The sequence below is a fragment of the Amborella trichopoda genome, chromosome 13 (genome assembly GCF_054954075.1).
Source record: "Amborella trichopoda isolate Santa Cruz 75 chromosome 13, AtrichopodaSantaCruz75HAP2 v2.0, whole genome shotgun sequence".
Classification (NCBI taxonomy): domain Eukaryota; kingdom Viridiplantae; phylum Streptophyta; class Magnoliopsida; order Amborellales; family Amborellaceae; genus Amborella; species Amborella trichopoda.
The window spans coordinates 45,971,212-46,043,300 of NC_142348.1; the positions used below are offsets into that span (position 1 = coordinate 45,971,212).

The 72,089-nt window shown below is 36.3% G+C and overlaps 3 protein-coding genes across 7 annotated transcripts in view; 2 read left to right on the top strand and 1 right to left on the bottom strand.

The window, feature by feature from the left end:
- Nucleotides 1-848: 848 nt before the first annotated feature.
- Nucleotides 849-11,734, top strand: LOC18442652 (protein NETWORKED 2A). The gene is made up of 4 exons (XM_020672519.2): nt 849-1,439; nt 1,910-2,127; nt 2,219-5,286; nt 11,085-11,734. The coding sequence occupies exons 1-4, from the start codon at nt 1,346-1,348 to the stop codon at nt 11,086-11,088; spliced, it is 3,384 nt and encodes a 1,127-aa protein (XP_020528178.2). The 5' UTR covers nt 849-1,345; the 3' UTR covers nt 11,089-11,734.
- Nucleotides 11,735-18,515: 6,781 nt separating this feature from the next.
- On the bottom strand, nt 18,516-38,437 carry EX1 (UvrB/UvrC domain protein (DUF3506)). 3 transcript variants are annotated; one of them, XR_016046784.1, is made up of 13 exons: nt 37,857-38,437; nt 35,637-35,753; nt 35,489-35,554; nt 32,761-32,871; nt 29,970-30,047; nt 26,748-27,476; nt 26,033-26,159; nt 25,281-25,450; nt 24,538-24,612; nt 24,354-24,446; nt 23,383-23,521; nt 19,235-19,300; nt 18,516-19,147 (listed from the first exon to the last, which is right to left on the bottom strand). XR_016046784.1 is itself a non-coding variant. In XM_088854805.1 (12 exons), exons 1-11 carry the CDS (start codon nt 38,376-38,378, stop codon nt 23,429-23,431), a joined length of 2,181 nt encoding a protein of 726 aa, XP_088710931.1. In that variant the 5' UTR covers nt 38,379-38,437; the 3' UTR covers nt 18,516-19,300; nt 23,383-23,428. The 3 variants fall into 3 exon arrangements, 2 of the variants coding, with proteins under 2 accessions (XP_088710931.1, XP_088710930.1); XM_088854805.1 differs by having other exon boundaries at nt 18,516-19,300; XM_088854804.1 differs by lacking the exons at nt 18,516-19,147; nt 19,235-19,300 and adding an exon at nt 19,591-19,870.
- Nucleotides 38,438-66,677: 28,240 nt separating this feature from the next.
- LOC18442655 (argininosuccinate lyase, chloroplastic) overlaps nt 66,678-72,089 on the top strand; it is a 14,982-nt gene continuing 9,570 nt past the window's right edge. For all 3 annotated transcript variants that reach the window (XR_016046785.1, XM_006852870.4, XM_088854806.1), the window contains exons 1-4: nt 66,678-67,220; nt 67,737-68,000; nt 71,087-71,203; nt 71,765-71,913. Coding sequence is in view for 2 of the 3 variants with exons in the window: in XM_006852870.4 (XP_006852932.2) it covers nt 66,876-67,220; nt 67,737-68,000; nt 71,087-71,203; nt 71,765-71,913 (875 nt within the window). In the remaining variant the exon portion in view is untranslated. The remainder of the gene's footprint in view (nt 67,221-67,736; nt 68,001-71,086; nt 71,204-71,764; nt 71,914-72,089) is intronic.

Here is a 72,089-nt window from a genome sequence, read left to right on the forward strand (position 1 = left end):
AAATGATGATATCTTTTTTTGTTATGTTGTGCCATGTAGAGTGGAAACTGCAAATTATGTAGGAATGAAGGCTGAGTTACAAAGATTTCTAATTATTAAAAACAAATTCCAACTCATACCATGTATTGTGGAGGGAAATTTGCTAAATATTATTGTGTAATAAATTGTCTTGTTCACTTTGGAGGCTTCAAAGTAAGTAGATCGAAAAAATAGATTTAAGGATATAGTTGCAAGTTTCATTTCATCGCATTTATAGAGAGGCAAATGAAGTTGGTGATGTTCTAACAAAGAGGGAAATTCAGTTGGATACTTTATTTATTTAAAAGATTTTTAATATGTAATTATGTAATCATTTTTGTCTTTATAAATAAAATTTGTACAATTTTGTTAAAAAAAAAAAAATTCCTCAAACACGCTTGGCCTTTTAACACGTGCGGAAAAGCAAAAAGTGCGAATTATTAGCTTAGATATTACTTTCCCAAAGGCCAACGGCCAACCCACGAAACTCCACGTGTTTGCACGACATCGATGACAACCCATCTCCTCCTCAACTATCATCCATCCTACTCACTTTCTCTCTCTACCCCCTTCTCTCTCTACCTTTCTCTTTCTCTACCCTTCTTTCTCTCTCCACCTTTTTTCTCTTTACCCTTCTTTCTTTCTCTACCCCTTCTTTACCTCTCTCTTTCTCTCTCTACCCTTCTTTCCCTCTCTCTCTATCTTCTTTCTCTCTCCACCCATCTCTCTCTATCCTTCTTTCTCTCTCTACCCCTTCTGCCCCTTTCTCTCACTGTCCCTTCTTCTCTCTATATTTATTTCTCTCTCTTCCCTCTGCACTTTCTCTCTCTACCACTGTCTTTCTCACTCCTCTCGCCTTCATTGGCGCCTTTCCACAAATCTTTTTAAACATTGGGGACCCATGCCCTCCCTCTCACCGGTCAAACCAACCAATTTAAGAAAAACCCAGTTTCACAATGGCGCATTTGTTGCTGTAAGCTCTTGGACCAACTTCTCTGTTTTCCCCTCCTCTCTCTAATCCTAATGCTTTTGGAGATAACTCCATTGAAAACATTGCCCCCTCCTCTCTTTAATCCTAATGCTTTTGGAGATTAACGCCATTGAAAACATAGCCCCCTCCTCTCTCTAATCCTAATGCTTTTTGGAGATAACTCCATTGAAAGCATAGCCGTTACAGAGAGAGCACTGTATATGGAAATGGAAGGATTTGGAAATAATGGGTGAAAGAAATACAGAGAGAGAGGGGAAAGGGGTGATGGAGAAATGATTTAGGAAGCTGTTTGGTTGAGAAATGTTTTAGGTAGAGAAGTTAGAGAAAGAGAGAGAAATGTTGCAGAGGGCTGGAAGTAGTTCCTATTCATGGTGGTGGGCGAGCCACATCAGAACAAGGCAGTCAAAATGGCTGGAGCAGAACCTCCAAGGTAACGCCATTGTTGTTTTCTCAATTTACAGTCGATCATGCTTCTTGATTCTTGAGTATTGCCAAATGCCAAGCATGCCTTACTATGAATGTTAATGTATCTATATATCCTTGTTAAACCAATAAGTAAATCCTTTAAATTGTATTTCACAAAATTTCATCCTTAATCACAAGTTCTTTCAAAATTCTGATTGGAAATTTCCCCTGAATCTTGAATTGCAGCCATTTTATGTTATTTACAGACGACCATTTCTTCAAATTTCAAAGGAATGATTCCAGAATTTTATTGGGAGACATTGAAGAATGATTGATAATTTCGGATCCACAGAGAGAGAGAGAGAGGATATATCTTTTTATCGATTGATTGATAAAGAGAAAATGCTCTTTTATTTATCAATAGGGGTAGAGAGAGAATTAATTTTCTTGATCAATGGGGAGAGAAACTGAAAAATCTTGTTTGTTTTTTTGAAGACATGGAGATGAAGGTGAAGTCGATGCTGAAACTGATAGAAGAAGATGCGGATTCATTTGCAAAGAGGGCAGAGATGTTTTACAAGAAGAGGCCTGAGCTTGTGAACTTGGTGGAGGAGTTTTACAGGGCCTACAGAGCATTGGCTGAGAGATGCGATCACATATCCGACGAGCTTCACAGCGCCAATAGCACAATAGCCACCGTCTTCCCCGAACAGGTATCTCTCTCTCTCTCTCTCTTTCTCTCTCTTTCTCTCTCTCTCTCTCTCTAAGTGCCTGCTAACTTCAATTTTTCCAAATGGGGTCCAGTTTGCCATGGCCGAACCAGACTCACTCTCGAACCCTTCTCCATCAAACAAAACCCCACAATCGAAACCTCCTCCAGGTCGGCTTGATCCGAAGATTGAACATGAAAGCCCACAAATACTCGAAGATTTTGCAGCTCGAAAAGCCACCCTTCTCTCTTTAGACCCGATCGAAGCTCAGAAAGAGGTCGATAGACTACGAAGACAAGCTCTAACCTTACAAACTGAGAAAGAGTTCCTCAAAAGCAGCTATGAAAATTGCCTTGCAAAATATTGGGATGTCGAGAAAAAATTTCAAGAGATTCAGGCTGACATCTGTTGCTTAACTGAAGAATTCGAGCTGTCTCCAAGCTTCGGTGAAGAAGAGGCCCAAGCTTTAATGGCTGCTGCCGCCTTGAAGGCATGTGAAGACACTCTAGTGCAGTTGAAAGAGCAGCAAGCCAAGGCCTTGCAAGAGGCCCATGTTGAAGATTCAAGAATTAAGGAGCTAGAAGAGAAGATAAACTTTCTTTTGGGAAATGGGGTAATTTTAAAGCCAGAGAATGAGAATTCATTTGATAGGGGTAGTGAGAAAAAATCAGAAGAAGATGGAAATGGAGTAAAGCCAGAAGATCCAGAGTTCAAAATAGCTAGCCCAAAGTCTACAGAAAATTTTCCAGAGAGCTCAGATAGTTCTCTAATGGCTCCTGAATTGGGCCAAAAGATTGATGGATTGGTTCATAGAGTAATCATTTTGGAGACCCAGGTTTCATCTCAGAGTGCTCAGATCAAACTCATGAAATCAGAGAATGATGAGCTCCAGAGGAACTTGCAGAGCTTTCAGGAAAATAAAATGGAGGATGAGAAAGAAAGGGAGGAAATGGTGAAGGGGATTGCAGCGAAGTTGAATGAGATCAGAAACCTCAATAGTCGTGTTGAAGAACAGGGGAACCACCTAAAAAAACAGCTCGCTATGTCATGCCGTGATTTGAATGGACTTGCAATTAAGTTGGAGAGTTTGAGAAGCCCTGATGAAACCGAAAACTTGGGTTCTTTTGGGTTCGGAGGAGTTGGGATAGAGGTTGAACATCAGGAACAGATCAGAGAAGATGCTGAGGTTGAGAAAGAGACGGTTTTGTTGGAAGAGAGAGGCATATTGGATGTTGAGGTAGAGAGACAGAAGATTTTAACAAATCAAAGAAGTTTATCAAATGGGGAAGAGGAAAGAGAGAAGACTTTGCACAAGCAGAAGAATTTGATGGGTGAAGAAGATTTTGATCAATGGATGCAAAATCAAGAGAAATTGATGGATGAAGACAGAGAGAAGAGACTACAAAATCAGAAAGTTTCAGTGGAAGAAGTCGAAGAGAGAGAGAAGACTTTGCAGGATCAGAAAGATTCAAAGCAAGGAGAGGAAGAGAGAGAAAGGGCTTTGCAGAACCAGAACAATTCAACGGACTTGGAGGATGAGAGAGAAATGACTATGAAGATACAGCTTAGTTCAATGGATGGAGATGAAGAGAGAAAAAGGGCTTTGCAGAACCAGAGCAATTCAACGGACTTGGAGGATGAGAGAGAAATGACTATGAAGATACAGCTTAGTTCAATGGATGGAGATGAAGAGAGAAAAAGGACTTTGCAGAACCAGAACAATTCAAAGGACTTGGAGGAAGAGAGAGAAATGACTATAAAGATACAGCTTAGTTCTATGGATGGAGATGAAGAGAAAGAAAGGGCTTTGCAGAACCAGCAAAACTCAATGGAAGGTGAGAAAGAGTGTGTTTTGCAGAAGAAGCAATGCTCATTAGATCTTGGGGAAGAGAACGAAAACACAAGTGGATACCAAGAGAGAGGTAAAGCTCAAGAACCTGATATAGATTCAGATGATTGCCCGAATTGGCAGCACCTATTCCTCGAAGGACTGGAAGGTAGGGAGAAGATTTTGTTGACTGAGTACACATCGATTCTTCGAAATTACAAGGAAACAAAGAAAAAACTCTCTTTATCAGAAAAACAGTACCATGATGCTCTGTTCGAAACTGCCACTCAGAGAGGCCTGCTAGCCAATTTAGAGAGCGAAAATGCTTACAAAGATGAGCTGATCAACTCTCTGAGGCAGCAACTGAGAGAGAAGGAAATTGAAACCCAGAACTCTGAGACCCAATTAAAGAATGATGCAGAAAAACCAGCAAAGGACTTTGAATTCACAGGCTTTAAAGGGATGGAGATCCCAACTGTTGGAAGTTTCAGGAGCCTAGTAACTTACAGCTTTAGAGAGAAACCAATATCAGCAATTTCAACAGAGGATGACGTAAAGGTGGTGTTCATGGACGAGCCCAAACCCGCCCTGGACATGGAAGAGAAATTCAGGAGAGACATAGACATTCTCTTAGAAGAAAATCTTGAGTTTTGGTTAAGGTTTAGTACTTCTTTCCATCAAATACAAAAGTTTCAGACCACTTCACAAGATTTGCAGGCTGAGCTCTTGAAATTAAAGAGCCATAACAAGAAATATGAAGGCTCAACGACCTCTGACCAATCTATTAAAGCAGAGGCCATAAGGATCGAGACCCAATTCAAGGCATTACAAGCCGAGCTCTCGGAATGGTTAGAACATCATAACGAGCTCAAGAAAGAGTTGCAGTGCAGGTTCACTTCTCTCTGTAAAATTGAGGAAGAACTAACAAACACAGCCAAGTCGAGTAAGCAGGGTGAGAGCATTGAAGACAGAGAAAACAGGGGAACAGAGAGAGAAAGTGGGGTGGAAGAGAGAGAATTCACTGCTTATCAGGCTGAGAAGTTCAGAGGAGAAGTTTTAAATATGCAGCAAGAGAATAACAAAGTGGCTGACGAGCTACAGGCAGGGTTAGACCACGTCCAAGGGCTGAAATTCGAGGTCGAGAAGGCTCTTTCGTGGCTTCAAGTAGAGCATGGATTATCACAGAGGCATAGCGGGAGACATTCACATGGTCGGATGAGAACACCCCTGAGATCCTTCATTTTCGGGGTGAAACCGAAGAAGCCTTCCATCTTCTCTTGCATGAATCCAGCTCTTCAGAAGCAGTTCAGTGACCTTAGAGCTGGGGTACACATGTAAAGTTTTCTCACTCTAAACTGAGACTTCTGATCATGTCATGTTGATTGTTTACTTTTTCATGGCTCTGAGAATCTGTGGAACTTGGTTTCTTTTTTTGCTTGTATATGCAGCTTATGTTGTTTAGGGTACTGTATGCTTGGCTGATTTTTCTGGTAATGGGATTCAAAGGAATGAAACTAGAGTTGGTTTTATGAAAGAGTTGGTGCTTGTCTTTGCTTTATTTATAATCAGAGAGATAATTGGATTGTGGCTTATTCAACATAGATAATCTCTCCCTCACCATTCACAAAAGTTTAAAAAAAGAAGAAAAGAAAAAGAAAAGAAACATAAGAAAGAACGAAAAAAAAAAAAGAATAAACTATTTATGATTCTGAAATCACCTGCCTATCTGACTTGGGAATGATTAGATTGCATTCTAGTGATTCCTGGCTAGAAACTCTAGAATTGTTCGATCAAGCGGCTTTGGAGATACAGACATTCTATCTTTGTCTTTCGTTCAATGGGCTACTCCGTGGATGTAGATCAGATAGTTTTTCTTTCTCTTCTTTAGGCTTAAGGGCTAGTGTCGCAGATAATCTTTCCTTTACGTATTTCGGGCTTTAGGTTCAGTCTTTCCGTTCTGTTCTTGGTTGCCGAAGAGAACATCCAACCTTCCAATTCCAGTAAAAGCGCTTGGGTATCGCTGAGAGAAAGTGAAAGATAAGTCAAGTAAGGACAGTTCTGTAAGTGAAGGTTTAAGTCGGGAAAGGATCCAGAAACTAAATCCTTCTAGTTCCGTCTTTCTGGAAAGCACGGTTGACTTCTAGGCGCAAGAAGGAACTAAAAGCATAGGGTTCGGAAGTAGAAAGTCAAGCCAGTCGGTAGGCTTTTGGGCAGTTTAGCTAGCACTCGTGAGGGAAGCACTCGTTCCAAGCTTTCAGTCTTCAAGCGATTCTCATGAAGGCAGATGAGCAAGGCATACTCATAGAAGTTATTTAGCTAGAAAGCTTGCGGTGTTTAGCTTCCTTAAAAAAATAATAATCCGATATGGAAAAGATGTGATTTGTATCAAGATGGAGATTGTTGAGATTGTAATGAAAATCATTTTCCATCTAACTTATGATATTTCTCTCATCAGAAGGGTATTTATAGTCATTCTGAAAGTACTTTCTGGTGGAGCCTTTATAAACCATGTAGAGAGATAAATATGTAGGTGTATTTTTTGTGGGAGAAGCTCTTGAGGTAAAGAAAAGAAAGTTTTGCGGAAGATAGAAATTGGGGTTTTTGTAAATCCCTAGTTTTGTGTATGCCCTTGTATTAAGCCAGATTTCATCTGCATTTTTTTACAGTGATGGAGTTAGTTGAATGTAGTAAAAAAGGGAGTCGATTGATGATTTCTTTATGATAATGGAAACTTTCTTTCGAGTTTTTCTATACCATCATAAGGTAATCTTTACGTACCCACAAAGCTTGTAATTCTTCTGTTAATATTGAATTTATCATTGCCAACTACCCACATATATAGCCCGATTTTGGATAAACCATGTATATATGTGTTTCTAGTTATTTAATTATATTTTGCAGTGTGGTGTTGTGACTTTAGATTTTTTATTTTACACTTTTGGTTTCATCTTATTTTTTCCAAATTTGCTTACACCATATTTGATTATTGGGTATATGGATTTTTTGAAATCGATTTGTAAGAGATAGATGAGTTGGTTTCAACGTATTAAATTTGTTATTGGGGGAGGTTCACCATAACAAGGGGTGATTGTGCTAGTCTAGATTTCCAACAAAAAAGTGGCACGTCTTTTAATATAGTATATGTTCACACTTATAGAAACTAAATGTTGAGTTTCTTATTATGTATATTACAAGATATTACAAAATAGTAAGTCTCTTATATTGAGTTTTCTATTTTATGGGATTATTATTGTGGTGAGATTTTTTTAAAAAAAAACAAAAATTATAACTCTATAAATCTCTGATAAACCAAAGTAATACTTATGAATGAGAATCTGGTATACCTTCCATGGATGTAATCACCATTGCCGAACCACGTATATCTTGTTAATTTTTCTTCTTTTTTTTTTGCCTTTATTTTTTTTATTATAATTTATGTATGATATCAGAGCAAGACTATCGATTGCTAACTATCTATTGCTAGCCAGAACAAGCCCCTCATAGTGATCTTCTTCCGATCCATGGCACTAAAATTGGGCGGCATTATATTTTTCCTTTTCAAGATCATTGATGGTGCTGATTTTCCTTAACCCCTTGATGAGGGTTTAAGTGAAAAGTTATATGGCACCTTAAGCCATGTTATCTTGCATGCAACTGCATATATTTTAAAGGACGTACCAAGAAAAATATTGTTGCTGCCGATACACCGCATTTTAGCAACTCTCTATGCCATCGTATATCTTTTTTTATTGTTTAAAAAAAAGCAACCCTTCCTTCATCTTTGGAAAGGTGCTATTTTGCAAACCCAATACAATACGTTCCCTCATCTTTGAAAAGGTTTTCTTTTTGCTAATTGGCTTGGTTTGCAAAATATTGGCTCTTTGTGTGTTATTTGGATGATACCTTTTATTTTCACTAGTTCAATATTTATAAGTTTTAGCTTGAAGGAAAGCAATATGTTTTAGTGATTGTGAGTATTTTGTTTACAATTTGTTAGATACATATTGGCGATTTCTAAAGAAATGAACAATAGTACTCATTTGAGACTTCGCCTGGTTCTAATTGAGGCTATTTGTTAATTGTTTTCTATTGTTCAGACCAGTTTTCTGGCTCTCTTTATCTCTTCGTAATGGCAGATTCAGAACCTAACTCCAACATGAAACTTACGATTATTCTTTTGAATGGACTTAATTATCTTGCTTGGTCAAATGTTGTTTCTCATTAATCTTGATTTCAAAACCTCTGAAGAAAGTTTTGAAAAATCTTCTTTGGTTGCTAATAATGAGAAATATGAAACAAAAATGCCTCAATATAGTGGTAACAGGACCACCGATAGATCTACCGCTCAGACTGCAACCATTCGAACCTATCACTGCAACTATGACTATTATCAGCAATCAAGTAACAACAATAGTTCTTCCTCCATACATGATCCTTCTTCTTTATTCATGGACATAGGTAACCAGTATGTTTCTATGTCTTCCTATAACATTTTTCCTTGGATAATAGACTCAAGGGCTACATATCATATGACTGATAACTCGCAATGTCTATCCAACCTCAAAAATAATAACAATATGAACCATATGTCTATTGTTAATGGTTCCTTGATTCCTGTCTACAGTGTTGGTAAGACCAATTTCTTCTCCAAGTCTCATAACTTTGAAACTCTATTTATAATATCTTTCTCTTCTAACTTGATGTTTGTTAATAGAATTACCCAACGCATAAATTGCGATATTATTTTTTCTCACAACTCTATGACTTTCTAAGACTGGGCTACGGGGAGGAAGATTGGTGAAAGAAGACTGTCTCATGGGCTATATTTATTTAATCAGGAGAATAAGTCTTTAGTTGCTAGTCAAGATAATTTTGATATTAATAAATTGTGGCATTGAAGATTTGGATTCCCCTCAAATAATGTTTTAAAATTTTTAAGGCCTTCTCTATCTTTAAACTCCCACTCTTGTGAAGTCTGTAAATTCTCAAAACATATAAGATTTTATTTTTAGTTTTCTTTGCATGTTTCAAATGAACCTTTTTATTTGATACATTCTTATGTGTGGGGACCAGCCCTAGTTGGTTCTTATGCTGACTTTAAATATTTTGTTACTTTTATTGATGATTGATCTTATGCTACTTGGGTATATTTATTGAAATAAAAAATAGAATTTTTCTCTGTCTTCAAAGTATTTTCCAAATTGATTTTCACTCAATATAATGGCAAGATTAGATTTCTGCATACTGATAATAGCACAGAGTATGTGAACAAAGCTTTTTCTGAGTATTTATTGAATCTTGGTATTGTACACCAAACATCGTGTGTTGGAACAACTCAGCATAATGGAGTTGTTGAAAGGAAAAATAGACACATTTTAGAAGTTACAAGGTCTTTGATGTTTCAGATGCATGTTTCAAAAATTTATCGGTCAAAAACTGTTTTAACTGTTTGCTATCTGATTAACAGACTTTCAAGTAAAATTCCTAAGGATAAATATCCCCTTGAAATTTTGAAAAATTAATTTGTCTCATTTGTGAGTTTTTTTATGCGTGTCTTGTGTTCATGTGGTTGGGACACTCGGAATAAATTTGATAAACGTTTCAATAAATATATCATTCTTGGATACTTCTCTACTAAAAAAGGATACAAATGTTGTGATCCCACAACAACAAAAAATACATATTATCAGGATGTTCAATTTGTTTAAACAGAATCCTATTTCCAAGATGCATTGGAGAATGGTTTGAAAAATATGATACAGAGGGAGTGTTCAAGAGGTCATTTGCTATTGCCTAATATTAGTATCAGTGATGTGTATAATACACCTAGAACAAGTCATGATAATCAAGCCGAAGCTGGAGATACCTCTAAAACTCACCAAACTGGTTTAGAAGAATAAGACTTTGTCATGGTTGTGGCCCGCCTGATCCCCCTTGCAAAGGTTTTCTCGTATCTGTCAACATTCCTCTAGACTTCAAGATCTTTATACTTACCATGTAGTTTCTTATCCTATTCAAAATTATATTTCTTATAAAAATATATCTTCCGGCTATTTTTCTTTTTTTAGTTTTATTTTTAATAATTCTGAGCCAACCAATTTTCAAAATGCTATTTCTCAACATGTGTGGAGGAAGGCCATGAAAGAGGAACTGCAAGTACGTGATAAGAACCATACTTGGGACATTGTTAACCACCTAAAGTAGCTAGATGTAGATAGATTTATAAAATCAAATATAATAGTGATAGGTCCGTTGAGAGACATAAAGCCATGTTGGTGGCCAAATGATTTACCCAAACTTATGGAGTCGACTCTAAAGAGACTTTTGCATTAGTTGCTAAGATGAATATTGTTCGTGTTCTTTGTCTATCACAATTAATTGTGGGTGGTCTCTGCATCAGATGAATGTTAAAAATGCCTTCTTACATAGCGACTTGGAAGAAGAAGTCTATATGAGTCTTCCTCAAGGTCATTCTACAAAAAATGAGAAAGGTCTTGTATGTACCTCGCGCGTGGTATGTCAAACTCAGCATAGCCTGGATGAGTATCGAGTTTTTTATAAGTTCAGTTGAATCTTCGATATTCACAAAAAAGGGGAACTTCAGGTACAAGAATTGTATTATTTTATGTGGACGATATTATTATTACAGGTAATGATAAATAAAGCATTATGACACTCAAAAATTATCTTCAAAAGAAATGTGACATCAAGGATCATGGTCAACTAAAGTATTTTGTCGACAGTGAATTAGCACATTCATTAAAGGATCTCTTCATTTTTTAAGGAAAATATGTATTAAATCTATTGAAAGAAACTGAAAAACCAGGAGTCAAACCCGTTGACACCCCTGTTGATGTTAATTACAAATTTAATTCAACAAATTTAAATCCTAATGAAGATGTGGGTTGCTTTCAAAGAATTGTGGGCAGATTGATTTATGTGATTGTGACACGACCAAATATAATGTATGTGGTTCGTCTTGTGAGTCAATATATGTGTGTTTTTAGATCATGTCATATGGAGGCTATCGATAGGATTATCAAATATCTTAAATCGTCATTGGGCAAAGGTCTTTGGTTGAAACCAAATGGTCACACTAATATTATTGGTTATTCTGATGCTGACTGAGCAGGTAGCCCAATTGACAGAAGGTCAACTACTGCCTATTATACATTGGTCGGATGAAACTTAATTACTTGGAAAAGCAAGAAACAAAATGTAGTTGCTCGATCCAGTGCAGAGGCCGAATACAGAGCTATGGCTTCAACTACAAGTGAATTGATGTGGCTAAAATACTTGTTTCGAGATATGAGGCTCCCAATAGTCAATACAATAGAGATGTTCTGTGATAATCAAGCAGCTATGTATATAGTCTCCAATCTAGTTTTTCATGAAAGAACCAAGCACATAGAAGTTGATTGTCACTTTTTGAGAGAAAAAGTTCAATAAATAATTATTAGTACTCTTTATGTTTGAAGTGAAGATCAACTTGCAGACATGTTTACCAAAGTCATTGCAAAGACAAAGTTCCATCGGATACTGTCCAAGTTGGGCTTTATTGATATCTATGCACCAACTTGAGGGGGAGTGTTGACAGTTATAGAAACTAGATATTGAGTTTTTTTATCTTGTATATTACAAGATATTATACGATATTAAGTTTCCTATTTTGTACGATTACTATTGTAGTGAGATTTGTTTCCTAAAGAGCAAGAATTGTACTCTATAAATCTCTGGTAAACCAGAGTAATCCTTATGAATGAGAATCTGGTTTACCTTCCGTAGATATAGGCATCATTGTCGAACCACATACATCTTGTCGATCTTGTTGATTCTTCTTCTATCTCTCTTTCATAATCTATTTCTTTTATTATAATTTCTACACTATTGTTTACAACACAAATCAGTGGAGATCTCTAATGAAACCTCCCCAAATTTATGCTTTAAACTAAACAAGAAAACTTGCCAATTTCAAATTCGGTGTCAACAAGTACCAATTCTAAATAAATACACAGTATAGATTACTGTAACCTTATTTCTACACGTAACATTACAGCCTTGTATAAACCCTTTTTCTTTGAACATTTTACGAAGGTATTTGAAATTTGCTCATAAGAATGATGGGTTATTTGAAATCAAAACAGTATAGGTAAGATGCTAAATTGTTCCAATTTTAAGTCTAGCTTAATAAATTTCTCAAATAAAAATCATGGAGAAAAATTATTAAAGTTAAAAAGAATAACCTTCCCAGTTCCATGAACACAGGTATGTGATTTCATGATTTGTTTATTTATTTTTACATCCTACTCTCTCTCTAATGCAAAGGAAGTAACTAACATTCAAATAAAAACTTGGATAAGAATTATTCACCCATCCCTTTTCATGGAATTGCTTTCGACCTGCTCTTCTACTGAATGGAGTTGAAGAGCGATAAAAAATTCTAAGTATAAGCAGCAACTCCACAATTTGTTCTCTCTGTTCTTCCCTTGCGTAGAATTAGAGAGTAGAGAGAGACATTGGATTTTTTACATTTACAAAAAGTTTATAGATCAACTTCTTTCCAATTATGGCCAAGCTCAAACTTCAAGATAAATTTTTTTGAAGTTTGTGACAGGTCCATGCTTCATGAGCAAAATGCAATGCATTTGTGTAGGCACTTAAAGATTTATCATTAGTGTTAGTAAAATTGAACCAAAACGGCTAACTAGACATGGGCTCAGAAGCAGTTTAACCGGTCTAACCGGTTGATTCAACTATTCCAACTGGACAAGTCCCAGGCGATCAAAAAAAGTTTTAAAAAAATAAAAGGATACAAAAAAAATTTATTAAAATATGAAAAACATATAAATAATGATTAAAACAATGGTGCAGTTGGCATACGTACGCCTCCGTAGGTGTAGAGGTAAGGTGTCCTTCAAATTTTATCATGGTATATAATTTTGGTATAAAATGTTATTAGGATTATCTCAAAATCTATTTTAGAATGTAATTATAAAATTTTAAATTTCAAAAATGGTTAAAATCAAGTAGATCTATAAACATATGAAAATCTTGAAAGTGGACGGTATAGATAATATGTTGTAAAATGCACACTAAGACTTAAAATCTTTTTATTTTTCATAATCATACATCTCGATATCAAGATGATCAATCAAAGGGTTTTTCAACATTACAACCACCTTTTCCGATTGATTTTTGAGGGCATCCGTAGTTCTACATTATAAGGTAGCATCTTTATATAAACTCTTTCCTTAAAACAAAACACATACAAATGAAATTGAAAATTAATGAAAAAATAGATTTTAACAAATCAATTTTTAATTGAAGTGAGTATTAATAACAAAAACAAATTTTACTCTTTACCATAATGTAAAAAATATTAAAAGATGCATTAGAAACCAAATTCTTGATTTTTGAGAATTTATATACATTTTTTTTATCTTTTAAATACCAGTTGATCCTCAAAACTGAAACCGGCCACTGACTGATTCTGATCTAACCAGACGATTAGTAGTTAGATCGATTGGTTTTTCTAACAATGTTTCTCTTCCTTGTAAACCAGAAGGGGTGGCCAAACCGGTCCCACCGGCTCTTGGTTGACTTAATAAACTGACTAGCTCTGATGGGTTCGACCCATTTGACCACAATGCTAACAAATAAATTTGAAACATTTGTAGGTAATTTTAAGAATCTAAATGACTTGATATGTAAAAAAAAATGACCAATTTGTTACTGTATTGGGGCAAAATTATCCAAAAATGTCAAATAACCAATAATAACAAGAGAAAAACTTATAAAATATAAATCCTATCTAAAAAAAAATAGAATAACATAAAATCTTAAACCCATGCTAACAAAAAAAATTCACATATTATTTATAAAATTTCCAGATTTTCTCAAAATTATCTGTAGAACCCTAAACAAAGAAAAACTTACAATATATACGAATATGAATAAAATTTAACTACACGTAACTAAGAGAGACTAGAAATAAATATTACCATAATATTTATCAAAAAATTCAGATTTTCTCGAACATTTTCAGGGAAGCCCCAAGTCGCGATAAAAATACATACAAATCTTATTCAAAAACTATCTAAAAACCCATCAGACATGGCACAGAGCATAAAAAATCTAACTTTCTAATTTACAAAAAGTTCTAACTTTTTTTGCGTTTTTTTAGGAAATAAAATGAATCCAAATATTATCAAAAATTGTTTAAAACCTACTTAAGACAAGGTAGAACAAAAACAAAAAATTTAAAATATTTACAAAAAATTTGATTTCCTTGAAATTTTTTAGGTAAATAAAAATAAATAAATAAGATACAAATATTATCAAATTTTATTTAATCCCTACCTAAGACAGCCAAGAACAAATTATTCAAAAAAGGGAAAATTAATGAATAAATCGAAAAAAATATTTCACTTCATCTAATAAGACATTTCAATCAAAATCAAACTAAAAAAATAAAATGACAAAATATTTTTTAAAAAAAGGGCAGAAAAATAGTGACAAAAAAACAAAAATTGATCTTGTAAATTTTTTGTTTTTAGTCAAAAACTTTGCTACAGATTTTGTAGATCGATATGTTAGGAACATATGGAGACAAATTTAAATAAATATAGTGAAAAGAAATCGAATATTATATTAGGTAAAAAAATCCTCAATTTTCCACTCAAGATCTCTTAAAAAATGAGCTTCAATCCAAAAACAAATTAAAATGTGAATTTCCTAGAGGCATCAAAAAAGACTATTTTGAAACTAATATCAAATATTTTGGTGTATTATTCAATAAAAAAATAGATAGAAGAGCGGATTAGGTTTAGAAATAGCCACACACACACAAAAAAACCGGATTTTAATTTTCAAATTTCATAAATTTTAGATTTCTATTGGACAAATTTCTTTTGGGTTTTTGTAAATAAGTAATATACAAAAATACTAAAACAAGTGTGAGAACTTTTCATGCAGGATTGAAAGAGAAATCATTTTTTTGCCATTTCAATTTGTGAAAAACAATTAAGAGAGGAAAAAAGTTTATATAGAGCCAAGGCTCTAAACAATCAAATCAGAGCCTACCTCAAAAATGTCACTAGAAGAGGTTGTTTTGACGCCAAAATATCCTCAAATCGATCATCTCGACATCAAGATGCATGGACAAGAGAAAAAAATCGATTTCAAGCTTTGGAAATAGTGTATTTTGTAACACATTTTTTTTTCGTCAATTTTCAAGATTTTTCAAATTTTCATAGATCTCTCGATCTATACTATCTTTTAAACTTTAAACTTTATAGATAAAGATGAAAATGTATTTTAAGGCTATCAAAAAGATTTCCAGTATTGAAACTACATTTCTCGACACTATTTGAAGGTAGGCTCTAATTTGATTGTTTAGAGTCTAGGCTCTATACAAACCGCACCCATTAAGAAAAGGGTACATTAACCCACTTGTCTAAATCCGGGCGAGACCCAACCTGGGTATCCTCCGGGTCAAGTCGATTCAGCTGTTCCCGACACGGCTAGCCAACTTTTCAAATCTTGGTAAAAGCAAAAAACCCAAGGCTTATGTTGCCATTTAATATAATAATTTGATTCAAAACTAAGAATATTTTTCATAAAAAAAAAATATTATTTTTAATGGCCAAAAACCTCCACAGCTTCTCTCCTAGGGTTATTAACGATCCACAATAAGTACGTTCCGAGGTTTAAAAAATCGGTGACCCGATCTGGAATCGAACGAACAGGATCGGGAATCTCCCAGGATGCTCCGGATTAGGCCAAAAAACGGGATTCAGGGGTTCCAAATAGTAAAATCAACGATTTTTTCGTGGAAGCGCCGATTCTGATGCTTCTTCACCGATTCTTCACTGAGTCAAGCGAGAAAAAAAAAATTATGAACAAATTTTTCTTGAATTAATTTTTTTAAAAAATTGAAACAAAAATTACCGATTCCCCCGATCCGATACGGGTATGGGTATGACCGATTTCAGTCACTGATCCATTTTTTTTAAACCTTGGTAATATTCATTGTTTCAAAAATCACAATCAGGTTCCTACTACGCAGCGGTCCAATTTCGATTCGGTTCCATTCGTGCAGTTTCTTAGTCCAATCAAGCAAATGTTAAACAAAAAAATAAAAATAAAAAAAAAAGGTGCAAAACATGAAGAATCCAACTCCGGGGAACCCAAATTTTGTGGCTCTGATTTCGGATTAGGATTGGCAACAGGACGGGCATGGGCCTGCCCTAGCCGGTCCTATTCTTCTTAGGGCTGTAGTTGGCAAAATTAAAGAAAAACAATGCAAAAAAGATCAAAAAATAAGGGGCGGGGTGGGCCTGTCTTGCCCTGGCCCTCGAGCTAGGCCTTGTTTCTAGGGTAAGGCCGGGCCGGGCCGGTCAGGCCCATTGCCACCCCTATTCCGGATCCAACTTGGCCACTTTCAAATCAGTAGTATGATCTATATAAGTTTGGGGAGTATCGTGAAATGCGTTAGATTTATTTGGGGATTCTCTTCGAGTGCAACTATTTGCCTATGATGAGACTGAAATAGACATAAAACCACTAATAAAATCATTTCTCCATTTACTCATTTCGTGGGCAAGTAATTTGTCTAATGGAGATTTTCGTCCATTCAAGGATCAAAGATGTCGAATTTAGGAAAACCAGTTATTCAATTTAACATTTGGGCTGCAAGGTTTTAGCCCAGGTTGAGTTAATGAGGTAAAAGTGTGGGAGACTTATCCACTAATATGGTGGCAACTTAGGTCCTAGTACACTACAATCGTGGCAAGGCAGGGTACCCACAAGGATATTGGGGTGGCAAGGAGCCCAGATCCAACGAGTAGACCAGACCCGGTTCTGGCAGGTTGGGTCCAAGTTTAAATCTTAGACCTGCACATTATGAGGGTCCGGTCAGGTCCAAGTCTAGGTCCTACATTATATTCTCAGGTCCAACCAGTCCGGGATCTGATCCAACCTATTGCCACCCCAAGAAGGATGGGCCATCAAGGTCCAATGTCGAAAGAGTAGTAAAACATGAGGAGGCCATCGATGGTGTTGTAGGACTAGTGGCCAAGGTCATCGTGCTCCATGGACCAATGGGGCGTCTGGTGTGTGGAGACATTTACCTAGTCCAATTGGAGTAAAGAAGAGGAGATTTGGCAACTGGCTCTAGTACGAGGTTGGTGGTAAGACTAGAGTTAGCCTTCCTCTTGCGCATGAGGTGTGGCTGTCGACGAGCAACAAGAGTGATGAAGAGGACTTAGCAAGAGGCTTTGTTCAAGCAACATAATGACTCTTAGGCTGAGCCGTGCTTTAGGGACCCTGGTGCACATTGAATTTAAGATCGGAGAGGCTACCCCTTCCTTTGTATGGAACCTCCCAACAAAACAAACTACAAAGGCCCTGCAGATCATGTCCGGGCTTTTACTACTTTGGGGGATGTAGCTCTCTCTTCCATAGGCCCAATTCTTTCAACTAACAAACCTATAACACGAGTATCTTCAGCCTTAGACCGACCTCTAGGCTAGTGCATGTGAGGCTTGGATATGTGTGGGCTAGGGGAAAAGAACCTTGGTGTGAAGCTTTGGCAAGTAGTGCATAAACATGGCTTAAGTTGGTGGAATTGGCTAGCAAGTTTCATTAACCAATAATAATCATATATAACCGTTCTGTCAACCCCAAATAGTTGAAAAAACACTCAAATGATAATGATTATCTTCCAAATCTCGGTATACTGTCTTATTATTATACCATGTTCCTTTGGGGTTGAGGTGATTCTTTGTTATTTCTTTTTCATTCACTCCTTCTCTTTCATGTATTTTGCCCAGATCCCTTTTTTCTTCTAAACAAAAAGGTCGCGCCTTCTCGACTCAAAAACAAGCTTGTGTATTGGTCATAAGCTAAGAATGGGTGATTGCATACGTAATGGGAATGTGTGGGTATTAATATCCGTGTAATAACCATGCATATCTGAAATAACATCCATAACAGTAATGACCCATGAAGTGGTTGACCGCACCAGTAACCCCCCTCCCTCATCCTGCTCCCCATATGATTGGCAGGCCATTGATCATGGGCGGGATTGTATTGCCGGGCAGATGGCAAGAAATAATGGTGATGTAGGTCTTAGTGGGCACATTTAATTAATTGATAGTTCCCAAGTCTTTAGAGAGGGGGCGAGTTTTATGTAAGGTGCCCACATCATACCATAGAAGAAAGACGCACCTCTAAATTTTATTGAAAGATATAACTATGGTATTGGAAATCTTATTACAGCTTAAAAATTCATGCTGAACCCTAATAATGAAATTCAAAACTTCAAAAATGATGCAAACTGAGAAGATCTATAAACTCGTAAAATCCTAAAAATAAATAATCCAAATAATTTATTACAAGATGCACTATTTTGAAAACTTGTAATTCATTTTTATTTTTTCTTTATATCCATACATCTTAAAATCAAGATGATCAATTCGAAATTTTTCCTACTTCATTATAATCTTTTGTACTAGATTTTCGAGGCACACCTTACTTCTATAGTATTAACATTACAACATTATATAAACTTTTTTCCTAGGACAAAAGTTCTTATTGCTATAGTATAAGATTACAACATTATATAAACTTTTTTTCTAGGACAAAAGTTCCTGTACTGGGGGTTCTGCTTATCTATCCCAGCAAATCATTTACCAAATCCTTCCAGCTGATGTTAGATCCCTCCCTCCCTCCCCATCTGGGATTCCACTAGCCCCACGAAAAATGCTGCAATACCTCATTCCCTTTTTTGATCTCTCTCTGAGATTACACAGGCCCCACGAAAAATGCTGCAATATCTCCGTAGTAGTCCTAGAACTTTCTGGGATTACACAGACCCTACAAAAAATTCTGCAATACCCCTCTAGCAGTCCTAGAACTTTCTTCATCTCCCTTTAAGAGCATCCGGTTAATGCTATTCCATTGTTACAATGAAAGAGAGAGAGAGAGAGAGAGAGAGAGAGAGAGATCTTTCTGCAGTATACCAAGCAAGAGACCAGTAGAATGTGTGTGAGAGATAGAGAGAGAGAGAGAGAGATCTTTCTGCAGTGTACCAAGCAAGAGACCAGCTGAACGAGAGAGAGAGAGAGAGAGAGATCTTTCTGAAGTGTAGCACGCAAGAGACCAGCTGAACGAGAGAGAGAGAGAGAGATCTTTCTGCAGTGTACCAAGCAAGAGACCAGCAGAATTAGAGAGAGAGAGAGAGAGAGAGATTTAACCAAATTGGTATGGGAGAGAGTGTACAATGGTTGACAGTGCCCATTCGATTCTTAGAAAGTCCAGAAATCTCAGACCACCATGAGGCTTCAGCTTCAATCCAAAAGCATTCAACTCACATCAGAATTTAACAAAATCCAACTAATTTCAAAACAAGGAAATAGCTATAACAATGGCTCCTGAATCCTGGTTCCAAATTCAAGCCAAACAAAAGAACCCACACCACATAATGTACATTTATGGAACTAGAGATATTTTCTCTCTTAATTATAATAGCTCAAATTCAGGAGATCAGAAAAGGGAAGGCTTTCCTAGGGGTTACCATTTCAGAAAGAAGCACGCATGCTCTTTCAAGGCAAGACCTCAACAGTAACAATAAGAAAAGAAGAAATATATTGTACATTCTTATAAATAAAACAAAATTTTGATAATGTTACTATCAAAAAGATAGATAGCATTTCGATTAATTATTAAAAAAATAACAAAAAATTTCAGATCCAATATTCATGTTAGTGGATCCCGGATATTTACATGCTGATGTGGCGAGAAATGGAGAATACACATTGTGGGGAACACATGGAAGAGAGGGATTATTGTTACTTGTATTTCAGGTTCCAATCCCTCTTAGCCATCAGTGTGCCACTAGGAAGCACACCATGCAACCTGCCAATGCAAGTTCGAGTATTAAGAGAAAAATAAATATGAAAAACAACCCCAGCTACTATTTTCCCCTTTTTAGGGGCCACTTCACCAGTTTTTGATAAATAGTTCAAAATAACCCAACAACTAAAATACATTCAGAAAACAAACTACACCAAGAGACTGCCCACATAACCGAGGTATTTCAAGCTCACAACAGTACCATCTGTGTTTGGAAATAAACTTGCTTGTCCAGTTTTAGGGATATTTGAATGATGTAAGGAATATCCCACACGTTCGTTTCGTTATTCCAAGGAATGAAATTCAAACCTACAAGCTACTACTCAAGTAGGGTATGAATCACTGTTTCAATAAAAAGATTCAAGACTGAGAGTTATGGTGCAAGACTAAAAGCCCTAAATCGCTAATGTTTAGTCGCTGACAATGGACAAAAATAAAATACATAAAATAAAATGATTAGGGCACATTAGATCTATATGGCCATCATAACTCTGAGACCACAAGGTTAGGTGGGTCTATCACATACCACCAACACATTGATTGAACAATGACAAACCACATAATCACTATAGTTAGTAAGACCACATGCATAATGTTATATTTTTCCAAATAATTATCAGTAAATCAGCTAAACATTTAACATTATCAATTTATTTTTGTATACCGACTTAAGGCTTTTAGCGATAATTTTGCTAAGCACCTTCCAGATAACATTACAAAGACCAATAGATCTAGAATTGGTAATAGAGGGAACACCTTTTTCTTAGGAATTAGGGCGACGAATGTTGAGGATAATGGATTCTCTCTTGAAAGTGTCGATTATTACTTGACTAATTTTTGGGCCCTTTATGTACCAATGCATTTAGAAGAATTGGGCGGGAGGGGGAGTAAAAACTATTGGGTTCAGGTGACTTATATGAAATAAGACTCATGAGAGTGAATGTGATTTCATTTTTGAGGGGAATATGTTTTCTCCTATGGAAACTTGATAAGCGTAAGGAGCTTTAGATGAGAGGGAAATGGGTTGCAAAGTGCCAAGAAGGTTATTGTAGAAATTAATGGCTTCTTGGAAGATATTATATTTTCTTCTTACCGGTTGAGCCATCTTGCTTCTTAAGCTTGGAGATTGTGTGGGAACAACTTCTGGTCAATGGTTTTAGAGAAGAAGAATTTGATACACATAATTGAGAAAAATTGCCCAAACTTAAAAGGTTGGAACCTAGAAACTTTGTCATCCTAGAAGACATAACCTTATCAAAAGTCAAAACATGATCACCTCACCTTACAAATCATTAGTGCTAAATATTCAAACTACCTTGAACCACCATCAACACCTTAGAAAAAAACATACAACCTTTCTTTGCAGAAACCGATGAAAACAAGACACCCGACCCTTGTTAAATGAAACAATATTTGCAAATCCAAAAGCAATGGCGGACTTAGTATCAAAAGTATATCAACGTGTGTTAACTAGCTAAATTCGGATGGGAATTGGCAAGTAGAAAATACTCTATGTGGTCGGATTTGATCATCATCATCATCATCATCATCCAAGCCTGAACCCAACCATTTGGAATCGGCTACACGAATCATTTTCCGCCGTTCCGCTTCATAAAAGGTCAGACCCTCACTAAGACCACAAGTCACCGTGTCTTTTCTCACTACTTCCATCCATATCCTTTGGGGCCTTCTCCTGGCCCTTTTAGAGCCTTCAACTTAAGCCAAATCATCCCTCCTAACCGGTGCTCTTCTAGGTTGACACTGCACATGACTAGACCACCTAAGTCTACTTTCCCTTATTTTGTCGCCTACTGGAGGTAGTCCTAAGTTGTATTCATTTTGGATTCTATTCTTGTCTTGCCATTCACCCATCTCAACATCCTCATTCTAGCTACACTTATTCTATTGATATGTTGTTTCTTGACCACCTAACATTCCGTCCAATAAAGCATGGCTGGTCTTACAGCCGTCTTGTAGAACCCTTCAATTTTATTGGTATACGACGATCACAAAAGACTCCAGAAGCACAAATCCACTTCGTCCACCCAGCTTTAATTCTATGAGCAACATCTTCCTCGATCTCTCCTTTCTCATAGATTATCAACCAAAAATATCAAAAATAATCTCATTTAGGTACTTCTTGGCATCAATCTTAACTAATTTCTCGTTTCTACTTAATTTCAAGTAAACAAGACATGTTAACTCTCCTTTGTCTCATTGCATCCGCTAACTCCATACTCTTTACCTGATAGAATTCCTACATTCCATATGGCCAAATGAATCATATTCTCCTAAACTAGCTTCTTTAGCCGCACTCATCTAATATGGCACTCTAACTCTTGCCAACTTATTACGGCTACCGGGAATCATTGTGGCGTGTCCCCTTCAGGTAATGCCCTAACTAAGCCTGACTCATTTCTCACGTGCCGATACAGTGTGTCACTACAAGGACATGAGCAAATAAAGTTGGATCAAGATTCATAATAGGGATGTGGCAAAAGTTTTTTGTTGGCTGCCAACCTAACACAGCCCTCCTCATCTCTAATCTGAACTTGGGATCGGCATTGGCAGAGAAGGGATTCTAGAGTAACAAGAAGCATCATGTAGGTTTAGAAACGCATTCATAACCCTCCCATTTATAATGAGACATGGCCATTGGACCTTGGGTGATGATGACGTTGATAACTGGTTCACTTGTGTTCCCAATAATAATGGTCACTTCACTGTGCCCAAACAGTACCCTACTGGCCATAAGGAAGAAGTCAATCCACAATCCATTGTAGGGCTCCATAGTTCTCGTGGTTTGGTGTATCAAAAAAGGCTAGTCAAAACTGACAGTGAAAAAAATGGGGGCTCTAATTGGGTAATATATGTCATTTTTGCAACGCTGATAACAAGAGCCAGAATCACCTTTTTATTTCATGCAAATTTGTGAGCACATGAACAAAGTAATCTTGTGTGGATTCAATACTAATGCTATTGCAAGCTCAAGTATCTAAAGTTCAAAAGAAAATTTACAAACAAATACTTAGCAAAGATTTGGAAAGTCTAGCTCCCTGCCATTATATGGGTAATTTGGCAAGAAACAAATCAGAAGGCAAAAGAAGACTACAAGCAATAATTCCAAAGGGTTTTAAGGGAGATAACTTGGAAGATCAAAGACAGCAATATGTTATCTTATTCCCACCAAAGAATGACAAGTGAAAGAACTATTTATAGAAGATGGGAAGTCAAACACCCAAGCCCACTTGAGTAACATAAAATCCATATAGTGAGGAATTTATGTATATAGAAAAGAAAGAGTATATAGTGTGACCTTATCTTTGTACTTCTCTTTTCCACATATTAATGCAATGGATAGGACCGACTCAAACCCCTCTCTAATTTTTTAGCGGAAAAATGCAATGGAGAGGAAAAAAATATAAATTTTTGTACAGCATATAAGCTCACCTCAATAAACAAGTAAGTTAATTAGCAAAAAAAAATCGAAATTTTTGTACAGCATATAAGATCACCTCAATAAACAAGCAAGTTTTTGCTCCGCAACTTTCACTTTTGGATCTAGCTCTGGAGCCTCAGTCGATTGAAGAAAACCAAGAAGTGATACTCAGGTGCCCAGTACACAAATCCAACCATGGGACCTGATTTGATGTGCTGCGTATAATAATTTTACTCAGAAATACAAAGAAACTGATTGTATCATGCTGAAAGAAAATAAATACATAGATATACTATCCAAGCCCGTGTTTTTGCAATGATAACCCATGTAAAGTGTGCTGCAATGCACCACAACTCGCTATTGTATAACTGACTATTGAGATGAACAATTTCCCATTCAACTTCCCCAATAACTGCTTGAATGGGAGTTCAATTTGTCTCAACTATCCTTTTTATTTTCAACAAATGGTAAAGGTGACAGCCAGCACACTCTCTGTTTATATGTTGATACATCAAAGTACACGGCAGCAACCAAAACCACGGACCAGTCGGTCAAACTGGTCACCCACCTGATCCAACCAACCAAATTGCCAATTCGGCTTGCCCAACTCGGCCAATTTTTAAAAGAAAATGAAAAGAAAGAAAAAATGGAAAAAAATAAAGAAGAACATAAAGTCAAATATTTCATATTAAGTTAATACAAAAAAATGCCAAAAAGCATTTTTCTTTTTTCTTTTTTCTTTTTTTTTGTGAAAGAGGGAGTCCAGGCGAGAACCAGCCCAGAACCCAGCTTTTTCCGAGTTGACTCAGGCGGTTCTAAGTCGTTGCGTCGATTGTCAAAAATGAATGGTTGCAATAACATATTTCCATGCAGGCGGGAAAAGTCCATTTGTACCTAGGATCAATTCATCTCAACCATCGGCCATTGACAACAAACAGCTGAGGTGAGATGCAGCAAAATGTTTGTGTGCTGCTGCATCACAGCATATGGCGTGCTTGTGTGTGTAAAGAAAAAGAAAATGAATGATCAAACCAACATAATGCATACCTTTCCATCAAGAACCACCAACTCACCATCAACCCACCGAGGATTTTTAAATCCAGGTTCTGCAAGCCTTCCCTGACCCTTGTATCTAGCAACCTGAAATGTTAGTAAATTTATTTGGTTCATAACGCCTAAAAGTATTGGAAACAGATGATACTTCCCTAGAAATTGTTATGAGAAAACATACCACCCCAAATTCTTCAGGGATGATACCCTTATGCGGCATCTGATTTCTCTTGCCAATCTTTGCACGGAATGCTACCTGCGAAACATGTGTTGCACTAGTGAGAAGAATATCTAATTTAGCACGTAAATGTAACCTTCTTATATGGGAATGTACGAATATATCCATTATCAATCCAATATAAACAAGTACATTGGGTTCTTCAATTCCTGAAACTTATGTGTCACAGATCCTAAAACTTGCTGCACATACACTATCTGAGCTGCTTGTGTGATGCAAGTTGACATAACTTAAATGGGTATCTATCAAGAAAACAAAACTGATGCTCAAGAGAAGTCCTTGAGCTGGTAACCTTTTCATCCTGAAACGGTGCATAACACTGGAATGTTTTTCATGGTTTCTGAAAATAATGGAAAGTCAAAGCCTATTTCTCTTTCAATAAAAGAAATACAGCAGACCTATTGCCTCTAGCCCTCAAATTTGAAAAACATCGCATATTGTTGTGAATTTGTACATAATGCCATTTACCACCTCCAGATCAGGTGATATTGATCACATTATTAGAAGGAAAGCTTGTTATTTCTTGCCATTCAGATAAACTATGGTACTCCTAAAATAAGAACCAATCTCCTGAGCCTCCACTATTTCATCCTCCTAAATGAACATTGATGCAAAAATACCTTCTCCATATGAAAATTCGCTATAGAAAGATTAACAGAAAGAAACAGACGAAACCTAGAGCATACCTGACCAGCCGGTACATAAGGATCCCCTGTCAATTTTAAAGCCTCGACATACTCATAGAATTCCAAATCCCGAGACTTTGAAATAGTGCCATCCTCAGGCCACTGACCAAATCTACATCTTAGATTAATGACTTCTGAGGAATGAGGCCCATGTGCGCCAATGTACAATCCTGTTATCATTATCCACTTGGCTATTAGCTGGGCCCTTAGACTTTGAAGCATAATTTGTTAAGCTAAAGCTAAAACTAAGGATAGAGCAACACCATCTAACACAAGTAACATCCTTTCTTTGAGGTTTCCAAGTGTAAGTAGTCCCAAAAACAGAAAGTAGTACTGTATTAGTACTTCATAGTCTTAGCAGCAGTAAAGCATTTCTGAAACGGACAAAGTAGATAGAGGAAATGCCAATTATCTAACATCCATGCATGAGAATAGCAGCAGGGGGGAAATCGTACAAACTTGCTCATATTTAAAGCACAAATCCTGACTCTCAAACCCCTCAAAAGAAATGCTAAGCCTATGTTGATGGGATGAAATTGCCAATTAAAATCCAAGTTCCCCAGAAACAGACGTAGACAAGGTATGATTCGAGACAATATGGAAATTTGCGCAGTGGGAAACTATCTAGGAGTTTGTTATTGAAACATCAAAGGATGAGAAATAGAACATGCAAATCCGCAGCCACTCCAGTGAAATGTGAGATCATACAAGAATGGAAATAGCAATAACTATGAGGGTCTAAAAATGTTTACCACTAAGGGGATCTGAAGTTGTTGCAGGTATCTCAATGCGGTTAAAAACAGTACATCCAGATAGATCTTGTCGATTTTGTGCTTGTTTAAGAGCCAGGTTTATAAAATCTCCAACATCTCTGATCACCTATAAAATAAGATGCCCCTAAATGCATGTCAAATTCCATAAAAATACAAACCAGCCCAGTCAAGCCAAACCAAAGCTTAAAATGCCAAGATTATATTTTATTGCAAGCAAATGCCTTCACCTTACAAGAAAAAAAAGGAATCATATACATACACGTTGTTTCATACATTTGACATTTTTGACATACATCTTGTACTGCTCATACAGATATTTTATACAGATACTACCACAACCAAAAAACAAAAAACAAAAAAACTATATTGTCTAAGGAGAAAGTAGGGTACAGAGCTCCACAATTGTCCAGGTACGTGCACAAAAACGCTACAGCTCCTGGCTGCACTTGGAAAATATTTTCAGAAATTCAGGATAGACTCAGGACAATTTCCAAAAGAATTCAAAGCACTTAGGTCAATTCAAAAGTATCACATGATTTAGCCATTTCAAGGGATGTCAAGGCTGTTCCCGTCATTATCAATCGAAGATGGGGGTCATTAGTAACCTATATGAAAGTTAAAGTGTGTTTCAATTTCCTGAAGAAAATAAGGAACTCTTTTGTTATTCTCCCAATAAATCAAAAGTCAAACTAACCTTCACAGGAATCTTCTCACCAGTGACAAGGACCTTTGTAAAATCAGAGGTGACGCGAGTAAGACGGTCCTGTGTAGTGAGTCTAGAACTTTTTTCTGATGAATTTAATCTTTTTACTCCATATTCCGACTGGGCATTGTCTTTCTTTATACACAATGAGAATGATGAATGGTTCCTTTTAGCTAGGGTAGCAGGTACCCTAACTGGGGTTTTGGAAGATATGCCACTGGACATCTTTTGCACAAGACCACCGATCACCAGCTTCACAGCTATTTCACGTTGATCTTCGCTAAAATCACTATCCTCGTCAACATCCAATTCAATCTCATCACTTCCACTCTCAGCATTAACTTCAACTTCCTCAACTGAACCCAAACTAGCCTCCATGTCATTTTCTTCGTCTTCTTCGTCCATTATTTGCTCAAAGACCTTGGAAATTAAGTCCCTGTCCACCTTTCCTGGTGCAATTACCTTCACAACTTTCACCTTGCCACCTGGTATCATATCTCTCAAAATATTCAGAATTTTAGTCAGACCTTCATCAGCCATATCAACGTCATCATCCTTCTCCTCGCCATCTTCTAACTCTTCAATATTTTCTGGAATGACGAAATCAGGTTTCACTTCAACATTACCATTTAATGGATCCACTTTACAAGCATCTGTAGGTTTGGTTACTGCGGTTGACATATCCCCTCCATTATCTGTATTCCGGCTCAAGTAGACTGCCTGGAGAAAACATCAAAGAATTTTTGCTTAGAGTTAATAGTACGCACTAATAAATGATGCACATGTTTTATCTTTTCATCATCCTATGCATTAATGTGTGAGGTTATTCAACCATCCACCACTCTATCATTCTAAGTCCACCAATAGAGTGGTGTAGACTAAAATAACCACATGAACACTCACACATGTCACGCCCATACATGGGTGCACACAAACACATAAGTTCAAGTGACCATAACAACTTTCGGAAAGTACAAAAAATTTCTGAACTATCAGTATGAGTGTACATCCTAGACAGATCCTAAAAAGAGAAAGACCATGTTCCCTTTTTAATGAATCACCATGAATATCCATTTATACAGAATGCCAAGAAAGGAAAGTATAGAAACAGAGTTACTTCAAAAAGGCAAAAACAGAAAGAAGGCACATGATAGCCTGTTCACCTTCAAGGAAGCCGGAGGATATTTCTTTGAACCAATGATTTAAAAAGCGGATCGGTGACCCGGATCGGGCACTTCAAAAACCGATCCGGATCGGCGAATCGACGATCCAAATCGAGAATCGGCTGAATCGGTTGGATTAAAGCTTCAAAAAAATCTGAATTTTTTTTAAAAATTCATTATAAATGTTGTTTTTAGGAATCCAATAAAAAATGAAGGTACTACATTATTAACTTTCATTTTTTTCATCAATTTGTGAATATTGAGATGCTGTTTCCCTGTATAAACTTAAGTATTAAATTTGCATCACATAAAAAAACAATCATAGCATTATCACGGATAAATATATAATTATACATGGACTATAATAAAGAGTAGACTAAATCAATAAAAGAATGGCCATTAAAATCTCGTTTTGGCGAAAAACCCTAATCCGCTAAAAAAACCCAAATTATTACAACCAAACTAACTATAATCCAAAATTATTACAACTTAACTAATTATAATATTATATACTGAAATTATAATTATTAGTTTACATTTTATAATTATTTTATTAGATAAATAATAACAAATTAACAATATTTTATAATATTATCTAATTTAAAATGTATTATTGACAACTGTAAAAAAAATAGTACATTACATTATTTATAATGTAAAAATTAATAAATAAAATAAAAGATTTGGTTATCAATGTAAAAATTAATAAAATGCGTACAAATTTTGGAAAAAGCGCTTTAATTTATTATATGCCCAAGGAGGAACAAAAATTAGCTCAAAAAAGGATTACTATTATATGGCCCAAGAGGGGATTCGAACTTGAGATGTCAAAGTAAATAATATTAGTGATAACCATGCCGATTCCTGAGTCGAACCGGGCGAGTCCGGTTCAACTCGACGTTTTTTTAAACACACTGGTTTTACGTGAATAGGAAGGAGAGAGGTGGCTAATGAGTATTGGGTGTGAAAGTGAAGTAAAAGAAACGAAAGCCACGAGGCGTTTATTTGAGCGAGGAGGGTTGGACGAAAACGAAAGTTACGAAATCTTAACACGAAAAGAAACAACGAAAAAGGGTAAAGGGGGTGTTTCTTTTGTGGGTTTTATTTAGTGGGTTCTAGTGAGAGAAAGGAACAGGGGAATGGGAGAATGAGAGGGATAGCCGTGCGTCGTGAGAGAGAGAGGGGGAAGGCGAAAGCAGGCCGTAAAGGAAGAGGATGGGGAAGCAGCGTGAGCAGGCCGCGAGTTGTTGGTGATGGGGCAGCAGCGCGAGACGCTCATGGTTGCAAGTTGGCAGAGATGGAGCAAGGACGGAGGCCGCGAGATCAGGTGCAGGGAAATGAGGAGGTGTAGGAGGATGGAAGAGAATGGCGGAGGCGGAGGTTGCAGCAAAGGAAAAGAATGAGTAAGGCGGAAGTTGCAGGTTGGAGTAAAGGGGTGAGATTGGGAGAGGCGGAGGTTGGTCGTGACTGTAATTTGTGATGCCAGAGGAAGGTCATGGCTGCAATTCGTGATGGCGGAGGAAGATAATGGCTGCAATTTGTTGCCTCCTGGTTGCAGGAAGTTAGAGAAAGAAAGAAGCAGAGTGGATGGGAATCGCAGAGATTATAGAGAGAGAGGGAGCAGTAAGCTAGAACCGGGCTAGAATCGGCTGGGAACCGCTAGAACCGGGTGGGAACCGCTGGAACCGAGTGCGAACCGGTGGTTCTGCTCTAGAACCGGGCAGTTCCCGGTTTTGTACAAGAACCGACACGGTCTGTGCCGATTCCCGAGTCGAACCGGGCGAGTCCGGTTTGACTAGGCGTTTTTTTAAACACTGCTTTGAACAGATGTTCCATAATTTTCTAGAGAAAAGAAAAAGAACATCAAGAAAAAATTTTATTAAATAGAGGTTTCATGATAATCCTCAAAAAAACAAGGGCATATTGGTCCATGAAGGTTATGTGGTGGCTGGGGAAATTCGGGTATTTCCATTGTCTAACCACAAACTACTTCAAACACAACAGATTCTCAAATTTGGTATAGAGCATAAATACACAGAAAAAAAAATACCTGCAGCTTGTATTCTCCTTCATTGTTTACAGTAACATATATTTCAAACAAAGGAACACCACGTGAAGCCGTAGCTAACTGCCTGATAGAAAAGACTTAAATAAATATCCTACATAGTCAATAAAAACTTTACAATAGAGTCAAGTAAGTCATGCAGCATGATTGACAAAAATTAACCTCTTAGACTGTGCATGTCCCCTCATTTTCATCAGACATCCAATTTTTTTCTTTTTTTATTGCTATATATAGTGGTACAAGAATGAAACCCAAATGCATTAACGATCAAATCAGCACTAAAATGTTCAAAATCTAATAAACCAAATCCAAGATAATCAGGTCTCATAATACAAGAAGCATTACCGTCCCCATGGTGTTGTGGATTTTGTGTGAATACAGCCACTTTCTGCAATCAGGAGCCAACGGTAATACTGGAATCTATCTCTTAACATCAGCATATTCTATGGTCCATGTGGTTAGGGGTGATTTTTTTATTGTGCTCACATAGTGGATTTTAGAGGAGGGCTTCCTTTAATGGCTTCAGGATGAAAATGATCATAAATTAACAATTCACCTGCTCACTACTCACACAGGCAAAAGTAATATCAGGGGCTTGACAGTCTCACAAACCCATGATCAACCAGTTGATCAGGTAAAAGGTTGTCAAGACAGTCTTCCCTCATGGGAATGTAAAGTACTTGATGTAAATCGTCTTCCCTTTTCAATTATCAACTATCTATATGTGCAAGCAGCCAGCGTACATTTATGTACACATCATTCCCTCTGTCAACGTCTCAAAGATGATATGGATGTCATTGGTGAAGACAAAGTAATTAATGTGCATGCATACGTCAAGTGAAAATGCCATTCAATCTACACACATCAATCCAAAGCACACATGAAGCATGCACTTACATATTTGATTGAACCTCGGTGAGGGGTATGCTGTTTTTAAATCAGGAAATACGCAATCAGCCATAGTTAGGGCCTGTTTGCATGACATAATTCTATCAGGAGTAGACTATCTTATGTTAAAAACTTTTTTCGGTAATTTTCAGCAATTTTTAGCTACTTCTGGATAAAAACAAGTGATTTTCAGGAAAAAAAATTCTCTTGAGTAACATAAAAATAACTTCTCAAAAGGATAAACTTTTATGTAGAAGTGCCTATAAGTTTATCTCAGATAGTTTTGTGATGGACAGTACCAAACAACAGATTATTCATTATCAAGATTAAATTTATTGAAGTAATGAATTATCAATGATGACAAGTACATCCAGTGTTTCACAAGTCAGCTCGGGCCAAGGAATCAGCCCCGGCCCGAGCTGAGCTACTCGGACTCGACTGAGCAGGAGGCACTTCAAAAAGTAAAAAGAGAAGGCCAAAAAACTAAAAAAAGAAGGGGAAAATGAAAAAAGAGAAGGGGGTGGGTGTTTGGCAACATGCCCAGAGAAGATGAGAGCTCTCGGCACGTGGCCTCCCTCTCACCACGTCTTTCCTTCCCACAGCCTCCCCCTCTCTCTCTATCCGATTTCCCCCTCTCTCTCTCTCTCTCTCTCTCTCTCTCTCTCTCTCTCTTCCTCTAGCGAATCTCTTTCTCTCAATCTCCACGGCACAGGAACTCCCTCGCTTTCTCTGTCACTGCACCAGTTGTTGCCTCCTGCCCCCAAAATCTCTTTTTCCTGCTTCTCATATCCCCAAATAACTCTCTTTTGTCTCTAGACTCTTCAACAGTTTTTTCTCTTTTTCTCTCTAAGATCTTGGTAACGGTTGTGAGTGGATTGGAGCTGTTCTCCATAAAGGAAGAAGGAAGATGAACGAGGAAGAAATGAAGACAGGAAAAGGAGAGAGAGAAAGAGATTCATGGGTTGCTTCTCACCAAAATTTCAGAACCCTCTCACTCTCTTGAACTCTTTCTTTCTCTAAGATTTTGGAAGGAACAAGGATAAAACACAGATTTCTATCTTTTTTAGATTTTTTAACAATTTTTTTAGATTTTTTGAGGGATTTTTTGGTTAGGGCGAGTTGGGCACCTAACTTGGCCACGTCACTAGGGCGAAGCTGAGTCACTTGGCAGTGTCCGAGTGAGCTCGGACGAGTCACTGCACACTGAGTACACCAAAAAGGGCCCTAGAAAATAACTTAAGGGGAGAAAGAAATAAAGAGACACCCTAAATAGGACTTTTCTTCTTGATAAACACCTGGTCCTGGACATCCTGTAATTTACCTTAATGCCACATTTCTGTAGTAAGCTATACTATGAAATGCTTCATTCTTTATTTTTATGGATAGGAAAATTTAACTATATTTTCCCTCTTACATAATGGCCAATTAAATAATCCAAAACAATGCTTCAGCAAAGTTATTCATTTGCTATTATACGCATCTTAATACAATCAAATAACTGATTTTGACTGGCAGTGCATTCAATAAAATTTTAAAAATAAAAAATAGGAAATACATTAATTATTGGATTGTCGTTTTGACTTAAAACAATCTCACAAACAGTAAGATTACTATGTTTTCAGTTTCGGAGCAGCCCTATGTCATTGATGTTACAAAACACTACCAGTATTACTTTGTTTCAGTTTCAGACCACCCCAATGTCTTCCTAATCAACTTTTCCATTCCCTTAGTCCATGTATGAGTTCAAGAAATATCTAGTATGCCTAAAACTCCTACCTTAATCCAATTCTCCCAGAATTTCCCCTATCCCCTTCTCCTTCCTTCCCTTCATTCACAATTGAATAAGTGAATTCAAATTCTGTAACTTACACATGAAAATTTTATCCACTTGCCTGGAACTGTAACTTCTGGCAACATATCTTCCGTGTGCACTACTAATGTGGAAGATGCGCCCATAAGGATCGGTTGAATCTTCTGAAATTCCAGCCCACCATCCCACCTGGAAAAAATAAAATAAACAAAAGCAGCATGTGACATTAATTACAAGAGACCAAAAGGAGTACGCATATCAAATTCCTCCCACACAAACCTAGAAAAATATTAATGAATCAGAAATTATGAGTCTGACACCCAAAAAATTCCTCTTCACATTTACAAAAAGTTTCAATTTCCAGAGCACATTCCTCTCAATGTGAGCCAGGCACACACCTGAATAATCTCCAAATTAATAAGACATAAAGAAGGCAGACAACCATTGGAATATGTAGCCTAAGTTCTTGTTTTGGTAAAAGGAAGTTCAATCAAAGTTATACTTGGTGTGTATTTGGATCAACATACTAGTACTGTTGTAAAGTTCTTTTTCTTAAATTTCTCAACACATTACTTCTGCCGTAATCTTCACTTTTCTTAATTATTACCCTGTAATTTTATTTCCAAATTAAATTTTTTATGTTAGTTCCATTTCCATTTTCCCTGCAACCCTTACTACAATCAGAAAAAGTTCAAAAGTAGATAGCTACAATGTATGATTATAAAAAATTAATTGTCTATACTCCACATTTGGTTATCTTTCTCAAGGAGTGACTCTCCAGTGAAGGATGCATGACAATTGCAGAACATCAGAATTAGATATACACCTAGCTAAAAGAGAACCACACCAATGGTAATACCCATGACCAAGGCATCAATATATTATATGTAGGGATTTAAGGGACATAGAAAAGTGAGAGTGTTGCTAGAATATCAACCAAAAAAAAAAAAGTACAGGACCATGAAAAAAAGATGGTGTTCATTGAGAATCAATACTAGTATAAGCTCTTAAAAGACATGCCCAAGGTTTTATATATAGACTAAAGATTTTTTTGAGAGAAATATAGACTGAAGATAATCACCAAAAAACAGAAAATGCAAGCATTCAAAGCCATAAATGCAGACAGATCTAGCCAACAGATCAAAGCTGGTGAACTTTTATCCCTAAGCTTAAATACTCTACTTGGGCTCCAGGCTCAGGCCCTGCCCAAGAGAGTAATTTGGGTGAGTCCACAGCTTAAATACTCTGCTTGGGCTCCAGGCTCAGGCCCTACCCAAGAGAGTAATTTGGGGGAGTCCAAGTGGACTCACCCGAGTAGTGTCCAGGAATGAAAATGCCTTAGAATAAAAATCAGAAAAAAATAAAAAAAATGGAAAAAAAGGAAATATATATATATATATATGTGTGTGTGTGTGGGGGGGGGGGGGGGGGGGGGGGGGTTGGGGAGAGAGAATTTGAGAGGAGAGATAGAGAGAGAGAGAATGCATTTGAACAGAGAGAGAAACTCTGCTGGATAGCGAAGAGAAATGAAAACAGGCAGATTTCGGCCAGATTTCTTGCCCCCTTTTAGAGAGAGAGAGAGATGAAAAGGATGGCAGATTTGTGCCCCCTTTTAGAAAGAAAGAGAGATGAAACAGGAGGTGCATTTCCAATCCCCTTTTAAAGAGAGAGAGAGATAATGAAAAAGGAAGCAGATTTCTCCCCCATTTAGAGAAAAGAGAGATATGAAAAAAGGCGGCAGATTTCTGGCCCCCCATTTAGAGAGAAAAGTGAAACAAGGAGGCCCCCCTTTTTTATGAACAGTACTGGTCAGAGTATGTATGCTTTCCCATATACCGGAGCAGGCAGATCGGAACTCACCTCAGCTACCAGCTGCGGCCAAGTAACTCAGCTGAATCAGAGATGACTCAGCTGAGTTTTCGAATACTGTTTTTATCAGTCCATACAGTTATGTTCAGCTATTTTTTGTAAGACAAATCATATTAAACCTTCAGAGATTTATATGTGCACCAAGCCTTTCAAGACAGCAAAGGAGTTGAAACTAATGCATAAATGTTCATATGAACAATTGAGAACTATATGTGCATGGGAACTGCAACTTTGAAGTTTAAAATAAAACATTTTCATCAGAATTTGAAAATTCAGATCAGTCCAACTGGACTCGCCAAAGCCACTCAGGCATGCAAGGTTCGGAGCCCAAAACCATACACATGGGAACCATTACTTCATAACTCTTTTGGACAGACTCAGTCGAGTCTCTAACAAACTAGGCCGAGTCAGTCAAAATGACTCAGATTCAGGACCCCTCTGTGTTCTGACCCCAGTCCATGTTTTCTAATACTGAATTTCATCATCAAATCTTTCTGTTCCAATTCAGAATAAAGGCAGGATACAAAATAAGATTAACCCACCATTATTGATGAAAGTAAGATGCCCAATTGAAGAAACAAACAAAGCACTTAGTGATGCATTCAGAGTAGGGAGGTTATACCATAATCCAGGAGTATAGTGCACCTTACTCCAATGGGCATCCACCATGCTTTCCAGTTTATGGACAGTGGAGATTGATGGCTGTGGGACGCATCATAACATTTATCCAGATATAGTGAATTATCATCCATATGTCTATGACAATGGATGGGGGAAGCCCTTTGGACTTTGGAGCATTATATATTATATAGGAATATGGACTTCCCTTTCATTTCATGCCCATCCAAAAATATTTAATGAATGAAATTCAGTGCAGATAACTGAAACAACTTTTCCCCAGAACAGTGCATATTCAAGATCCCTTCAGTAAACTTACCAATCCAGCACCAGCATTGTCTCGAATAAAAGCAGCATCCTCATAACGCTCTTCTTTCAATGCTTTCTGGAAGCGTAAATGAGTTTAGTTTAACATTACTGTTAAACAGATAATGCAAGAAGAGTATAAAAGTAAAAAAGTCTCTTACATTTAGACGAGATAACACTCTGCCGACAGTGTCATTAACCGCTGCAGCAGCAATTGCCACTTTAAGTTTAGCAGCCTCATTGTAATCCTCTCTCTGAACTGCATCTCTAAGTTGTGCCTGCTCAAAAGAATTCAAATTCGAGAAATTCTTGGTAGATGTTTCATTTACAATTACATGCAGTACACATTGGAAATCATTTTAAAAAAAGACAAGAAAACGGACAATTCATAAAAGCACTCCCATTTTTAATTATAGCAAATGCCCAAACCTTTTCAAACTCTAGCCAATATGCAATGTCACATATAGGATTAACATACCAAAATGCCCAGAAGACATTCTAGAACGATACTATCGGACACATGGTGAGGAGGTAAATTTTGCCTATGCACTAAAGCAAAAGAACACTTCAATGCAAGAGAGGACACGATAGATGCTAGTTTGCAACTTCATACCATACTGATTGAAGCAATTCTCGAGAAAAGAAAATAACACCCATAAAACATTCCTTTTACTAGCTACAGTGATTTTGTAAACTTTTCGAAATTCAAGTCTGTAAAGGAAAGGTACATCCACGATCGACCCAGGGTGCATAGAAGACTTTTTATTTTTTCGTTGAATGTGCGGGTACATTGAAGAATTGTAATAACATCCGAAAAAATCCAGGAGGTGCATTTTGGTATGCTCTCAGGAGATGGAATACACAATAGGATCTCAACCCTTATTGGGCCACACAAAACTTCAACCCCTACACCATCATATATAATTAGATTAAGAATGCAGCAATCATAAATCTTACAAAAGGGAAATTTATCGAAATACACCTAAGTCAATTGAACATTTCACCCATATCATTTGACCATATTTCAAAAATCCCATCAAAATACACAAGTTCATGAGTTGGAATAGTTGAAAATAGGTAAATTCTCCAACAAAACCAATCTGATATACTGCAACAGGACATCCAATACTCAGATTGTTGACAAATGCTAAGGTTTCATTGCCTTAGTTGGAGGAATAAAAGCAAAGCTCACAAAATGCTGGTCCAAAAAGAAGAAAAAAGAAGGACTACTGAATCAAACTTGACTCACCTAAGATAAATCAATTCAAGCGAGTTTCAGCTTTTGGACACTAGTTTTACCAAGAAAGCTCAACCAATTATTTTGAACAGGGCAACTTTCACTTTTAGGATTTCTCAAATTTTCAGAAAAGACTTCCGTAGTCTATAAACACTTGCAAAACTGGTAAGCACAAGTTGCGTGCCAAGTCGCGTGCCAAGTCAGCTTTCACTTGGCCTGTCAAACAGAGTATGACTTCAGAGGTTGTCTTTAGGAATGAATTTAAAACATATGAAAATGAACCAATGTGACTTATCTCCTGGCTACAGAGACAAGAGGAAGGAAGGTTTATGACTTGTTTCTTTTTTTCTTTCTTCACCAAACATAAGACTATGGTACATTATATTTTTTCCCCATAAATTCTAGTAAGGATTGAAAGGATGTCTGGGTCCTTAATTTATGACCTTTCTAAGGAGACAGAGTCTGTTCTACTTCTAGAAAAATCTCTAGCCCCTACAATGACAGTTCTAGTTTAATAGGATCACTATCACCATTTCCTTGTGATAAAAAATTCTCCTAAAGAGATACCATGGCTACTTGATAAGGATGCCATTCTGCGGTAAATATTTTTCAATGGGTCGTCTTAAAACGACATATAAAACCAACAGGAGAGTAAATCGAGCAATAGCTTTTTGGTAGACCAAAAGTGCTTTATGGAGGCCTTATGCCCTTATCCACCCACGACCATCTAGCTCATCTTGAGAATGTACTTTTTCTTGTTCCCAATATCAATGTACCTTTTCTTGTTCCCAGTATCAATTAACTTTTTCTTGTTCCCAGTATCAATCTATAGAATGAATCATATACACATGGATACAACTTGATACCCAAAAATAATTCAATCCTAATCAAGAGGGATCGATTTTCTGAAAATTTGATCCCATCTAAGTACCCTTCCAAGGTACGTATCTTCTAAGACAAAATTAAACTCCTATTGGAATTCGCCCAAAGGGACCACAGATACATAATTCTTGCTGATTATATAAGGCACCATAATTCATAATTAGCGCCCTACCAAGCGTACGGCTAGTATGCATTTCAAGAAAGGAAAGAAAAATAGATAGAGGTGAGCGAGAGATGCATGGCCAGAATAAACACGAATTACCTTCAAAACGGATACCAGCTTCTCCTGCTCCTCCACTTCCTTGAAATGCCTCTTCCACCTCTCCCAATCCCAATCCCCACAATCCTCCTTTTCAGTATTCACAACCTCCATTGATGAATTCCTCTGCTTCTCAAAATAATCATGAAACCACTTACTAGCACTCCTCGCTGCCTGTAAAAATGGATCCCCCATTTTAGCAGCCATGGCCTGCAAGTCCCAGCCAGATTCAGGCAATCCACTGCCTGCATCCAGCGATCCATGGCCAGAATTCTCATATTCTGGCGAAATCTCCGACCTTTCACTCCGACATTTCCAAATAGAAGAATCAGAGGATCGGGAACGAAGACAAATGCTCCGAGAAGAAGTGAATGTCTGCTTCAATGGCGGAGAGAGTGAGGCAGAGAGAAATTTGGGGTTTCTCGGACAGCTCGATACAAATTTAGGGTTTTGAGAAGGGAAAAAAGGCTTTATGTGGAGAAATTTGTGGTAGCTAGGGTCCGGTCTCGTGAAGAGAAACGCCATCAAGATGGAGCCACCAAGCTTTTCTCGGAAAATTCGAAGAGAGATAAATTGAGAGGAACAGAGAGAAAATAGAGCGAAACTGAACAGTTATACGCGCAACGTGGATAAGGTTGGAAAAATCCGATGATAAATTAAAGGGAAAAATTTATATAGAGCTGAGGCTCGGAACAATCAAATTTGAGCATACCTCAAAAATTTCATTTGAAGAGGTTTTTTTTATGTCTAAATGTCTTTAAATTCATCTCGACATCAAGATGCATAAACATGATAAAAAAAGATAGATTTGAAGTGTTAAAATAGTATATTTTGTAACGTATTTTTTGATCGTTAATTTTTAATATTTTCAAGTTTTCATAGATATGATGATCTACATTATGTTTTAAGCTTTAAACTTTATAAATAAATGTAAAAATATATTTTAACGCTATCACAACGATTTCTAGTATTGAAACTATATTTCTCGATACTATTTGAAGGTAGGCTCTAATTTGATGGTTTAGAGCCTAGGCTCTACACAAACAACACCCTAAATTTAAAAAGGAAAAAGGTTCTATAGAGTCCAAGCTCTAAACAATCAAATTAGAGCTTCCCTCAAAAATTTCATTACAAGAGGTTGTTTTGATATCAAAATATCCTTAAATGCATGGACAAGAGAAAAAAATAGATTTCAAGTTTTGAAATAATGCATCTTATAATGCATTATTTGACTGTCAATTTACAAGATTTTTAATTTTTCATAGATCCGCTCGATCTACACTCTTTTTGAATCTTTAAATTTTACAATTAAAGATAAAAATATATCTTAAGACAATCAAATAAATTTCCAATATTAAAACCACATTTATTTGAAGGTACACTATATTTTCATTGTTTAGAGCCTCGGCTCTATACAAACCACACCCATGACTAAAATGTAATCTTTTAAAACATGCTCATAGAACTTAATAGGCCTCGAGGAAGTTTCGAAATCTCAAAATCCAATTTTTCTTGAATTTTAGATTTTAAAAATCCAGAATCCCTTTTGTTCCCATGGCTCACCAACAGTGAGTCTTCTATGCCCAATAAGTTAGAACTTTGGAATTTTAAAATCCATAATTTTCATAGGAATTTCAGATTTTAAAGATCCCCGTATAGGGGCATTTTGGCAAAACAAAATAGAAAAAAAAAAAAGTAAAAAATAGGTATGAATGTAAATTTAGAAGTTATAAAAATTAATAACAATATTTTAGGGGGATATGCGCATGAATTTCTATAGATTCTAAAAGAATTTCAAAATTTTCTCCCATACTAGGAAATATATAGAGGAGCCTTATTGCTATCAACATGATGTACTTGTTTCTATATTGGATTTTTTTATATTGATTGATGTGAATGATGTTATTATGTGTGCCCCATGGTTTCGACTTTTTATTAGGTTTAATTTTGCAAGAAAAGAGATCGATTATTTGAGACCACTAAAAATGTTTAAAATATGAACCTCTCAACAGGAATTTTGTGAACCAGCTAAAGTGCACTTTGTGGCCCATCCTCTCTCTCTTTGTCCCCCAACTTTTCCCATGATCTCCTTCTTTTGTTTTGTTTTGAAAGTTGAGTTTTCGTATGTCTCTCCTGTATGTTTACATGTAGGGGTGCCAATGAACTTGGACCCGGACCCAGACCCGATCTGGGATCTATCGGGTATACCCGACACGGGTCCAGGTATAGATCCAATATTTGGACCCGACGGATCGGGTCCGGTCCAAAACCTTGACCCAAATACTATTTGGGTCTAGGTTAGGGTCCCGTCCGGTTGGACCCGATTTGTATCCCGTAAATGGTCTCATTAATTACTGCTGGAAGTGAAAATAGGTGGTTGACAATGTGCCATTGATTGAGCACACAGTTTAAAATAAAATTTCTCAAATGTTGCAATACATTTTAACCTATTGGATTTCATATCTAATGTCCAAAAATAATTATGACCTCCTTGTGCCAATAATAAATGGTCTCGTAATATACAATCCCTATTTATATTAAGCCTGAGCAAGACTCGTTTTCATTTTTGGCCAAGTCGGACTAGGCTTGGTACTCGTTATCATGGATACGGGTGAAACTTCAAACCAAATCGCTAGGCCAGGACCTACTCTCATTCTTTCGGGCTAGGCTTGGGCCTAGGCTTGCCCAGCCCGTTAACTAACCTAGTAACAACAACGTCATGTGATCATCACCATCCAATACATGTTTGGGACCTACTCTCCCTCCATTATCATCCATGACTCCTATGGAACATTGGCACTATGATCATGGGATCATAACCAGCTTTATTATTTATGAAAAAGATCAGTTCTAAAATAAGCCCCTTCAACTAAAAAATCAAGTTCCAAAGAGGAATATGAGATAAATGACTTAGTGGAGACAAACTTTGGGTGATGGGGTTTAGGAATTTACCCATTGAAGTCCGTCCTAAAAAATCAAGCAAATTGATTAACTATTTTAGGATATTTGGAAAATTTAAGCAAATTGCTTAACAATAGATTATCATCATCAGCATAGCTTTTTGCTAATTAATTAAGGTCAGATACACGAATCATAGTCTGTCATTATGCTCTATTAAAGGTCATACCCTCAGTGATCTCCATATCTTTTTGGATTACTTCCAACCATGTCTTTTTGAGCCTCCCTTGCCCTTTTCAGTCCTTCCACTTGAACTAACTCGCATCTACTACTTGATTAGCGCCACACATGGCCATCCCACCTAGGTCTACTCTCTCATCTTATCGCTTCTTATTGCCACATCTAAATTTTATGGAATGAATTCTATCCCTTATTGTCTTACTACTCGTCCGTTTCAACATTATTATCTCCGTTACACTCATTCTTCCCCCACTACACTCATTCTATAGATATATTGTTTTTTATTTGCCTAGATTCTGCCCCATAGAGCAAAACTGATCTCACAGTTGTCGTATAGAACTAGCCCTTCAGCTTCATTGGTATGCGATAATCACACCAAATTTCAAGTGCACATTTCCACTTCATCCACCCAGTTCTAATTCTGTGTGTGACATCATCCTCAATCTCTCAATTTTCCTGGATTATCGACCCAATATATTGAAATTACTTAACAGTAAATCAATGTCCTTATAGTATATCAATTTACTTGAATCTTCAAAAAAAAAAAAAATAAGGCCTGTTGTAAAAATGATGGAGATTTGCGTAGTTTAAAAAAATCATGCGAACTGATATTTTTCTTAATATTAGATCTATAAATTTTGACTTTGACTTGACTTCTATTCAAAGAGGAAACGTATAAATATGCAATGGTATAACAAGAATCCCACAGAATAAGGGAATTCAAAAATCAAAAAATAGTTACACAGTTACAACGAGAGATGAGAGTCATATGCGTGTAGGACACTGAGGTGCACCGGGCTTCTCTCAGATGACTTGACAAAGTCAATATTAGTTGTAATACTCCCCTTCAAGTTGGAGTGTGAGGGTCAAGAACACGCAACTTGTTATGAAGATATAGAAATTGCTCTTTGCCAAGAGGTTTAGTAAAAATGTCGGCGCGTTGATCGTTCGTGCAGAGAGCACAAGTTTGGATGAGACCTGCTCGTCATTTCTCTCTAATAACATGACAATCCAGCTCTATGTGCTCGGTATACTCATGGAAGGCTAGATTCGAAGCAATGTGTAGCATTGCTTGATTATTACAATAAAGGTGCATGGGTTGAGCATGTGCAATTTCCAAGTCACGAAGGAGATACTTAAGCCAAATTAGTTCACAAGGAGTTGTCATTATAGATCGGTATTCTACTTCAGCAGAAGAGCGGGATACAATACTCTTTTTTTTGATGTGCTAGGAAATGGGGTTGTTTCCAAGAAAGGTGCAGTCACCGTAACTGAGAGACGAGTGATGGAGCAGCTAGCCCAATCGGAATCTAAGTAGCCAGATAGTTGAAAATTGTTTGAAGCTTCCAAAAGAATATATTAACCAGGGGTTATATTAACCAAAGGTGGGATTTAGATAGCGAAGAATGCGGGTAGCGGCATCCATGTGAGGCTGGCATGGTGATTGCATGAATTGACCGAGGGTATTAACCGAAAAAGTGATATCCGGTCTTGTGATTGTTAGGTATATAAGCCTTCCAACAAAACGTCGATAGGAGCCTGGATCTGGAAGGAGAATGCCATCATCAGAGTTAAGCTTCAGGTTTTGTTCCATGGGAAATGCACTTGTTTGGCTCCAAGAAGATCAGATTCGGCTAAAATGCCAAGGGTATACTTTCTTTGAGATTGAAAGATGCTTTCCTGGGATCGGGCGATTTCTATGCCCAACAAATATTTAAACGAGCCAAGATATTTGATCTTGAATTTGCTATGCAAAAATGCTTTGATGGAATTGATGTTAGAAGAGTCATTGCCGGTAATGATGATGTAGTCGATGTAAACGAGGACAACAGTCGGCCGATCTTTGTCCTTCAAGCTAAACATAGAGTGATCAGCTTGAGACTGTTGGAAGCTGGCCTGAAGAAGAGCAATGGAGAACTTGGCAAACCAGTTCTTGGAAGCTTGTTTCAAACCATATAACGACTTGGTTAGCCGACAAACTAGATGTTCGCTATGCACCCCTTTATAAGAGAAGCTAGGAGGAAGTTGCATGTAGACTTCTTTTGCGAAGTCTTCATGGAGAAAGGCATTGTTGACATCGAGTTGAAACAACGACCAATTTCGTGCAGCTGCAACGACAAGTAAGCAACGAACAGTGACCAGTTTGGCAACGGGTGCGAATGTCTCATGTTAATCTATGCCTTCAGCTTGGGTGAAGCCTTTCACAACTAGTCGAGCTTTGTATTGCTCAATGCTCCCATCAGCGTTGTATTTGATTTTATACACCCAATGGCATGCTTATCGGGTGGTAAGGGAGTGACTATCCATGTATGATTAGCTTCTAAAGCCCGTATTTCAGCTGTCATAGCATCTTTCCAGTGAGCATCTTTCATGGCAGATGTGAAAGTCCTGGGTTCATGGTTAGTACTAATGGAGGAAAGAAAAGCTCGATGACTATGAGAAACTTTATTGTAATAGATGGAATTTGAGAGTGGGTAGGAAGTACCAATGTGAGGAACCAACGAAGAAAAGTGACTGTCCAAGGTGTTGGAATAAGAGATGGTGGGAGAACATGAGTAGTCGACGAGCCAACTAGGATGGGGCCGATTGGATTTGCGAGTGGAAACCGGCAGAGATAGTGACGTGGGTGGTGTCGAATGAGTGAAAGTGGTGGTGGGAGATAATGGTGGAGCAGCGTCTATAGCTGTTGGTGGTGGTAGAGCAGTGTGAACAGCTGGAGAAAAGGAGATGTCAACGTCCTCAATGATGGGAAGAGGTGTGGAAGGTTGATTGATTGGAATGGTGACTTCCTTCGAAAGAAAAGGGAAATTCGTTTTATAATAAATAATGTCTCGGCTGACATAAAACTTTTGATCATCAAGTTCATAAATCTTGTAACCCTTTTCACCATAGGGATAACCAATAAATATGTAGCGGCAAGCGTAAGGGCTAGATTTGTCGGATGTTTTGATATGAGCATAACATAAACAGCCGAATACACAAAGGTGGTTATAGCTGGGTTTGGTATGAAACAAAATTTCACCCAAAATTTTTCCTTGAAGGAGTGGTGAAGGCAGTTTGTTGATGAGATAAGTGGCTATTAATACACACTCGCCCAAAAAAATAGTGGGAAGGCATGCTTAGAAGCGAAGTGCTCGAGCTTTCTCAAGCAAGTGGCGGTGTTTGCGCTCGACCACTCCATTTTGCTGGGGTGTGTCAACACAAGATCGCTGGTGAAGAATCCCTTTCCAAGAATGAAAGCTTGCATTTGGTGGGGAAGGAACTCAGTTCCATTGTCAGAATGAATAGTTTTGGCAGTTAAACTGAATTGGTTATGAACCATGGCATCAAAATGTTTAATATAATAAAATGTTTCATTTTTTAACTTCATTAGAAATGTCCATGTGCAGGGGATAAAGTCATCAACTTTGGTGAGAAAATATCATGCACCAGTATGTGTGGGTGTAGAATATTCTCCCCCTATATCACAGTGTATAAGTTCAAAAGGAATAGAACTTTTGTTAAAACTGAGAGAAAAAGGCTCTCTGGTTTTTTTTGCTACAGAACAAATAGTATAAGGACTACACTTATTATAGAGAGAAGAAAAAGAAAAGTCTCGAGGCAAGTTATGCAAACGCTGATCGGATGGATGTCCAAGCATGTTGTGCCAAAGTTGAAAGGAGGAAGCTTGAAAGCAGTAGGAAGCTAGTTGTATGTCCTTGTAAATGTAGAGGCCATCTCGTTCCTCACCCAGACCAATCACTTTCTTCGTGGCAAGGTCCTGAAATACACAAAAGTCAGGGAAAAACACAGCAACATAACTGTGGATTTTGGTAAGTTTACTCTAAATCAAATGAAGGAATGCAAAGGGCATCAATGAAATGAATATTAAATGAAAGAGTGTATTTTCCTTTTTGAGAGACATGATCAACATTCCCATTGGGAAGCCTAACAGATTGGGTTTGTGGGAGAGGTGTTATGGTGGATGTGTAAGATGAGGAGGAAGCCATGTGATCAGATCCTCCCGTATTTATAAACCAAGATAATGGGAGAGAAGGCAGAGAAGCATATGAAACTGTTATACCTGCTAAATTGGCTGAAGAGAAGTTTTGCTCAGCGTTGAGGATAGACAAAAGTTGAGGGTGTTGAGCAGATGAGAGATGCAAAATAATGGGTGCTTCGGAGCTGGTGGGAATGTCGGAGCTGGAATTGACTGCAACAGCAACAACAACAGTTTTGTCATTCGGCCAGCTTGAGCCCCATGAAGGTCGCAGCATTGTGCACGGATGTGGCCAAAGAAACCACAGTAGCCGCAGCATAGACATTCTCATCCTCGAGAACCACGCCCACGTCCTCAGTCATTTATGTTGAGAGCTGTAGGAAACATCAAAACGACCTCATCCACGGCCAGCATTGTCAGTATGGATGGAGGCCATTGCAACACTTTCCAGAGGTTGAGAAACACATTGGTGCATGATGCGTTGCTTTTTGTCTTGGCGAATGAGAGCATAGGTCTTGCTCAATGATGGCAAGGGGTCTATGGTCAAGATATTGCTCCGGACAGTGGAGAAAGAATTATTCAATCCCATAAGGAATTGTCAAACTCTTTCATTTTGCTTTAATTGCAAGACATCTTTCATAGCACCACACGTGGGCATGGTGGTTAAACATCCTAGTACCTTTTACGGGTGGTGTAGTATGATAAAATAGAGAGCTGATCTTGAACATAGCTGGAAATGTCACGGGTAATACGATAGATTTGAGCAGCATTACCTTGTAAGAAGCGCTCTTTAAGGCCATCTCAGGCATCTTTAGCGATGTCGAAGTAGATTACGATGTCGGTAAGGTCCTTCTTAACAGCGTACCAAGCCAAGAAAGAACCATTGTATTGCATCGGCTCCAAGATTGAAAGGTAGCTGCGGATTTTTCTGGTTTTGAGATGGTATCGTCGATGAAGCCAAGCTTGTTTTTGGCTAAGAGAGCTGTTTGCATGGCTCTTTTCCAAAGAGGGTAGTTGTCCCTAGTTAATGGATGTGTAACGACCACCATCCCTGGGTTATCTGAGTGGTGGAGGAAGAAAGGTGAATTTTCTACAACGGAACCAGTAGTAGCTCCATTGTTGGCTTGATTGTTCGACATTAGTGGTGGGCAGGCGAGATTGGGAGAGAGAAGAAGAAAAAATAGGCAAAGGTGGAGCTACGATGAAGAAGAAGCTGCGTTGATCATCCTGGATCTAATATCATATAAATTATGAATTGACTTGACTTCTATTCAAAGAGGAAATGTATGAATATACAAAGGTATAACAATTATCCCACAAAAGAAGGGAATTAAAAAATAAAAAAATAAAAAAATAGTTACACAGTTATAATGAGAGATGAGAGTAATATGCGTGTAGGACACTAAGGTGCACCGAGCTTCTCTCCGATGACTTGACAAAGTCGATATTAGTTGTAATAAGATCAAATTGATTGACTTTTGTAAAACAAATGGTCTTTTCTAGAGTGATGTAGATTTGCCCACAATTTAGGTTGACAATTACTATTCAAACCACTTGGATAGTACTTGGCATCATAAATGCAAGGAAATATCTGTAATTTCTTTTTTCTCCAAAGGCTCATTTGCTTCATCAGATTTTTCCGAAGAATACGTGTATTAAAGTTAGGTGCCCAACATAAAGAGGCCGAGTAAAACAATATGCCTAGGGCTGGCTATGAGCCAGACTTGGGGTGGCCCAGCCCTTGCTATGGCCCAGCCATGCCCCCTAGGGCTAGCCTGAGCGAAGCTCAATCCTACCCCAAACAGGGTCAAATGCAATAAAGAAAAAGAAAATAGAAATAACTAAAAAGGGTAGGGGTGGGCCAAACTAAGCTGGATCTATCACTGCCCTGGCCTAGGTAGCCCTACCCTCAGACCGCGCTTTAGGCCACATTCTATGGCTTAGAACCTAGTTTTTAAAGTCAAGCCGAGCCAGACGGGACTTGATCGGGCCTTCAATTATGTATGTTGCCGAACCTAGTTTTTGGTTTATTTTTTTAGAATTTACATTATTTGGCCACCTTTGCCATTTATAAAATACCTATTGGAAGAAGCTATTAGCCATGAATATATAGGTCATCTACCAATTTATATAGTAAATGTAAATAATAAGACAATATACTTTTGATCAGCGTTTTAAAAAACGCCGAGTCGAACCGGACTCGCCCGGTTCGACTCGGAAATAGTAAAAAAGGAACCGGATCGCCCGAAAATCGGAAATCGTCCGGTTCTAGAGAGAACCGGACGATTCTGTACAGTGAATGGCCGATTCACTGTACGGAATCGGCGAGTCCGAACAGTGAATCGGCGATTCCGTACGGAATTTTTTTTTTTTTTTTTTTTTTTTTTTTTGGTAAAAAATGATAGATTTTTTTTGTAATCCATGATCGAATTTTTTGGTTTTTTGTAACCCATAATAGAATTTTTTGTAATCCATGATTGAAATGTTTGTTTTCTTTTCTTGTAATCCATGATCGATTTTTTTGTTTTTTTTTTTTTTTTTTGTAACCCATGATAGAATTTTTTGTAATCCATGATCGAATGTTTTGTAATATATGATCGAAATGTTTGTTTTTTTTTTGTAATCCATGATTGAAATGTTTGTTTGTTTTTTTTTAATCCATGATTGAATTTTTTGTTTTTTGCTTTTTTTGTAACCCATGATAGAGTTTTTTGTAATCCATGATTGAATTTTTTGTAATCCATGATCGAACTATTTTTTTCTTTTTTTGTAATCCACGATTGAATTTTTTGTTTTTTTTGTTTGTTTTTTTTTGTAATCCATGATCGAATTTTATGTAATCCATGATCGAATTTTATGTAATCCATGATTGAATTTTTTGAAAATTTGTGATTTTTTTTGTTTAATCCATGATCGAATTTTTTTTTGTAATCCATGATAGAATTTTTTGAAAATTTGTGATTTTTTTTTTAATCCATGATAGATTTTTTTGAAAATTTGTTTTTTTTTTTTTTTAATCCATATTATTCAAAGAGAAAACGAGAGAGATGATGATTCCGAGGCCACCCTATCCCAACCATATTATTCACATATCGAGTCCCAACAGCAACAGTGTAGGGATGAACACGAAATACTGTAAATTAAATGCTGAACGACGATTCATGCAGGGAAAGAACATATCAATATTTGCATATTCATTCAAAAACATGAAAATTCTTAATGGAGTACCCTCATTTTTTATTGAATTCCTAAAAACCAATATTTATAATAAATTTTAATAATTTTTTCGGATTTTTTTGAAGCTTTATTCTGACCGATTCACCCGATTCCGATCCGGATCGCCGATTCGCCGATCCGGATCGCCGATTCGCCGATCCGGATCGCCGATTCGCCGATCCGGATCTGTTTTTGAAAAGCCCGATCCGGGTCACCGATCCGGTTTTTAAACCATTGCTTTTGATACAAGGAGGTCGCAATTATCATTGACTGTTAGATTTAAATTGGGTGGTTGAAGATGTTTCATTATTTAGGCACAAAATCCAAAACAAAAATTCTCAAATATTGTGACATACTTTTATCCAATGGTTTAAAAACCGGATCGGTGACCCGGATCGGGCTTTTCAAAAACCGATCCGGATCGGCGAATCGGCGATCCGGATCGGCGAATCGGCGGTCCGGATCGGAATCGGGTGAATCGGTCAGAATAAAGCTTCAAAAAAATCCGAAAAAATTATTAAAATTCATTATAAATATTGTTTTTTAGGAATTCAATAAAAAATGAGGGTACTCCATTAAGAATTTTCATGTTTTTGGATGAATATGCGAATATTGATATGTCCTATGTTTGGCAATTTTTTTACCTTTGCTAGCATTAAGAATTGCCACCATCTGTTTTTTTACATTACTAGGGACACTAGTGCATGCAGAAACTTCTCCCTTAACCCCTGCCAAGTGTTGCTTGAACCTATGTACCCCACTACTTATCACTCTTTGACAGTAATTACAAATAATTTTGTCTTTCTTGTTGAGATCAAATCTGACCCCATGTTGCCATGCAGGGTCTTCTATAGATCTTGACATGATTCAACTGTTTTAAGATGTAAAAAGTTTAAATTAACCTGACAGTTCAAAAAGAAAAATAATCACAATATGTAGTGATAATATGTTGCGGTAGTTCATGTAGTCATATTCGTTGTTATTTGTTATTGCAAAATACCTTTTTTGACAATAATATTTCGTACATATCAATTACAAACATTTAGAATAATACAAAATGCAAGCTCCAAACATGGCTACAACTCAATTATCAAGAACATACATTTTTTGCATTAAAAAATTAATAATAAAAACAATTCTTCAAAGAGCCGGCTAACATCAGTCATTCCAACTTAAAAATCCATGAACAACAAATAAAAAAAATACAGTTTTGTATTGAAAATATAATAACATGCATTTTTTTGCATAAATAATCCATCAACATACAATTTTTTCAACAAAAACTTTAACAATAAAAATTTAAAATATGGTTTAATACCTCATGATAATTAAAACCTTGTCACGATTTTCACATCTTTTCGGAAAATCATCAATTTTCAAAAGATTCGATCATGAAAAAAAAAAAAAAAAAAATTACAGCAAACTCAAACAATAAAAATTAAAAATTAGGTTTAAATGTTTAATACATCATGATAATCAAAACTTTATCACGATTTTCACATCTTTTCGAAAAATCATCATTTTTCAAAAAATTCGATCATGGATAAAAAGAAATAAAAAAAAAAAGTACAGCAAATTTTCAAAAAATTCGATCATGGATTAAAAAAAAAATTAACAAATTTTCAAAAAGTTCGATCATGGATTAAAAAAAAAAATTCATAAATTTTCTAAAAATTCGATCATGGATTACAAAAAATTCGATCATGGATTACATAAAATTCGATCATGGATTACATAAAATTCGATCATGGATTACAAAAAAAAAAAAAAACATAAAAAAACAAAAAATTCGATCGTGGATTACAAGAACAAAAAAAAACAATTCCATCATGGATTACAAAAAATTCAATCATGGGTTACAAAAAAAAAAAAAACACAAAAAATTCGATCAAGGATTACAAGTAAAAAAAACAAACATTTTGATCATGGATTACAAAAAAGTTGATCATGGATTACAGAAAATTCGATCATGGATTACAAAAAATTCGATCATGGATTACATAAAATTCGATCATGGATTACAAAAAAGTCGATCATGGATTACAGAAAATTCTATCATGGATTACAAGAAATTCGTTCATGGATTACATAAAATTCGATCATGCATTACAAAAAAAAAAAACAAAAAAAAACAAAAAATTCGATCGTGGATTACTAAAAAAGAAAAAAACAATTACATCATGGATAACAAAAAATTCAATCATAGATTACAAAAAACTCTATCATGGGTTACATAAAAAACAAAAAACAAAAAATTCGATCATGGATTACAAAAAAAAACAAACATTTCGATCATGGATTACAAAACATTCGATCATGGATTACAAAAAATTCTATCATGGGTTACAAAAATAAAAAATAAAAAATAAAATTCGATCATGGATTACAAGAAAAAAAAACAAACATTTTGATCATGGATTACAAAAAATTCGATCATAGATTACAAAAAATTCTATCATGGGCTACAAAAAAAAAAAAAAAAAAAAAAAAAAAAAAAAAAAAAAAAAAATTGTTCTTCACAGAGTCGTTTTACATAAGCGATTTTAACTCAAAAATTCACCTCCAAGTGAATAAATTACATCCAATTGACTATATTTTCTGATAAACAACAATATAAGGAATCAAAAACCTAAATTTTTAACACATTATTTCTAATATATCATGAAAACAAAATCAAAAGGCGGAAAAAAAAAAAAAAACAGCGGAATTTTTTTCCCCTGACATCTCACTGTTCATATCAAATTTCTTGCTGTAATTGACCAGATTACGTAAAATTAAAAATTTTAAATCATACTAGACACAATAAAGATTAAAAAACCTAATTATTGAACTCATTTTGTTCAAAATATGCCATGAAATAAATCAAATGGCGGAAAAACAAAAAAACCCAAAGTTCTTACCTGTTTTTGTGAACCGAAGCCTTCAATCTCCAAAAAAGTCTGTTTTTCTCAACGATTTTCACAAATTAGTAACAAAATCTTTTGATTCACAGCTTAAAGATCAATATGCCAACAAATTTTGAAAGATTCATGCCCTATTTGGCATGAAATTTCAAAAATGGCGGAAACCCTAAACCCCGAATTTTTCTTGATCCAAAAACAACCAATTTTTCCACCATTAAATCGTTAAAAAAGCTGAATAAAGCTGTTTACAGCCTGAAAAACAGATCACGTGCCGAAAAAAACAAAAAAAATGATCAAAAAATGACAAATTTGAAAAAAATCCGTGAAGAACACTGTGCAACCCGTGTTCTTCACGGACTCGCCGATTCCGCACAGTGAATCGGCGAGTCACTGTGCGAAATCGTCCGGTTCTCTCTAGAACCGGACGATTCCCGGTTTTTGAACCGATCCGGTCCCTTTTTCGTGAATTCCGAGTCGAACCGGGCGAGTCCGGTTCGACTCGGCGATTTTTAAAACGCTGCTTTTATCTATTGAATTTCACATCCAATAACTAAAAGTGTTTGCGACCTAATTGTAACAAAAATTGAAGGTCCCCTTTATATATCAAGTAAATAGATGTTTTCTTTTATTTTTTTAAAGAGTGTCTTTTTAATTTAAACTTTATTATTTAACTTATTAATTTATTGTCATTTATCATCGCCCCTTTATCATACAAAATTCTCTCTTTATTTAGACCCCAATTTCCTCTATATTGTCGGTATTATTTTGAAAGTATTATTATTTATTTATTTGAGCACCTAATTCCACTGCAGCTTTAAAATTTTGAGAACATAATGAAGTATTTATTTAAGCATCTATTTTATTCTTAATATTATCCATTCTATTAATAATTGGTTATTTTTAATTCTAATTTTCTCTCTTAATTATTAATTCATTGAGTAGTCATCTTTTAAAATTTTCTATTTATTTAGGCAAAGGTTTCCTCTATCTTGTTGGCATTGTTTTGAAAAGAATTTATTTAAGCACCTAAACCCTATGAGGTTTGGAATTATGAAAACATTACTTTATATTCATTTTATCACCTGTTTTATTTCTAATACTAATCCGCCATCTTACAAATATCGGTATTCTTTTATAAAAAAATAGGGAGATTAGAAAAAATATAACTTTTTTAGATTATTGGAAATAAATCTCAAGTTTTAAAAAACCATATCCATACCCTTTTTCTCCATTGTTTGTATATTTTTTTACAAAAATACCCTTCATGATAGTCTTAGATCTATGAAGGCATCATGGTTGACCCAAAATCATGATGGTCATGTCGAAAATACTGTAATGCTCTTAAAGTTCCAATACCCAAATAACAATCACAATGTTTAAGACATCGTGAAAGTCAAGAGAGACATCACAATTTTTCAAAGGTCGTGATGTCTAAGGAAAGCATCACAACACCCTACTGACCATGATGATTTTAAAATTCCAGAATGTCCATAACCATCATGGTGTTTAAAAATACCATGATGGTCAAGGGAGGCATCCGGTATTTCAAACGCCTTTATGTATAAAGAAAGCATCACGACATTCTACAAACGGTTATGATTTTAAAGTTCTAGTACACTCATAACCATCACGGTGTTTAAAATATTGTGATAGTCAAGGGAGGCATCATGTTGTTTATAAGGATGTGATGCTCTATAATCTCCAGTAACTCAATAATCATCATGGTGTTTGAAATTCCATCATGCTTTTGGGTCGACCGTGATGCCTTCATAGATCTATTACTACCATGAAAGGTATTTTAGCAAAAAAAATGTAAACAGTGGATAAAAAAGGTATGGATGAGGTTTTAAAAATTTTGGGGTTTATTTCTACTAATCTAAAAAATAAATAAATTATAATTTCCTAATAAATTACTATCTAATTGCTCCGTCGTTTTGAATCTGGAAAGCATTACTATCCATTCATTTAAGCACCTTTTTTCTAATAGGAAATGTATACAATGAGGCTAGTTATATTTAGTACATGAATGTCACAAGTAGCATTGACCACTTGATACGAAAATGCACGGTGGCATTAATTCTACTGATTAGGCTCAAGTTCAAAAGAAAAATTTCAAATTTTGTGACACACCAAAGCCATCAGATTTTACATCGGATGATTGTAGATAATTGTGACCTCCTTGTACTAAAAGTAAATAGTCTCATAACATACAATTTCTTTCTAATATATTCCACTCTATGGGTAGGTACTTATCACCCATTCAAGATAATCCTATTATCTATAGTTAATGCATTCTCTATGTTAAACTCTAACTCTTTCGTATTAGAATATGTCATGTCCCATTTTGAAATAAAAAAAATGCCTCTTTGGGAGATGTGATTCTATGCAGATTGTTAGGAGACGTGATTCTATAAAGAACGTGGATCTCGTTAATTTGGCTCACCAAAAATGTATAAAATATGCCTCTCCTACATATAGGCATATCTAGGTCTTTAGGGCTAAAATAAGAATATCACTCTTCCACCAAAATAGGGGGTTAGACTTGCTTATCATTTTTCAGCGTAGTTCAACCAAGGAATCAAACTTGAGATGTAAAAAGGTATCATTAATTTTTTTTATTTTTCGTGTTTTTAGTTTGATCATTTAGAGTGATTTATTTAGTTTGATCAATTAGCCTAGTTTATTATTATCATCATTACTATTTATTTTCAATATAATTAATTATGGATAATGATATCAAGTAATCATGTCATTGTAATATAATGAAACCACATTTCTAAAAATCATGTTTATAGCATTTATTTAACCCCAAAATTTACACACATAATCTCTTCATCCTAATAATCAATATCAAGAAAAACAAAATTCAATTTGCATTCTAAATATGGTCAAAATGAGTTTCCTTTAATAATGAATCTAGACCATCCATTTGATGAATTTCAAGATCTAGGCTGTTACAAATTCAAAATCAACTTGTTTTGTTGACATTGTTAATCTAATGATTGTTCATTGGAATTAAAATAGTGTACATGTAGAAATCGAAGTCAAATAAATAGCTCTAACATGGTTTTTAAAGATCATTTTATTATATTACTATAGAACCATTGCATAAAATTACTCCCCATGGATTTTAGATGGTGCTGATTACCATGTAAATTATTACAGATAGCCATATCCACGTTCTGAGAACCAAAATAATGATACCACTCTTCCATAAAAATAGGTAGTTAGACTGACTTATCATTTTTATGGGTAGTTCAGCCGATGAATCAAACTCGAGATGAATTGGTTTATTTAGTTTGATCATTTAGACTGGTTTATCATTATCATCATCAATATTTATTTTCAAGAAAATTAATTATAGATATTGCTGGCTACTATATAAATTACAACTTATATAGAGCTTGTTTTTTTCTTTTGAATTGTTACGTATATACAGCTTTCTATCTACTACATTTCATATATAATTACTAAAGGGAATAATCTAGTGTATTTTATATACACCATGTATCATAGTTGTTTTAATTTTGTTTCAAGAAATGACCTTTTATCCCTTTTTTTTCTCTCTCTCTCTTCTACTTGTTGAAACTATCACGCAAAACCATTCCATCAAATCCTATCGTCTCTGACTCAATACTCTCTCTCTCTCTTTATATATATATATATAGGAAAAAATTTATGTACTCCAATGTGCGTAGCACTACAGTCAATGCCCAAAGGCCCAGATCGAATCTGGGCCGATCTGACGATCACGATTGTCCGAGAGTGTTTGAATTTTAATTTTTTTTTTACAAATCGGAATATTTTGAAATTTGGAGCGTGTGTACATTTTAGTGAAGCACACCTAATAAAAGTATAAAAATAATAATTCACAAAAAATAAATTGACCAAAATACTTCTAAAACTTTTTGGGGGTATTTTGATCAATTTATTTCATGTAAAATATTTTTTTGATATTTTTCGTTCGCCTATTTTTTATGAATACATGCTCCAAATTTCAGATCATTCCAATTTATAGAAAAAAAATGAAAAATAAAATGCTACATGACATCCATGATCGTCAAATTGATCTAGATTCGATATGAGTCGTTCGACGTTTACTGCAGCGTTACACAAATCGACGTATCGTAGCATCTTCCATATATATATATATATATATATAATACTCCAATATCTCACGATCCTTTATTCTCAAAGCCACCAATTCTTCTCTTTCTCTTATGAAACCCAATTAGAGCAGCCAGTTAATGGGATTCCTTTCTCTTATGAAACCCAATTAGAGCATGCCAGTTAATGGGATTCCTCTCTACAATCCAAAAACATTCAAAACAAAGAAGAAAATAAATAAAAAATAAAAAAATTGATTTTGAAGTATCGCCAAATTTTTGAATGTTGAGAGTTCTACCCTGTTTTCAACCTTAGATGCTTCTTAAAGGGAACAAATGTTGTTTAAAAAAAATCTGCTTTTTTTGGTATCCGCTTGTGAAAAATATGAGAAAGAGACAATCTATGATGTACTAAGAGAAGAGAAATCAAGGAGAAACCAATTGTTTTTTGTTGCCACATATTTAGGTATCATATTTATTGTAATTGAAAGGAATGAATGTTGGTCCTTATCTAGAGAGATGAAGCCTTCAAAGGGTGTACCTTGGGCGGTCTCAAAGCGAGGTTTTATTTGTAATCCTGTTATTAATGGTAAATAATGTGGAGTTATAAGAGTAAGAAATGGGGAATTGGATTTCATTTTTTTCTTCCTTTAACAGTCGAGTCTTTAATGTTTTATAAATGTTATCTCTGAGAACAATATTATTTTAGGATTTTGAGATTCACAACAAAAAATTTCTTTACCAATAAAAGCTTGTGATCGTTAACATCAATAGCAAAGCTTTAATCATTTGATGCTTGCTAGAGAGAGTATACACAAGGTTAATTGTATGATGTTGATGCTCACAAGGAGCGAGAGCACCCACAAGGATGGGCCATGTGTTAGGTTGGGTGATATTCAAAATCACCATACTTATATTTTATTTAAAGATTAAGGGTATTATAGTAAAAAAAGAATGGCTTTCTTGGAGAGCAAAAGGAAGCTCAAGGTAATCTCTATAAAATAGAATCGAGGAAGACATAATACGATCATTTTGAGGATCACCCCATTGGGGGATTATGGGAGTGGATCTCCAAATAAGAGATAGGTCTCTAGGAGAAAGAGACATGGCCTCCAAGAGAGAGCTGGTATTTTCGTCAGTTTTGGTTTGATAAGGCTTCCACTTCTAGAGATAAAATCTCTCAGTTGTTCTTGAGGTTTGCTTTCCGATAGCAATATTGTTATGGAAAAGAAGGTGTTGAGCGACGGTGTTGCTCGATCGGGAGAGTGAGTTTAGAAGAGAAGATCGATGATGGTCTTTTACCGAGTTTTAGAGAGGGGTATACTCTTGTAACTCAAAATTGTAATATTCATTTGTGATAGTGGATTTCTAATTGTCGTTAGCCCTGCAGGGTGAACTACGTAAATCATATGTTGTTGTGGTGTGTTTTTTTATGTTTGCTTTATTTCATACACTCGATTTATAGTTGTAGTCTTCTACTTTGCATTTAGCCAATGTGTACATGATTTTGGGTGGGAGCCGGGTATTTGGGATATAGTTGTCGTATTCTGCTTCGCATTTAGTCAGTGTGTACACGATCTAGGGTGGGAGCCCGATATTTGGGATTCCCGATTCCACAAGTTAGGGGTTAACGAGAGCCCTACAATTGGTATCAGAACATAAGGTATGTACGAAGCTAAGGCTTGCATTAAGAAAAAGATGAATGGTGGAGTTTGGTTGATACATGGTTTGAGGTAGATAAATATGGAGGCAAAGTGTTTGTGAAAAATCTACAATGGAGGCAAGTATTAATAAGTTAAGAAATCAATTCAATAAAGGTTAACAAGATAGATTTTATGATTTTGCTATCAAGGTGGAAATTGTTAAGTTTGGTGATAGTCAAAATCACCATACCTATGTTTTTATTTAAAAATTAAAGGTATTATGATAAAAATATAAGGGTTTTATTGGGGAGTAAGAAAGAAGCTCAAGGTGATATATATAAAAAAGAACCAAATAAGACATAATACCATCCTTTTGAGGGTCACCCCTTTGGGGGTTATGGGAGTGGATCTCTGAATAGGAGATAGGTCTTCAAGAGAGAGAGGGGCATGGCCTCCGAGAGAGGCGGTATTCCCATAGGTTTTAGGTTGGTAAGGCTTCCACTTCTAAAAAAAGAAAATGCCTCCATTGCTCTTGAGGTTATCTTTTCGGTAGTAGATTATAGTGAGAAAGAAAGTATTGAACGACGGTGTTGCTTGTCGGGATAGTGAGTTTGGAAAGGAAGATCGGTGATGATCTTTTATCGATGTCTAGAGAGAGGTATATCTCTTGTAACGTAAACCTATAATTTTCATTGTGATAGTGGATTTCTAGTTGTTGAGGCCGTAGATGTAGCTCTGCAGGGTGAATCACGTAAATCATGTATTATTGTAGTGAGTTTTTTTTATGTTTGCTTATTTTATGCACTTCGTGTATAGTTATATTCATCTACTTCGCATTTAGCCAATGTGTACACGATCATGGGTGGGAGCCTGGTATTTGGGATTCCCGATTCTGCAAGTTAGGGATTCACAAGAGCCCTACAATTGATATAAGAACATAATGTACATACAAGGCTAATGCTTGCATTAAGAAAAATATGAATGGTAGAGTTTGGTGAATACATCGTTTGCTGTGAAAAAATATGGAGGCAAAATATTTGTGAAAATTTCATAATAGAGGCAAGTGAGACTAAATCATGAAATCTATTTAATGAAGGTTGACAAGATGAATTCGGTGATTTTGCTATCAAAGTGGAGATTGTTAGGTTTGATAATAGTCAAAATCACCATACCTATATTTTTATTTAAAGATTAAGGGTATTATGGTAAAAAAAGAAGGGTTTTTTTGGGAAGCAAGAAAGAAGCTCAAGGTAATCTCTACAAAAGAGAACAAAAAAATACATAATACCATCCTTTTAGGGGTTATGGGAGTGGATCTTCAAAGAGGAGATAGGTCTCCAAGAGAGAGATAGACGTGACCTTTGAGAGAGAAGCAGTATTCTCATGGGTTTTGGGTTGGTAAGGTGTCCACTTCTAGAAAGAGAAAATCTCCCAGTTACTCTCGATGTTATCTTTTTTATAGCGATATAGCTGTAGGAAAGAAGGTATTCATCGATGGTATTGCTCGTTCGAGAGAGTGAATTTAGAAGAGAAGATCAGTGATGGTCTTTTACTGATGTTTAGATAGAGATATATCTCTTGTAACCCAAAACTGTAATCTTCATTGTGATAGTGGATTTCTAGATGACGAGGCCGTGGATGTAGCCCTAGGGATGAACCATGTAAATTATGTGAGTGTTGTGGTGTGTTTTTTTATGTTTGCTTTATTTCTAGCACTCGATATATAGTTGTATTCATCGACTTCACATTTAGCCAATGTGTATACGATATTGGGTGGGAGCCCAACATTTAGGATTCCCAGTACAAGTTAGGGGTTCACTAGAGCCCTGCACCATGGATATACTGATGCTTACAAGGAGAGCTATAAATATGTTGATGCTTACAATGAGACAGAGCAAGCACAACTTAGGCCATGGATTTCCTATAGATTGTTATTATTATGGATATTTCTATAGATAAAAAAAAAATGTACGATATTTCTATAGATAAAAATGGATTATCACTAAAGTGTCAAGTGAGAAGCACAAGTTCAAGAAGAAATTTATACTGGATTAATAATTAAAAATATTATGAATAAGCCACACTAATATCAATGTTTTGAGGAAGTTTATAATAATAATTACCAAAAAAAAAAAGTTTTATAATAATATGCATATTATGTTTATTGTAATCTTACAATAATACATTTTGTTGCATGGATAATTTATTTTATATGCATAAGAATCATAATAATAAATATTTAATTATAGTTTATTTATTTGTATAATTTTAATACAATTACAATTAATTTTATTATAATCGCAATAATATCATCTATCACATAATCATATTTTATTATTGAAAAATATACAATAGACCATTATATTTGGTACACAGAGGTCACAATTAAACCTGACCATTGGATGCGAGATTGGACGGTTGTATAGGCTCAAAGTTCAAAGAATTTATTTCGAACTCTAAGACATTAGAGCGGTCAAATTTCATATCGGATGGTTGTTAGTAGTTCTGATATCCTTGTACCAAATATACAATGTCTCGTAGTATACAATTTATGGTGAGACTTGCAAAGCATGTATTAACATAATTATAACCAACCATAAATGAATTAGTAAAAACCAGCCATCGTTGTCGCTTCTCCAACTAATGCCAATGCCAAGTCAATGTCATTGCTACTGTTGCGCCGACCACCTTCCTCTGACGTAGTTCCAGCATCCAGAATGCCCTCTGATCTGGCGACCATAAGCTCCAGCGACTAGTAACCTCCAGCAACCAACAAGCCCTTTGCTCAGCAACCAGCAAGCTCCGATGACCTGTGGCAGCTAGCAAGCTCCAACGACCTCGAGTTCAATATTTTCTCATGGTTTTCCTCTATTGGGTTTCTTCTCTGTCATGTATTAGTTATTCTCTCTCTTCTTTCTTGTTTTTTGTCTTTTCTTCATACCATTTCTTTAATTTTTTTCATTTCCCTCTTTTAATAGTTTTCGCTCTATTCCCTTATGTTGTTTTTTCATTTCCCTCTTTTAATCATTTCTCTCTCTTCCCTTCCATCCTCTCTTTCCTCCTAGATCTAATGCTAGTGGCTTCTTTCTCCATTTTGTTCTCTTCCCCCTATGATTTTTGTCTTTAGCCTCTTATCTCTTTCCTATCTCTTCTTCTTATTTATCTTTTTCTTTTCTATTCTATAATTTCTTAGTTTTTTTTTTAGTTTCATTGTTATTTCCTTTATTTTTTGAACTTTTTAGTACAATTTTTGTAGTTTTCTTTGGCTTGTTTCCAATTATGTTTTTTGTTAGTTGTTTCTTTTTTAGATCTCATTTGTCTGTATTCTTTTGCTTTAGGTCAGCCCGTGTCTCTCTCTTTTTTGTTTCTTCCTCTTGTAGTGTCTCTCGGCTTCCTTTCCTTTGTCGACTTCTTTCCTTCGTCGTTTTTTAATAGCTTCCTCATCTCTTGTCTCTTTTCAGCTCTTTTCCTCTTACTTATTTTTTTCTTTTCTATTCCTTAATTTTGTTTTTAACTTCATTGTTATTTATTTATTTATTTAGCTTTTTAGTATTGTTTTTATGTAGTTTGCTTTGGTTTGTTTTGAAAGAAAGACCTATGTGATCTTTTACAGGGGAATACATTTTTTTTTTTTTTTTTTCATCTCTTTCTTTTTGCAAAAGATCACTTACATGTGGTCTTTATTATAATAAGATAAAATTCAAAATAAAATCAACATAACAATCAAACAAAGATCTTAACAACTTGATGCCATTGAAACAACTATGCAATATGCTTGAGAATAAAAGATAAGATTGCAAGAAACAAAAAAAAAGAAGAGTTCTGGAGATTACCTTAACCGCACTTATTACACCCCACACCGAGTCACCACCATCCGATGGTACGGGATCAACGGTCTAGCTTCGATATCGAATCGAAAAAGCAAATTTCGGTCAAGCCACACTAATGGAACATGAACTCTTTTGATCACAAACTCAAACCCTAGGTGAATTCTCTTAGCAACTTAATTTGAGAGAGATGGATTCTCTTTTTGCTAAACCCTAAAACCCTTAGCCATAAATCCATATTTGAGAGATAGGAGAGAATAACTTCATAACCTAAACCTTTCGGTTCTTTCACAATGTGATAGAGGGAGATCAAACATGAGAGAGCGGTGTGTGCCCCCTTTTTGGGATATGAGAGAGAAATATGAGAATTAGGTACAAGAGATAAGGTGTGAAGATTTTTTGATAGAGACAATCCCTTTTTATAGGCTTTGAATAAAATTAAGGTTTCTTGGGGTTTTCCTTAGCTTGCCTCTTCTAATGAGACTGAATATAGACCATCGATCAAGGTTGACTTGTGGGGTGAGAGATTTGAGCCATCCATTCCATAGATGGGCCATCAACATTATGAAAGGTGCGTGAACCATTATCCCCCATTTCCTAAACCATTTTCCCATCAATATATTTAAATAAAATAAATATCATGCATTCTATAAAATAACACGATCCATGTCACATATTCCATAAGGATATGTCAAATACTATCAAGTAGATAAATACTTCCAAATATATATAAGATAAGATCCATATCAATTCAAATTGACCATATCTCTTTAAAAAAAACTTGCTACAAAATAGATAAAGCCATGGTCAATATATCCCTTCCAAGATTTGACCACATGCCACAAATCAAACTAACATTATCTTAAAAGCAAACAAGAGAATCCGAAGAGGGTGAGGTGTTCCATCCTTGTGTGGCACATGTGGGCCCCCACCCACATGCCAGATGGTGGGCCCATGTGCACTATGGGCCCCCATAAAATATTATAAAAAATATATTATTTTTAAAATTGAATAAAACAATTTAAAATATATATTTGATTTTTATAACTTTGTAAGAACAATAACTGTATTTTTATAAGTAAAAAAAATCACAAATAAAATATTGAGAGATTCATAAAAATTCAAATAATAAAACTAAAATCATTTCAATAATAAAATGAACACAATTAAATTAATATGATGAGAAAATGATCCATATGGTTTCAGGAATCCAATCTGTAATAACGAGATACTTCACCTTCAACTGTGGACTGCAGACCACACTAGATTTATCGAATCGAACAGTCCAAGTAGGGGCTCATTAGCGGGTCACCCAAATCAGATCGATGAATCAATGGGTCACAATCCCAGTCTGTGGATTACAGGTCCTCCGCTAGAGACGAGTCAAGGTTATCACGACCTGATGCGACCACAGCTCTATGATGCATAAGGGTATCTCTCGCACATGCATACGCTTCACCCAAAGGTGGATATCTGACTTTCCCGAACGATCTATCAATTTGCATGCCGTGTGATGGAACATGGATGAGCTTTTGGCCCCCGTCTCAGTAGGCCACCATCACACAGCCCTTCAACTCACTCATTCGGGCATGTTCTCAGACTTCAAGAGCTAACCCATAAACCCTCGTCGGTTTGTTCTTCATGCCCAGGTAACATGGGTTTTTCCCAACCGACTGGTCTAGATCGTTAAGCACAGCTTGGTAATAGGAAACCATCGTTTGCTTAGTATGGTCCACGAGGGATCACACTCCCACTGAGTTCATGTTCCACTATATCATTTCATTTTATAAGTACTCATAAGGGCTTTAAAGGCCACATAAACCCAACATGTTTCCTACTGTGTTTTTTATTAATTGTTTATTTTTTAGATCTCCTTTGCTTGTAACACTTTTTCTTTAGGTCAGTCTGAGTCTCTCTCTTTTTTTTTTTCTTCCTCTTGCAGATTCTCTCAACTTCCTTTGTCGGCTTCCTTTCATTTGTTGTTTTTCATTGACTTCCTCTCTTCTTGTCTCTTTCCTCTCTCTTCCTCTTACTTCTTTTTTTATTTTCTATTCTTTAGTTTTGTTTTTAGTTTGGTTGTTATTTAATTTATTTTGAGCATTTTGATATAGCTTTTCTGCAGCTTTCTTTGGCTTGTTTCCTACTTTGTTTTTTGTTTCTTTTTTATATCTCCTTTGCTTGTAACTCATTCGCTTTAGGTTAGCTCGTCTCTCTCTCCCTTTCTTTTCTTCCTCTTGTAATGTTTCTCAGCTTCCTCTCCTTCATCGTTTTTAGCAGCTTATTTGTTTTGTGGGGTGAAAGAGCATCCCAAGGGTGTGTTTGGGGTTGCTCACACCCCTCCCCATCCTTTTCCTCTTTTCCTTTCATCTCTTCTCTCTGTTTATGTGCCCCCTTTTCATTCGAGATCCATTTTCATTTTCGTCCACCATCTCTTCCTCGAGTTTCATCTCCACTAGGAAGTTAACACATAAGATGGGTTGTCCCTTCATTTGCGGTGTGGGGCCCTATTGTGGCCTCTGAGTACCTAAACAATATGGATCTAGTCATGGACTTCTTAAGCTCTGTTGAAGAGTTATTGCTTTTGTTGGATGCATGATCTCCTTACTTTTGGCCTTATACAATGTCTTGGTGGAGATGTTTGGAACCCTTCCCTTTACCGTTTAGCCTTGGTTTTTTGACTTTCCTCCTATTTGTTCACTTATCTCTTGCCTTGGTTCTTTGATTTTCCTCTTCTTTGTTTACTTCTCTCTTGCCCTGTCTTTTAAATCATACTTCTCATCCATTTCAGTCGCTAGTTACGCTTTTAAACTATACTTCTCATACTTGTTAGTCGTTGGTTGCGTTGACACTGATCGAACGCCGCCATGAGTCTATACGCAGTCAGTATTAGTGTTACTACAACTCGACTTGTGCGCTTATTATGATGGGATGGTGCTTCAGAGGGGTGGTGAGTAGGCCTTTGAGGTTCAGGCATTGAACCTTGTTGAATTAAGTTAGTCGAAGGTCGCCATGAGTCTATGCGCCGTTAGTATCAGTGTTACCACAACCCGACTTGAGCGCTTATTATGATGGGATGGTGCTTCGGAGGGGTGGTGAGTAGGCCTTTGAGGTTCAACCATTGAACCTTGTTGAATTAAGTTAGTCGAAGGCTGCCGTGAGTCTATGCGCCGTCAGTATCAGTGTTACCACAACCCGACTTGTGTGCTTATTATGATAGGATGGTGCTTCGGAGGGGTGGTGAGTAGGCCTTTGAGGTTCAGGCATTGAACCTTGTTGAATTAAGTTAGTCGAAGGCCACCATGAGTCTATGCGCCGTTAGTATCAGTGTTACCACAACCCGACTTGTGCGCTTATTATGATGGGATGGTGCTTCGAAGGGGTGGTGAGTAGGCCTTTGAGGTTCAGACATTGAACCTTGTTGAATTAAGTTAGTCGAAGGCCGCCATGAGTCTATGCGCTGTCAGTATCAGTGTTATTATGATGGGATGGTGCTTCGGAGGGGTGGTGAGTAGGCCTTTGAGGTTCAGGCATTGAACCTTGTTGAATTAAGTTTGTCGAAGGCCGCCTGAGTCTATGCGCCGTCAGTATCAGTGTTACCACAACTCGACTTGTGCGCTTATTATGATGGGATGGCGCTTCGGAGGGGTGGTGAGTAGGCCTTTGAGGTTCAGGCATTGAACCTTGTTGAATTAAGTTAGTTGAAGGCCGCCATGAGTCTATGCGCCGTCAGTATCAGTGTTACCACAACCTGACTTGTGCGCTTATTATGATGGGATGGTGCTTCGAAGGGGTGGTGAGTAGGCATTTGAGGTTCAACCATTTAACCTTGTTGAATTAAGTTAGTTGAAGGCCGCCATGAGTTTATGCGCCGTCAGTATCAATATTACCACAACCCGACTTGTGCGCTTATTATGATGGGATGGTGCTTTGGAGGGGTGGTGAGTAGGCCTTTGAGGTTCAGCCATTGAATCTTGTTGAATTAAGTTAGTCGAAGGCCACCATGAGTCTATGCGCCGTCAGTATCAGTCTTACCACAACCCGACTTGTGCGCTTATTATGATAGGATGGTGCTTCGGAGGGGTGGTGAGTAGGCCTTTGAGGTTCAGCCATTTAACCTTGTTGAATTAAGTTAGACTCAATGTATTCTAAATCTTTGATATTACTACTAAGTAAAAAATTATTATATGAATTATGCCATTTGGTGTCCTACTATGTGCGTACCTACCACATTTTTTTTTGTCCTACTATGCGCGGGCTATTTTAAAAAGTAACATTCATTAAAATTGCAATCTAGTTGATGATCTATTTCAATGAAAGTTTAAAGATGAGACTTTCAAATTTTTTAATAAAATATGGTCACAAATAGGTTATCAAACAAAAGAAAATGATTTTTATATGAATTTTTTGACAATTTAAATCAGACAAGGGAAACCATTTTCCTGACAAATCATTTATTGTTAGGTCCATTTCTTGAGAAAACATTTTTTAAGGGAAGACATTAAGGAAAAAAATCAATGAAATGATAAAATTTTCTCCCATGTTAATCAAACTTGTTAAATTTTCCTATTTAACAACGTGAATGTTGCTTTTTAAAATTTCACTATAGGTTAATTTTAAAGAATATAGTAAAATAATCAATTTTTTTAAAAGATTGGGAATCTTGAACAAGTAATGATATTTTAATAATTTAATACATTCAATTGGCTCGAGCTAAATGATAAAAGAAAAGTGTAGCAGGGGACACATTTCTACATGTGCGTCCCCTTGCGCAACTAGCATCCATCCATCTTTAAGATGGCTAAAAGTGGTACTCCCACTAAAATCCCTAAATCAATAGTTTAGAAAAATAAATCAAAATGTTCTATTTTTATTTTAAAAAACTATTATTTTTATATTCACGTTTATCCATAGTATAGATTATCAAACCCCTAAAATTTTTAACTCAAAATCCGTATTTGAAATGGATTTTAGAAGGACACATGTGGTTAGATGAATCGACCCGCTCATAGTATAATAAAGCAAAATGGTTTGATAGAGCGGTTGTCCTATCAGAACATGTAAATCCTCACCTCATAACTCATCGAAAATTATAATTCAACTATTAAAATAATTTTACATCAATCATCTCGGCTTGAACATTACGACTGTGAAAAATAGTATACATTGTAACAAATTATTTAGACCGTTTATTCACCATAAAAATAAGTATTCACAATTCAATAATATATGTATTATTTTTTGAGTTTTAATTTTTCTGTCAGTGTTGAAAATTGATTTTAGAGCTATCATGGAGATTTCCGTTGCCGAAAGTACTTTCCGGACGAGGATTTGAGGTGAGGCTTTATTTTGTTTTCATAAATCCTAAGCCTTAATAGAAACTTCATCTTATAGTAAAATGCTTTATTTTCTTAAAAAGTCGGTTGTTTTTTGTTGCCAAAAGTGTTTTCAAACGAGGATTTTGAGATGATATTATATTTTGTTTTCATAAAGCCTAGGTGCTATAGAAACTTCATCCTTTTTTGTTTTTTGGAAAATGGTTTTATAAGACGACAAACCTATCAAAATAAGTAAAGCCTCACCTCATAAGTCATAACTCATAAAAAAATTACAATTCAGATGTTAGGAAACCTTTAAAGAAAAAATGGATTCAAATTCTAAAAATAGTGTATCTTGCAACAAATCATCTAGACCGTCAGTTTCGTTCTAAAACTAACTGTTCATAGATCCACAAGATCGATATTATTTTTTGAGTTTCAAATCATCTAAACCCGTCCATTTCGTTCTAAAAATAAATGTTCACAAAAAGATCTATACTATTTTTCAAGTTTCAAGTTTTATACTATTTATCAAGTTTCAAATTTTATTTCATGCTAAAAATTGATATTAGAGCCGTCATGGAGATTTTTTATTATTTTTTAATGTCCAGTGCTTTCCTAATGAAATTTGAGTTGAGGCTTTATTTTGTTTTTATAAAGCCACGTAGAAACTTCATGCTTTTCTTTGTTGGAGTTATTCAGAAAGGCGCGCTTTTCTATTTTTTTTCGTGGACGCGCCTCTAGCTACGGCATGATGTCCTTTGCGACCATGCATGCTTAAAGTGCAGTAATAAATTACCGAAGATGCTTGCTCTCTAATGGCGAAAGGCCTTTGATTTGAGCTCCCTTCTTCCTTGTACCACTACCGTTTATAAAATAAGAGAGCCTCACTCTAATGGCCGTGCAGCTCTTCTCTGTTGAGGCTCTGAATCGATTGGAATCTTCTCTGGTTTCGAGGGGTTCTCCTCCTAAGGTAGTGGGGAGGTCTAAGGGTTTTTGCAACTCCATTTCTAGGGTCTCCTGTAAGTCAATTTCTAGGGTTTTCTGCAACTCAATTTCAATGGATAGAGGCGTTAGGGCAGCTGAAAACCCTAAGGAGAAGAAGCTTTGGGGCGGGAGGTTTCAGGACCGTGTGACTGATGCAGTGGAGAGGTTCAGTGAGTCTGTGTCTTTTGACAAGAAGCTTTATAGGCAGGACATCAATGGAAGCAGGGCTCATGCCTCCATGCTTGCTGAACAGGTGGACCGCTCTCTCTTTCTCTCGCTTTACACTCTTCGCGCACTTTTCTCTTTCCCTCTCTCCTCGCTCTCTCTGTCTCTATTGTGTTTTTATTTATATATTCTGCCATTTTGTTAGTCCTTTCCCTGGTTCTCTCACTTTCTCGTATATTCTGTTAATCTACTCATCCATTTGTTCCTCCTTTTACCCCAATTCGCGGGCTTCATCTTCATCTGTGAACTCTGGGTGGTTATTTAAATCCATGCTGCAGAAGTTATATTGGAGTGTGTATATCTGATTGTTACTTTATCAGCTCATTTGTATTTTATAAGGCATAATTTTGTTAAATGGGGGATTATTTTACACAAATACGAATTGTATACATGATTATCCACCTTGGTGACAAAGTCAATTATAAATTAGACAGCTTTGGTGGTGTGCATGTATGTATTGATGAGTAGGATTAGGAATTGACCCTCCAATTTATCAATTAATATTTAATTTAAGTTTTTAATTTACATTCCTTTATTTTTATAGGGTTTGATGAGTGCCAGTGATAAGGATAGCATACTTCATGGTCTTGATGAAATTGAACGACAAATTGAAGGAGGGGAGTTTGTTTGGAGAGCAGATAGAGAGGATGTTCACATGAACATTGAAGCTGCTCTCACTGATTTGATTGGTGAGCCTGCGAAGAAACTTCACACTGCAAGAAGTCGCAATGATCAAGTTGTAACAGATGTTCGACTTTGGTGTCGGGATGCTATTGATAGAATTGTTTCATGTATAAGGCAACTTCAGGTAATCAAGTTTTATCTTACGCCCTTGTAATGACTTTGTTTCTCGTTTTTTTTTATTGGCTCCTCTCTTTCTGATGTGTGGAATCTCATGTTACTACTCTGTTTTTAATTGCATTTCTATTCTTTTACTTGTACTCGTCTACTGAGGTTGCAAGCTTTACCCCTCTACTTTTTCTGAGCCCCCAAACATCTTGCTGCATCATTTTGCTTGAATTTGTTTTTTTACTATTGTTTATTGGGGGAGTGTATGTTAAACTTAGGAGTGTGGAAAGATGAGCCCACAGGTTCCTCACTGTTGACGGGTTTATGGATGTCGATTGGGAGATAGTGGGACCATGTGAGCAAAACATAATCTCAATGGTGGGTCCCCTTCCCTATTCATTACCCCTATTCACTTCAATGAATTGTAATTCCCCTTTAGGCTGTTGATTGGCCATACTGCATTGGATGAACATAAACTTTCCCTCATTTCTTTCGATGCTTATCATTCATACCCATAGATAAATGATATAGAAGCATCGCTGCATTTGGAAATGCTTCAATGATGGTGAGGACCTCCTGATTCAGAACTACTCATGCTGTGATGTCCTTCCTGATCTCATTGGCTCCCCTATGAACATTCCAGAAGAGATAAGAGTGCTAGATCCAACTTCTCTTTTTGACAAAAGAGATATAGAGTGGTAGAGATCTCTAGGATCTCATTCACATAGTTTCCAAGAACAAGGGTTAGCTTTTTCTATATGTATCATTCATTGAGTTCAATTGTCTATGGAAAACTTATTTCAAGGCAATGAAACTATTTCCTCATGGGCACATTTTACAACCAGATGGAAACAAGTGGGAAGCTGGTTTCCTCTATCTCCTTTTTTTCTTTTCTTTTCTATGCAGTTAATTTTATTTTATTTTTGCATAAAGGTGATAATATATTACTAAAGTTATACATATTCCTTTTTCCTCTGCAATTATGTCATACCATGTTTCAGTTGGTTTTACCAAATGTCCCCCACATTTTTCTTAACCAATGGCATTAACCTTGATTTTAAGGATGCATTCCCCATGGGCTTTCCATTGACCTTGCGTTGATTTCAGATCACATCTCTATGTGTTTTGAATTTTTCGGTGTTGTGGTTGAGTATTTATAGTTTCCTGCATCATGTGCTTTTTTTATGTTTTTTAAACGAGTATTTAATATTTTCCCAAACCGTTTGGCCGCTTGGCAACTCTAGTCACTGTTGTTGCCTAGTGAGTAGAAAAGCTTACATCTTAGGTCTATTCACTATATGAGTGCTATATGGGGCAAAAAACCTTTGCAGAGTTTACATTCTCTAGGTTTTGAATCATCCATAACGAAACCTTAAAATGTTAGAAAACCTACCTTTACCAACATTTTTAGTGACTTTACTACGTCTATATTGGGATTTTGGATGGAAATCTTAGGACAAAACTGCCTCAAATGTAAAATTTTGCCTTGGGTCCTCATTTATTTGTAATGTTTATGTGTGGGGTTGGGTTTTTCTTGGGATGGGGCCAGCAGATTTGTTGTCCAAAGATATGGAACCCTAGGTGTTACATCAAGTGATGCTTTTTTTTATTCTTAAACTTCAAGTAATTATCTATAGACATTATGACTCTATCAGATCTATTGTTTCAACGGGCGAGTCAAAAGGATTATCCCTAGTTAGGAACTTCTATGGTCGTCTTGGATCCGATGTCCTTAGGATGAAAGATTAAGAGAGAGTTCGAATTTGCATTATTATCGGAAGATAAAAATAAGAAAAGCTAAGTTTTAAACACTTCAAATAAGAAAAGAGAAGCTAAGTTTTACCTTTATTATGTAGACACAAATAATGATACCTATATGCTGTTTTAGCATTGTGACTTTCTAAATTCAAGTTTGGCATTTGAAATTCAAATCTATTTGGATGTTCAAAACGATTGAGTGGGACATTTTTGGTTTTCTTCTAGTTATGAATATGAAAGTGAATGGGTAAATGATGTGTGAATTATTGTTTCTATCATAGAGAGATTTGTGAGTAATAAGTTGCTATTGCTTGCATTGTGCATGATAATATTTTTCTAGAACAAAATAGTGTTACATTTTTTATGATTTCATATATCTGAAGTTGGTTTACAAAGATCTGAAGCTCCCCATTGGGGCCTCAAGTGTTTTAGCAAACTTTGAATTGAATCTGGAAGCACTTTGAATGAGCCTCTTCCTCTGTGCTATTTGAACAGTATAAATGCATGGCCTGAATTTCGCTGGTTCCTACTGAATCGACGGAGATTTGGCGTATATGCATTATTTGTGGTTGAAATTACAGACTATTAAAATAACACAAATTGATTATTGAGTTTCAACTTTGAAGTTGCAATGTCTTTTTCTGGGGGGACTCAGAATGCCATAGATAATTGTGCTATAGGCAATTCTCTTACATTGAAGTTCTACAAATGAGATAGGCTACCTACGTGTCTCGGTTCCATGGAGAATTTCTGTGAAATTGCACATTCTCTTACATTGAAGTTCTACTTATGAGATAGGCTACCTAAATGTCTAGGTTCCGTGGAGAATTTCTGTGAATTCTCGAGTAAAGTATCCAACTAAAAAACTCAAGATTGGAAGGGAGGATGCTGACCCTTTGGCATTCTCCTTGCAAACTCATGTTCTACCAACCCCTGGTTAATCCTTGATTTGCAGCATTTGTGTTCTTATTTTTCCAAGAGAGACGTGCTGTGTTTCTTAAGGTTTCTAATGGAATTTTTGAGAAGATTGATATTATACTTTTGTGAATGTCATAAAGTTTCATATTATAGTAATTGGAGATCTTTAACAATTCAAGTAGGTGGATACTTGCATTGCCATTTTCTTTTTGATGAATGCTTGCATCACCCTTCTATTGCTGTTTTTGATTTTTTGGTTGTTTAGATCTTGGCATGTACCATGAAGACTAAGGCTTGGGGCAACTGCATTTTGAGATTGTCAACCTTATCTCTAAACTCATAAGAATTTGAATAATTGCTGCTTGTAGGACATGTTTCTTTACGATCTTGATTTATGTAAGATTTATGTGGTTATTGTATGTTCTGCAGGTGGCTCTTATAAAGTTAGCAATTAAGAATGAAGGCTTGATAGTCCCTGGATATACGCATTTGCAAAGGGCACAACCTGTTCTTTTGCAGCATCTCCTCTTGTCATATGTTGAACAGGTTAGATGTTCGGCAGTTATTGAAGTGCCATGTGTTGAAGTTTTCTTCTTCTCCTCTCTCTTTCTACTTGGTTTTTCTTTTTCTTTTAGAGTGAGTGTTTGTGTTTGTGTGTGCGTGTGTGTGTATTGAAGTGCCATGTATTGAAGTTTTCTTCTTCTCCTCTCTCTTTCTATGTGGTTTTTCTTTTTTCTTTTATTGTGTTTGTGTGTGTGCGTGCATGTGTGTGTGTGCTGGTTTGAGACGAAATCAAAGCAGCATACCACTCTACTGGTTCGAGATGAAAAGCTTCAAACCAGCATATCACTCTGTGTGTGGGGGAGAAGCTTCAAACCAGCATTTCACTCTGCTGGTTTGAGACAGAATCAAATCAACACACCACTCTACTGGTTTGAGTCGAAAAGCTCCAAACCAGCATATCACTCTGCTTGATCTATTTGCTTCAGCTTGAATGTTAAAGAGCTTTCTCTTTTCTCGCTTCCACACATAATGCTCCTGCACCCAGAATTATTGTTTCAGTGAATGTCACACATATATGTTGACTGTTTTATCATGTATCTGTAGCTGGAACGTGATTCTGGTCGACTGGTTGACTGCAAAGATCGTTTAAACTTTTCCCCTTTGGGAGCTTGTGCATTGGCTGGTACTGGGCTTCCCATTAACCGGTTCATGACATCAGATGCTCTTGGATTTCGTGCGCCTCTAAGGAACAGGTACACTATTGCATTCCTAACTTCCCTAGGCATCGATGATACTCCCACATTAGATTGTAAAAGCAGCTCATTTGTAAATAACCTTGCCACTATAAGTCCCAATCCTATTTTTAAAGTATACTATTTTTCCTAGAATTCCTTTGTTGTAAATAATGTCTACTCATTTTGCTTTCATT

What these genes read in the sequence shown, in the direction of transcription:
- LOC18442652 (XM_020672519.2), top strand. Translation starts at nt 1,346, where the DNA reads ATGTTGCAGAGGGCTGGAAGTAGTTCCTATTCATGGTGGTGGGCGAGC. An exon ending in GCTGGAGCAGAACCTCCAAG is followed by an intron (nt 1,440 to 1,909) that starts GTAACGCCATTG and finishes GTTTTTTTGAAG; the next exon opens with ACATGGAGATGAAGGTGAAG. An exon ending in CCACCGTCTTCCCCGAACAG is followed by an intron (nt 2,128 to 2,218) that starts GTATCTCTCTCT and finishes AATGGGGTCCAG; the next exon opens with TTTGCCATGGCCGAACCAGA.
- EX1 (XM_088854805.1), bottom strand. Translation starts at nt 38,378, where the DNA reads ATGGCGTTTCTCTTCACGAGACCGGACCCTAGCTACCACAAATTTCTC. An exon ending in GTGAGAAGATTCCTGTGAAG is followed by an intron (nt 26,160 to 26,747) that starts GTTAGTTTGACT and finishes CTTATTTTATAG; the next exon opens with GTGATCAGAGATGTTGGAGA. An exon ending in AACTTCAGATCCCCTTAGTG is followed by an intron (nt 25,451 to 26,032) that starts GTAAACATTTTT and finishes TAATGATAACAG; the next exon opens with GATTGTACATTGGCGCACAT.